The 72,089-nt window shown below is 45.3% G+C and overlaps 1 long non-coding RNA gene and 2 other non-coding genes across 3 annotated transcripts; all 3 read left to right on the forward strand.

The window, feature by feature from the left end:
- Window positions 1-39,587: 39,587 nt before the first annotated feature.
- LOC125527043 (uncharacterized) lies at window positions 39,588-43,997 on the forward strand. The gene is made up of 2 exons (XR_007291943.2): window positions 39,588-43,526; window positions 43,655-43,997. It is a non-coding gene; the product is annotated as an uncharacterized LOC125527043 (long non-coding RNA).
- On the forward strand, window positions 41,018-41,112 carry LOC125555087 (small nucleolar RNA Z103). Its single transcript, XR_007304533.1, has one exon. It is a non-coding gene; the product is annotated as a small nucleolar RNA Z103 (small nucleolar RNA).
- LOC125555085 (small nucleolar RNA Z103) lies at window positions 41,366-41,460 on the forward strand. The gene has a single exon (XR_007304531.1). It is a non-coding gene; the product is annotated as a small nucleolar RNA Z103 (small nucleolar RNA).
- Window positions 43,998-72,089: the final 28,092 nt, after the last annotated feature.

A 72,089-nucleotide genomic window follows, 5' to 3' on the forward strand; every position in this document is an offset into this window, starting at 1 on the left:
ATTTAGTTCTGAATGTTATCAGCGCATATGCCCCGCAAGTAGGCCACAATGAGAATACCAAGAGGGAGTTCTGGGAAGGCCTGGAAGACATTGTCAGGAGTGTACCGATTGGCAAGAAGCTCTTCATATATAGGAGGAGACTTTAATGGCCACGTGGGTACATCTAACACAGGTTTTGAAGGGGTGCATGGGCGCCTTGGCTACGGTACCAGGAATCAAGAAGGAGAAGATGTCTTAAGTTTTGCTCTAGCCTACGACATGATTGTAGCTAGCACCCTTTTTAGAAAGAGAGAATCACATATGGTGACTTTTAGTAGTGGCCAACACTCTAGCCAGATTGATTTCATCCTCTCTAGAAGAGAAGATAGGCGTGTGTGTGCCTAGAATGTAAGGTGATACCTGGAGAGAGTCACTGGTGCACATCGGTCCTAAACAAACTGTTTTAACCCCTTTCTGCGACGACATATGGAACCGTCGCCAAGTGAGTGTGGGCGATAGGGGGGGTCCATCCCACACGACCCACAAACCGTCTGGGACAGGGAGCCTTGATGCATATAGTTGTCCCTATATAACCATTTCCGATATCTCGAATATCCCAAATGCTTCATCCTTGCTACTCGTTTATGCTCGCATTGCCATCGCAGTCGGAGTTTTGTGGTTCTGCCTAAAACTAGGCAGATTCCAAGCATGGGAGTTTTCCAGGCAGATTCTAGGCACGGGAATTTTACGATGCCTGGCACATCACAAACAGTTCATGATTATAAACCGTGTATGATAGGTAGACAATCACACACATTTAGTTTTCCCGCACCGTATGTGATAGTGTCTGACATCACACACACTTTGCAAACGGCAACTGTGTGCATGCTTGCACATGTTTCCTCTCTGTGAACCGTCTCAGATTATGGTGTATATCACAAACGTTTGTGTTTTACCAACCGTGTGTGCCGTAATGACCTGCAAAACGTAATTTCTCCCTAATTAATTGCTGCTATTTAAAATTGTACCTAATTTAAACTTGAAAGTAGGCTATAACTTTATTCATATCCATCAAGTTCAAACAACCAATCATTATTCAATTCATAGGTACATATGTTTAAGAATTACAGAAGCACCAAATAAAGAATGATGTACCAGGGTTCTATACTTGTACTATTACAGATGGTAAACAAAGAGGAGACAGACATTCCAGTTGTTGAACAAGGTGAAGCGGAATGGCCCTATTGCGCTCTCCTGGATGCAGAAGGCATGCATGACTCTAGTCCAACCCCTTGTGATGGCCGGCCGCCAGTCATGTAGTTTGAGAGGTAATCTTGAGTAAACTGCTTTAGGATCCATTGCAAAAGAAAAAAGATTCAGATATTGTTGTCTAACACAACTCATTACGGGCAGTAAAAAGAAGGCTACAGGGTTCTTACTTACCATCCTGCAGTTCACTTTTGTCTTGCATAAAGTGTAAAAAAATAGTTCGATTGACATCTTTTGACCCATTTTAATAACAATCTTTATCAGTTTCCTCACTTGATGCTGGTTCATGAGTATCTCATTGCCCCATACGCAGAAAGGGTCGAAGTGTGGATCTTTGGCAATGATATATGTACCTAAAAGCACCAAGTTAATATTAGAAGCTAAACAACAATTGAAAAATGATGTAGTACAACACTCCGTCCATCCCATTATATAAGATTTTATTACATGTGTATCTAGACATCATCAGAACATTAAGGTAACACTCTTCCTTGTTGCTATGTAGCCTGGGATTGCATATTTAGTCATTCAGTACAATGCATGTTTCTAAACAACAATTGAAAAACGAAAAGGCATGTTAACTGCAATATCCTTAACAGCAACCAAATATCGTAATTCATAGTGGTATTGTTGACACTGTTATTGATGAAATTGAACTGCACGGAAAATAGTTGCACATATAGAGCATCACATTGTGAAGAACTGAAATAAACAAGTCATAAGGACATCTCTAGGAGATCCTTAAAAAGTTAAAGGACTAAAACCCTTAGTGGATATATATACTCCATCAATTTTTGGCATTTTCTAGTCGATCCCCTAAACTTAAGGTTGTAAACTTCAATTTGATCAAGTTCAAAGAAGGTTCAACTGAAAGTAGCATGCACACTAGTAGAAAAAGGGCCTTCAGTCCCGGTTCATAAGGGCCTTTAGTCCCGGTTCTGGAACCGGGACTAAAGGGTCGGTACTAATGCCTCTCCCTTTAGTCCCGGTTCAATCCAGAACCGGGACTAAAGGGCGCGGCCACGTGGAGCTCCACCTTTAGTCCCGGTTGGTAACACCAACCGGGACTAAAGGAAATTTTATGCTTTTTTTAAAATTTTATTTATTTTTTTTGAATTTTTTTTGATTTTCAAATTTCTGAATTTTTTTAACCTCTAGTCTGTAATCACCACCCCTCATCACTTCTCAATTTATCCTCTAATCACCCCTCATCATTCCAAATCATCTAACTTCCCGAACGGTCACCCATCCTCCCACTCCCCCAGCCTGAGCACGCTTAACTTCCGGGTTCTATTCTCCCTCGCTCCAAGTCTGCACTTGTTGTTTTCCTAACAATACTAAGATGTCAATCCTATTAACCTTCAGGAATTTTGCTTGAGCATGAAGTGACACATTTCATAGTTTTATTTTGAAACTATTGTTTTAAAAAACAATAATTATTTAGTAACACTAGTATTTCTTGAATAATTAGTTTGACCATTGTTTGACCACAGTTTGACCAGATTTGACCAAAATTGAAATAACTGAAATAATTATTTAGTAACACTAATATTCTAGAATAATTAGTTTGACCATTGTTTGACCACAGTTTGCCCACTGTTTGAATTTTTTTCGATTTTTTTCACTCTAGATCTTAAAAGCCCCGTAACTTTTTTCTATTAGGTTTTTGAGGATTTTGAAAATGTTTATAAATTCGGATGTACCTTTTCGAGTAGATGATTTTTCATATAAATTTTTTTTTCATCCGAGTTAGTATGCAAAAGTTATGCCCATTTTTACAAATTTCAGAGAGATTTTGCAAATAAAGTCAAAATTCACATTTGCAAATTTTCCCAACAACTAGACCACATATCACATGGGAAACTTATTTTCTTTTATTTTTTTGACATTTCCATCATTTTCTTTTATTTTTTTTAAACTGAAAAGGCGATCCACTAGGGGGGTAGAGTTTGAAAATGGGACCTTTAGTACCGGTTCGTGGCACGAACCGGGACTAAAGGTCTCAACCCCATTAGTCCCGGTTCGTGCCTCAAACCGGGACTAAAGGTCTTATCTTTAGTCCCGGTTTGAGGCACGAACCGGGACCAATGGTTGTGGGCCAGGAGCGAGGCCCATTGGTCCCGGTTCATCCCACCAACCGGGACCAAAAGGTCCAGATGAACCGGGACCAATGGCCCACGTGGCCCGGCCGGCCCCCTGGGCTCACGAACCTGGACCAATGCCCCCATTGGTCCCGGTTCTGGACTGAACCGGGACTAATGGGCTGTCCCGGCCTGGACCAAAGCCCTGTTTTATACTAGTGGCATTCAAACATAAACACAGATAGTTTTACATAACTGAGCATAAAACATAAATTTAAACTAAGCTAAACTACTTTCGGTTGAAGTAGAGGTCGAGTCAATCCTTCCTCGTCATGTACGGTGTGCCGCGAGCCGAGTACGGGCCAGTACCATCGTAGGGGTCGTTGGGGAAGGCACTCCTCCACTCGTCGACGTCGATCTCCTTGTCCTCGGGGCCCACCTCGACGCCCTCCGCGCCACCGCCTTCAACCTCATCATCAGCGGAGAGCGCGATAACCTCGCCGCCCTCAGCGCCACCGTCCTCGCCTCCTTCGACCTCGTCATCGGAGGGAAGCGCGATAACCTCACCGCCCTCCACGCCGGCAAAGATCGCCCGCTCCGCCTCCACGAGCTCCGGGCGATGCCGGCGGAGCTCTTGCATGTAGGCCTCGTCGACGGCCTCGGCCTCAAGGGGCTCCCATGCCTCACGGTCCTCCCGCGCCATAGCCGAGCTCACCACCACTGGCTTCGGCGGAACAAGGTGGACCGGACGTGTGCCGAAGGGGAAATTGAGCCTAGCCGCTATGCCGTAGTAGCGGACCTGCCAACGGTCGTACTCCATGGACGCGAGCTCAGCCGTGTGGAAGCTACCGAGCCACCGACTGGTGTGGGTCTCTCAATCTGTAATCTCGGCGACCCACGTCCCCCACCGCCGCTGCCGGACCCCGAGGTAGGAATTCGTCAGCTGTCGGGTCCGAGGGAGGACGGGGAAGTCGTTGAACGGGCGTAGGGGCGAGGCGGCGAGTGGATCAGGGGACTGGCGATGGCGGATCGGGCCCGTGGAGGATGACAGGGACACCTCGGCGGCCACCTCACCAGCGTCGGGCGAAAATGCCGCGATAAACCTCTTTTTGGCCATTGGCTCCTCGAGCTCCCCGGCACACAGGCAGATGTTGCGTATGGAGGCGCCGGCGATGGCGGTGACCTACCAATGGTTTCAAGGGTTGTGTGTGTCTGTGTGAGCGGAGGTTGTGTTTGAGGAAATAATGCGGCAACTGAAAATTTTACTAGGAGGGAGTAACAAGGAGGGGCTACTGAAAATTTGGATCAAGGGCGAGCAGATATTTTTGAGATTGCGAGGGATGCAGAGGCGGGAGTAAAATGCCGGGGCTACCGAAAATTTAAATCAAGGGACTGAAGCAGAGCGAGATTAACAGACATCGCACATGGTCCGCACATACTAATCGTGTGATATCAAACATTAAAATCTCCTAGGCGGTAGATATTTTCAAGATTGCGAGGGATGCAGAGGCGGGAGTTTTGGGGGAGCAAGCTAGTGTGCTTGACACGCCGGCTGTGAACTGTAGCCGACGCACCTTCTCACTTAAGCCATAGGCGTACTATACACCGACGATGCTCCAAGATATTTTGTACTACATCTCACATGGTTGGTGATAATAAACTGTGTGGGATCTACTTGATTTGAATTACAAAATGGGGTCACAACAACAATGGACGCTGTTTGAATTGCTAGACCTTTTATCTGCAGTGAACATGCAACTATATGTGTGTCGTAAAAGAATTGTAATTATTCAATGTTCGTTTGGACATTTTATACATTAAACTGGTTTTCTAGCCATTTCAGGTCCACAATTCAAAATTAAACTACATGCACATGCTCCGGTGCATACAAATTGGTTGAAAAATCAAATCTGTGTCCTTTAGTGCATGCTTAGGTCCCATGCAAGAAATGGGAATGAATTTTTTGGGGTTCATTTGGCCTTTTTTATACATTAACTGGGTTTTCTAGGAATTTTATGTGCATAATTCAAATTTGAACTACAAGCACATGCTCCAATGCACTAAAGTTGGTTGAAAAATCACATTTGTGTCCTTGGGTGAATTTCTAGGTCCCATGCAAGAGATAAGAATGAAATTCAAACACCAGGGCACTCTTGTTGCCGGCAAAACGTTGAGATACCTGGTTTTTAAATCCAAAACTCGTCTGAAATTCATGAAATTGGCATGCTATCATGGAGCGGCATCAACATACCGTGGTAAAAATTTTGTCCCATTTGGGGCAGGTTCGGGTATAAGCTTCTCACAATAAGCATGATGGTTTCGATAGGGAACGTACCACCTTTGGGGACGGGACGATATCCGTTGCCTCTTATTGCTTTCAAAAAATTTCTAGTGTCAACATAGAACAACCGGAATGTTGTGTTCAATCTTGGAATTTTTCGGGGTTTGTTTGGCCTTTTTGTACATTAACTAGGTTTTCTAGGCATTTTATCTGCATAATGAAAATTTGAACTACAAGCACATGCTCCAATGCACTAAAGTTGGCTGAAAAATCACATGTGTGTCCTTGGGTGCATTTCTAGGTCCCATGCAAGAGATGGGAGTGAAATTCAAACACCACGGCATTGTTGATTGCCGGCAAAATGTTGAGATGCCTGGTTTTTAAATTCTAGTAAATCCAAAACTTGTATGAAATTCATGAAACTTGGCATCCTATCATGGAGCAACATCAACATGCCATGGTAAAAAAATTGTCCCATTTGGGGCAGGTTCGGGTATAAGCTTCTCACAAAACAGAGCTTCTCACAACAAGCATGATGGTTTCGATAGGGAACGTCCCACCTTTGGGGATGAAACGATATCCATTGCCTCTTATTGCTTTTAAAAAAATTCTAGTGTCAACATAGAACAATAGGAGTGTTGTGTCAATTTTTGTGAGTTTTTGGGGTTCGTTTAGACATTTTTATGCATTAATTGGTTTTTCTAGGCATTTTATGTGCATAATTCAAATTTGAACTACATGCACATGCTCCAATGCACTAAGGTTGGTTGAAAAATCTAATCTATGTCCTTGGGCGAATTTCTAGGTCCCATGCAAGAGACGGAATGAAATTCATGTTGGGGAACGTTGCAGAAAACAAAAAAATTCCTACGGTTTCACCAAGATCCATCTATGAGTTCATCTAGCAACGAGTGATTGGATTGCATCTACATACCTTTGTAGATCACGCGCGGAAGCGTTCAAAGAACGGGGATGAGGAAGTCGTGCTCGACTTGATCCAAATCACCGGAGATCCTAGCGCCGAACGGACGGCACCTCCGCGTTCAACACACGTACGGTCAGCGTAACGTCTCCTCCTTCTTGATCCAGCAAGGGGAAGGAGAGGTTGAGGAAGATGGCTCCAGCAGCAGCACGACGGCGTGGTGGTGGAGCTGCAGTACTCCGTCAGGGCTTCGCCAAGCTCTATGGAGGAGGAGGGGGTGTTGGAGAGGGAGAGGGAGGCACCAAAGGCGTGGGTTAGAGGCCCTCCCTCCCCCCCACTATATATAGGGGGCCTAGGGGGGGCGGCGGCCAAGGGGGGTGGAGTGCCCCCCAAGGCAAGTGGGGAGCCCCCCCACCCTAGGGTTTCAACCCTAGGCGCAAGGGGTGGGCCTTGGGGGGCGCACCAGCCCACTAAGGGCTGGTTCCCCTCCCCACTTCAGCCCATGGGGCCCTCCGGGATAGGTGGCCCCACCCGGTGGACCCCCGGGACCCTTCCGGTGGTCCCGGTACAATACCGATGACCCCGAAACTTGTCCCGATAGCCAAAAAGGCACTTCCTATATATAACTCTTTACCTCTGGACCATTCCGGAACTCCTCGCGACGTCTGGGATCTCATCCGGGACTCCGAACAACATTCGGGTTACTGCATATACATATCCCTACAACCCTAGCGTCACCGAACCTTAAGTGTGTAGACCCTACGGGTTCGGGAGACATGTAGACATGACCGAGATCGCTCTCCGGTCAATAACCAACAGCGGGATCTGGATACCCATGTTGGCTCCCACATGCTCCTCGATGATCTCATCGGATGAACCACGATGTCGAGGATTCAAGCAACCCCGTATACAATTCCCTTTGTCAATCAGTATGTTACTTGCCCGAGATTCGATCGTCGGTATCCCAATACCTCGTTCAATCTCGTTACCGGCAAGTCACTTTACTCGTACCGTAATGCATGATCCCGTGACCAGACACTTGGTCACTTTGAGCTCATAATGATGATGCATTACCGAGTGGGCCCAGTGATACCTCTCCGTCATACGGAGTGACAAATCCCAGTCTTGATCCGTGTCAACTCAACAGACACTTTCGGAGATACCCGTAGTATACCTTTATAGTCACCCAGTTACGTTGTGACGTTTGGTATACCCAAAGCACTCCTACGGTATCCGGGAGTTACACGATCTCATGGTCTAAGGAAAGGATACTTGACATTGGAAAAAACTCTAGCAAACGAACTACACGATCTTGTGCTATGTTTAGGATTGGGTCTTGTCCATCACATCATTCTCCTAATGATGTGATCTCGTTATCAATGACATCCAATGTCCATAGTCAGGAAATCATGACTATCTGTTGATCAACGAGCTAGTCAACTAGAGGCTTACTAGGGACATGTTGGTGTCTGTTATTCACACATGTATTACGATTTCCGGATAACACAATTATAGCATGAATAAAAGACAATTATCATGAACAAGGAAATATAATAATAATCCTTTTATTATTGCCTCTAGGGCATATTTCCAACAGTCTCCCACTTGCACTAGAGTCAATAATCTAGTTACATTGTGATGAATCGAACACCCATGGAATTATGGTGTTGATCATGTTTTGCTCTAGGGAGAGGTTTAGTCAACGGATCTGCTACATTCAGGTCCGTATGTACTTTACAAATATCTATGTCTCCATCTTGAACATTTTCACGAATGGAGTTGAAGCGACGCTTGATGTGCCTTGTCTTCTTGTGAAACCTGGGCTCCTTGGCAAGTGCAATAGCTTCAGTGTTGTCACAGAAGAGCTTGATCGGCCCCGACGCATTGGGTATGACTCCTAGGTCGGTGATGAACTCCTTCACCCAAATTGCTTCATGTGATGCCTCCGAGGCTGCCATGTACTCCGCTTCACATGTAGATCCCGCCACGACGCTCTGCTTGCAACTGCACCAGCTTACTGCCCCACCATTCAAAATATACACGTATCCGGTTTGTGACTTAGAGTCATCTAGATCTGTGTCGAAGCTAGCGTCGACGTAACCCTTTACGACGAGCTCTTCGTCACCTCCATAAACGAGAAACATTTCCTTAGTCCTTTTCAGGTACTTCAGGATATTCTTGACCGCTGTCCAGTGTTCCTTGCCGGGATTACTTTGGTACCTTCCTACCAAACTTACGGCAAGGTTTACATCAGGTCTGGTACACAGCATGGCATACATAATAGAACCTATGGCTGAGGCATAGGGGATGACACTCATCTCTTCTATATCTTCTGCCGTGGTCGGACATTGAGCTGAGCTCAATTTCACACCTTGTAACACAGGTAAGAACCCCTTCTTAGACTGATCCATATTGAACTTCTTCAATATCTTATCAAGGTATGTGCTTTGTGAAAGACCTATGAGGCGTCTCGATCTATCTCTATAGATCTTGATGCCTAATATATAAGCAGCTTCTCCAAGGTCCTTCATTGAAAAACTCTTATTCAAGTAGGCCTTAATGCTGTCCAAGAGTTCTATATCATTTCCCATCAAAAGTATGTCATCTACATATAATATGAGAAATGCTACAGAGCTCCCACTCACTTTCTTGTAAACGCAGGCTTCTCCATAAGTCTGTGTAAACCCAAACGCTTTGATCATCTCATCAAAGCGAATGTTCCAACTCTGAGATGCTTGCACCAGCCCATAAATCGAGCGTTGGAGCTTGCACACCTTGTCAGCATTCTTAGGATCGACAAAACCTTCCGGCTGCATCATATACAATTCTTCCTTAAGGAAACCATTAAGGAATGCCGTTTTGACGTCCATTTGCCATATCTCATAATCATAGTATGCAGCAATTGCTAACATAATTCGGACGGACTTCAGCTTCGCTACCGGTGAGAAAGTCTCATCGTAGTCAACCCCTTGAACTTGTCGATAACCCTTAGCGACAAGCCGAGCTTTATGGATGGTCACATTACCATCCGCGTCTGTCTTCTTCTTAAAGATCCATTTATTTTCTATGGCTCGCCGATCATCGGGAAAGTCAGTCAAAGTCCATACTTCGTTTTCATACATGGATCCTAACTCGGATTTCATGGCTTCCAGCCATTTGTCGGAATCCGGGCCCGCCATCGCTTCTTCATAGTTCGAAGGTTCACCGTTGTCTAACAACATGATTTCCAAGACAGGGTTGCCGAACCACTCTGGTGCGGAACGTGTCCTTGTGGACCTACGAATTTCAGTAGGAGCTTGATCAGAAGTATCTTGATCATCATCATTAACTTCCTCTCTAGTCGGTGCAGGCACCTCAGGAACATTTTCTTGAGTTGCGCCATTTTCCGGTTCAAGAGGTAATACTTCATCAAGTTCTACTTTCCACCCACTTACTTCTTTCGAGAGAAACTCCTTCTCTAGAAAGGATCCATTCTTGGCAACAAAGATCTTGCCTTCGGATCTGAGGTAGAAGGTATACCCAATAGTTTCTTTAGGGTATCCTATGAAGACGCATTTTTCCGACTTGGGTTCGAGCTTTTCAGGTTGAAGTTTCTTGAAATAAGCATCGCATCCCCAAACTTTTAGAAACGACAGCTTAGGTTTCTTCCCAAACCATAATTCATATGGTGTCGTCTCAACGGATTTCGACGGAGCCCTATTTAAAGTGAATGCGGCATTCTCTAAAGCATAGCCCCAAAATGACAGCGGTAAATCGGTAAGAGACATCATAGATCGCACCATATTTAATAGAGTGCGATTACGACGTTCGGACACACCATTACGCTGAGGTGTTCTAGGCGGCGTGAGTTGTGAAACTATTCCACATTTTCTTAAGTGTGTACCAAATTCGTGACTCAAGTATTCTCCTCCACGATCTGATCGCAAAAACTTGATTTTTCTGTCACGTTGATTCTCAACCTCACTATGAAATTCCTTGAACTTTTCAAAGGTTTTAGACTTGTGTTTCATTAAGTAGATATACCCATATCTACTCAAGTCATCAGTGAGGGTGAGAACATAACGATAGGCACCACGAGCCTCAACGCTCATTGGACCGCACACATCAGTATGTATGATTTCCAATAGGTTGGTTGCTCGCTCCATCGTTCCTGAGAACGGAGTCTTGGTCATCTTACCCATGAGGCATGGTTCGCACGTGTCAAATGATTCGTAATCAAGAGACTCTAAAAGTCCATCTGTATGGAGCTTCTTCATGCGTTTGACACCTATGTGACCAAGGCGGCAGTGCCACAAGTATGTGGGACTATCATTATCAACCTTACATCTTTTGGCATTCACACCATGAATATGTGTAGCATTACGCTCGAGATTCATTAAGAATAAACCATTCACCATAGGAGCATGACCATAAAACATATCTCTCATATAAATAGAACAACCATTATTCTCGGATTTAAATGAGTAGCCATCTCGAATTAAACGAGATCCCGATACAATGTTCATGCTCAAAGCTGGCACTAAATAACAATTATTAAGGTTTAAAACTAATCCCGAAGGTAAATGTAGAGGTAGCGTGCCGACGGCGATCACATTGACCTTGGAACCATTCCCGACGCGCATCGTCACCTCGTCCTTTGCCAGTCTCCGCTTATTCCGCAGCTCCTGCTTTGAGTTACAAATGTGAGCAACTGCACCGGTATCAAATACCCAGGAGCTACTACGAGTACTGGTAAGGTACACATCACTTACATGTATATCACATATACCTTTTGTTTTGCCGGCCTTCTTGTCCGCTAAGTATTTGAGGCAGTTCTGCTTCCAGTGACCACTTCCCTTGCAATAAAAGCACTCAGTCTCGGGCTTGGGTCCATTCTTTGGCTTCTTCCTGGCAACTTGCTTGCCGGGCGCGGCAACTCCCTTGCCGTCCTTCTTGAAGTTCTTTTTACCCTTGCCCTTCTTGAACTTAGTGGTCTTATTCACCATCAACACTTGATGTTCCTTCTTGACTTCTACCTCTGCTGATTTCAGCATTGAAAATAACTCAGGAATGGTCTTTTCCATCCCCTGCATATTGAAGTTCATCACAAAGCTCTTGTAGCTTGGTGGAAGCGACTGGAGGATTCTGTCAATGACCGCATCATCCGGGAGATTAACTCCCAGCTGAGTCAAGCGGTTATGTAACCCAGACATAGCGAGTATGTGCTCACTGACAGAACTATTTTCCTCCATCTTACAGCTGAAGAATTTGTCGGAGACTTCATATCTCTCGACTCGGGCATGAGCTTGAAAAACCATTTTCAGCTCTTCGAACATCTCATATGCTCCATGTCTCTCAAAATGCTTTTGGAGCCCCGGCTCTAAGCTGTAAAGCATGCCGCACTGAACGAGGGAGTAGTCATCAGCACGTGTCTGCCAAGCGTTCATAACGTCTTGGTTCTGTGGGACGGGTGCGTCACCTAGCGGTGCTTGTAGGACATATTCTTTCTTGGCAGCTATGAGGATGATCCTCAGGTTCCGGACCCAGTCCGTATAGTTGCTGCCATCGTCTTTCAGCTTGGTTTTCTCTAGGAACGCGTTGAAGTTGAGGACTACGTTGGCCATTTGATCTACAAGACATATTGTAAATATTTTAGACTAAGTTCATGATAATTAAGTTCATCTAATCAAAATATTCAATGAACTCCCACTTAGATAGACATCCCTCCAGTTATCTAAGTATAACATGATCCGAGTTAACTAGGCCGTGTCCGATCATCACGTGAGACGGACTAGTCAACATCGGTGAACATCTTCATGTTGATCGTATCTTCTATATGACTCATGCTCGACCTTTCGGTCTTCTGTGTTCCGAGGCCATGTCTGTACATGCTAGGCTCGTCAAGTCAACCTAAGTGTTTGCATGTGTAAATCTGTCTTACACCCGTTGTATGTGAACATTGGAATCTAACACCCGATCATCACGTGGTGCTTCGAAACAACAAACTGTCGCAACGGTGCACAGTTAGGGGGAACACTTTCTTGAAATTATTATGAGGGATCATCTTATTTACTACCGTTGTTCTAAGTAAACAAGATGCAAAAACATGATAAACATCACATGCAATCAAACAATAATAGTGACATGATATGGCCAATATCACATAGCTCCTTTGATCTCCATCTTGGGGCTCCATGATCATCCTGTCACCGGCATGACACCATGATCTCCATCATCATGATCTCCATCATCGTGTCTCCATGAAGTTGCTCGCCAACTATTACTTCTACTACTATGGCTAACACGTTTAGCAATAAAGTAAAGTAATTTACATGGCGTTTCTCAATGACACACATGTCATACAAAAAATAAAGACAACCCCTATGGCTCCTGCCGGTTGTCATACTCATCGACATGCAAGTCGTGATTCCTATTACAAGAACATGATCTCATACATCACATATATATATATCATTCATCATTCATCACAACTTTGGCCATATCATATCACAAAGCACTTGCTGCAAAAACAAGTTAGACGTCCTCTAATTGTTGTTGCAAGTTTTACGTGGCTGCAAGAGGGTTCTAGCAAGAACGTTTTCTTACCTACGTGAAAGCCACAACGTGATTTGTCAACTTCTATTTACCCTTCGTAAGGACCCTTTTCATCGAATCCGCTCCAACTAAAGTGGGAGAGACAGACACCCACCAGCCACCTTATGCAACTAGTGCATGTTAGTCGGTGGAACCGGTCTCACGTAAGCGTACGTGTAAGGTTGGTCCGGGCCGCTTCATCCCACAATACCGTTGAAGCAAGATAAGACTAGTAGCGGCAAGAAAGTTGACAACATCTACGCCCACAAAAAATTGTGTTCTACTCGCGCAAGAAGAACTACGCATAGACCTAGCTCATGATGCCACTGTTGGGGAATGTTGCAGAAAACAAAAAAAAATTCCTACGGTTTCACCAAGATCCATCTATGAGAGTTCATCTAGCAACGAGTGATTGGATTGCATCTACATACCTTTGTATATCACGCGCGGAAGCGTTCAAAGAACGGGGATGAGGAAGTCGTGCTCGACGTGATCCAAATCACCGGAGATCCTAGCACCGAACGGACGGCACCTCCGCGTTCAACACACGTACGGTCAGCGTAACGTCTCCTCCTTCTTGATCCAGCAAGGGGAAGGAGAGGTTTAGGAAGATGGCTCCAGCAGCAGCACGACGGCGTGGTGGTGGTGGAGCTGCAGTACTCCGTCAGGGCTTCCCCAAGCTCTATGGAGGAGGAGGGGGTGTTGGAGAGGGAGAGGGAGGCACCAAAGGCGTGGGTTAGAGGCCCTCCCTCCCCCCACTATATATAGGGGGCCTAGGGGGGCAGCGGCCCTAGGAGATGCAATCTCCTAGGAGGGCGGCGGCCAAGGGGGTGGAGTGCCCCCCAAGGCAAGTGGGGAGCCCCCCCTCCACCCTAGGGTTTCAACCCTAGGCGCAAGGGGTGGGCCTTGGGGGGCGCACCAGCCCACTAAGGGCTGGTTCCCCTCCCCACTTCAGCCCATGGTTCCCTCCGGGATAGGTGGCCCCACCCGGTGGACCCCCCGGACCCTTCCGGTGGTCCCGGGACAATACCGGTGACCCCGAAACTTGTCCCGATAGCCGAAAAGGCACTTCCTATATATAACTCTTTACCTCCGGACCATTCTGGAACTTCTCGCGACGTCCGGGATCTCATCCGGGACTCCGAACAACATTCGGGTTACTGCATATACATATCCCTACAACCCTAGCGTCACCGAACCTTAAGTGTGTAGACCCTACGGGTTCGGGAGACATGTAGACATGACCGAGATCGCTCTCCGGTCAATAACCAACAGCGGGATCTGGATACCCATGTTGGCTCCCACATGCTCCTCGATGATCTCATCGGATGAACCACGATGTCGAGGATTCAAGCAACCCCGTATACAATTCCCTTTGTCAATCGGTATGTTACTTGCCCGAGATTCGATCGTCGGTATCCCAATACCTCGTTCAATCTCGTTACCGGCAAGTCACTTTACTCGTACCGTAATGCATGATCCCGTGACCAGACACTTGGTCACTTTGAGCTCATAATGATGATGCATTACCGAGTGGGCCCAGTGATACCTCTCCTTCATACGGAGTGACAAATCCCAGTCTTGATCCGTGTCAACTCAACAGACACTTTCGGAGATACCCGTAGTATACCTTTATAGTCACCCAGTTACGTTGTGACGTTTGGTATACCCAAAGCACTCCTACGGTATCCGGGAGTTACACGATCTCATGGTCTAAGGAAAGGATACTTGACATTGGAAAAAACTCTAGCAAACGAACTACACGATCTTGTGCTATGTTTAGGATTGGGTCTTGTCCATCACATCATTCTCCTAATGATGTGATCTCGTTATCAATGACATCCAATGTCCATAGTCAGGAAATCATGACTATCTGTTGATCAACGAGCTAGTCAACTAGAGGCTTACTAGGGACATGTTGGTGTCTGTTATTCACACATGTATTACGATTTCCGGATAACACAATTATAGCATGAATAAAAGACAATTATCATGAACAAGGAAATATAATAATAATCCTTTTATTATTGCCTCTAGGGCATATTTCCAACAGTCTCCCACTTGCACTAGAGTCAATAATCTAGTTACATTGTGATGAATCGAACACCCATGGAATTATGGTGTTGATCATGTTTTGCTCTAGGGAGAGGTTTAGTCAACGGATCTGCTACATTCAGGTCCGTATGTACTTTACAAATATCTATGTCTCCATCTTGAACATTTTCACGAATGGAGTTGAAGCGACGCTTGATGTGCCTTGTCTTCTTGTGAAACCTGGGCTCCTTGGCAAGTGCAATAGCTTCAGTGTTGTCACAGAAGAGCTTGATCGGCCCCGACGCATTGGGTATGACTCCTAGGTCGGTGATGAACTCCTTCACCCAAATTGCTTCATGTGCTGCCTCCGAGGCTGCCATGTACTCCGCTTCACATGTAGATCCCGCCACGACGCTCTGCTTGCAACTGCACCAGCTTACTGCCCCACCATTCAAAATATACACGTATCCGGTTTGTGACTTAGAGTCATCTAGATCTGTGTCGAAGCTAGCGTCGACGTAACCCTTTACGACGAGCTCTTCGTCACCTCCATAAACGAGAAACATTTCCTTAGTCCTTTTCAGGTACTTCAGGATATTCTTGACCGCTGTCCAGTGTTCCTTGCCGGGATTACTTTGGTACCTTCCTACCAAACTTACGGCAAGGTTTACATCAGGTCTGGTACACAGCATGGCATACATAATAGAACCTATGGCTGAGGCATAGGGGATGACACTCATCTCTTCTATATCTTCTGCCGTGGTCGGACATTGAGCTGAGCTCAATTTCACACCTTGTAACACAGGTAAGAACCCCTTCTTAGACTGATCCATATTGAACTTCTTCAATATCTTATCAAGGTATGTGCTTTGTGAAAGACCTATGAGGCGTCTCGATCTATCTCTATAGATCTTGATGCCTAATATATAAGCAGCTTCTCCAAGGTCCTTCATTGAAAAACTCTTATTCAAGTAGGCCTTAATGCTGTCCAAGAGTTCTATATCATTTCCCATCAAAAGTATGTCATCTACATATAATATGAGAAATGCTACAGAGCTCCCACTCACTTTCTTGTAAACGCAGGCTTCTCCATAAGTCTGTGTAAACCCAAACGCTTTGATCATCTCATCAAAGCGAATGTTCCAACTCTGAGATGCTTGCACCAGCCCATAAATCGAGCGTTGGAGCTTGCACACCTTGTCAGCATTCTTAGGATCGACAAAACCTTCCGGCTGCATCATATACAATTCTTCCTTAAGGAAACCATTAAGGAATGCCGTTTTGACGTCCATTTGCCATATCTCATAATCATAGTATGCAGCAATTGCTAACATAATTCGGACGGACTTCAGCTTCGCTACCGGTGAGAAAGTCTCATCGTAGTCAACCCCTTGAACTTGTCGATAACCCTTAGCGACAAGCCGAGCTTTATGGATGGTCACATTACCATCCGCGTCTGTCTTCTTCTTAAAGATCCATTTATTTTCTATGGCTCGCCGATCATCGGGAAAGTCAGTCAAAGTCCATACTTCGTTTTCATACATGGATCCTAACTCGGATTTCATGGCTTCCAGCCATTTGTCGGAATCCGGGCCCGCCATCGCTTCTTCATAGTTCGAAGGTTCACCGTTGTCTAACAACATGATTTCCAAGACAGGGTTGCCGAACCACTCTGGTGCGGAACGTGTCCTTGTGGACCTACGAATTTCAGTAGGAGCTTGATCAGAAGTATCTTGATCATCATCATTAACTTCCTCTCTAGTCGGTGCAGGCACCTCAGGAACATTTTCTTGAGTTGCGCCATTTTCCGGTTCAAGAGGTAATACTTCATCAAGTTCTACTTTCCACCCACTTACTTCTTTCGAGAGAAACTCCTTCTCTAGAAAGGATCCATTCTTGGCAACAAAGATCTTGCCTTCGGATCTGAGGTAGAAGGTATACCCAATAGTTTCTTTAGGGTATCCTATGAAGACGCATTTTTCCGACTTGGGTTCGAGCTTTTCAGGTTGAAGTTTCTTGAAATAAGCATCGCATCCCCAAACTTTTAGAAACGACAGCTTAGGTTTCTTCCCAAACCATAATTCATATGGTGTCGTCTCAACGGATTTTGACGGAGCCCTATTTAAAGTGAATGCGGCATTCTCTAAAGCATAGCCCCAAAATGACAGCGGTAAATCGGTAAGAGACATCATAGATCGCACCATATTTAATAGAGTGCGATTACGACGTTCGGACACACCATTACGCTGAGGTGTTCTAGGCGGCGTGAGTTGTGAAACTATTCCACATTTTCTTAAGTGTGTACCAAATTCGTGACTCAAGTATTCTCCTCCACGATCTGATCGCAAAAACTTGATTTTTCTGTCACGTTGATTCTCAACCTCACTATGAAATTCCTTGAACTTTTCAAAGGTTTTAGACTTGTGTTTCATTAAGTAGATATACCCATATCTACTCAAGTCATCAGTGAGGGTGAGAACATAACGATAGGCACCACGAGCCTCAACGCTCATTGGACCGCACACATCAGTATGTATGATTTCCAATAGGTTGGTTGCTCGCTCCATCGTTCCTGAGAACGGAGTCTTGGTCATCTTACCCATGAGGCATGGTTCGCACGTGTCAAATGATTCGTAATCAAGAGACTCTAAAAGTCCATCTGTATGGAGCTTCTTCATGCGTTTGACACCTATGTGACCAAGGCGGCAGTGCCACAAGTATGTGGGACTATCATTATCAACCTTACATCTTTTGGCATTCACACCATGAATATGTGTAGCATTACGCTCGAGATTCATTAAGAATAAACCATTCACCATAGGAGCATGACCATAAAACATATCTCTCATATAAATAGAACAACCATTATTCTCGGATTTAAATGAGTAGCCATCTCGAATTAAACGAGATCCCGATACAATGTTCATGCTCAAAGCTGGCACTAAATAACAATTATTAAGGTTTAAAACTAATCCCGAAGGTAAATGTAGAGGTAGCGTGCCGACGGCGATCACATTGACCTTGGAACCATTCCCGACGCGCATCGTCACCTCGTCCTTTGCCAGTCTCCGCTTATTCCGCAGCTCCTGCTTTGAGTTACAAATGTGAGCAACTGCACCGGTATCAAATACCCAGGAGCTACTACGAGTACTGGTAAGGTACACATCACTTACATGTATATCACATATACCTTTTGTTTTGCCGGCCTTCTTGTCCGCTAAGTATTTGAGGCAGTTCTGCTTCCAGTGACCACTTCCCTTGCAATAAAAGCACTCAGTCTCGGGCTTGGGTCCATTCTTTGGCTTCTTCCTGGCAACTTGCTTGCCGGGCGCGGCAACTCCCTTGCCGTCCTTCTTGAAGTTCTTTTTACCCTTGCCCTTCTTGAACTTAGTGGTCTTATTCACCATCAACACTTGATGTTCCTTCTTGACTTCTACCTCTGCTGATTTCAGCATTGAAAATAACTCAGGAATGGTCTTTTCCATCCCCTGCATATTGAAGTTCATCACAAAGCTCTTGTAGCTTGGTGGAAGCGACTGGAGGATTCTGTCAATGACCGCATCATCCGGGAGATTAACTCCCAGCTGAGTCAAGCGGTTATGTAACCCAGACATAGCGAGTATGTGCTCACTGACAGAACTATTTTCCTCCATCTTACAGCTGAAGAATTTGTCGGAGACTTCATATCTCTCGACCCGGGCATGAGCTTGAAAAACCATTTTCAGCTCTTCGAACATCTCATATGCTCCATGTCTCTCAAAATGCTTTTGGAGCCCCGGCTCTAAGCTGTAAAGCATGCCGCACTGAACGAGGGAGTAGTCATCAGCACGTGTCTGCCAAGCGTTCATAACGTCTTGGTTCTGTGGGACGGGTGCGTCACCTAGCGGTGCTTGTAGGACATATTCTTTCTTGGCAGCTATGAGGATGATCCTCAGGTTCCGGACCCAGTCCGTATAGTTGCTGCCATCGTCTTTCAGCTTGGTTTTCTCTAGGAACGCGTTGAAGTTGAGGACTACGTTGGCCATTTGATCTACAAGACATATTGTAAATATTTTAGACTAAGTTCATGATAATTAAGTTCATCTAATCAAAATATTCAATGAACTCCCACTTAGATAGACATCCCTCCAGTTATCTAAGTATAACATGATCCGAGTTAACTAGGCCGTGTCCGATCATCACGTGAGACGGACTAGTCAACATCGGTGAACATCTTCATGTTGATCGTATCTTCTATATGACTCATGCTCGACCTTTCGGTCTTCTGTGTTCCGAGGCCATGTCTGTACATGCTAGGCTCATCAAGTCAACCTAAGTGTTTGCATGTGTAAATCTGTCTTACACCCGTTGTATGTGAACATTGGAATCTAACACCCGATCATCACGTGGTGCTTCGAAACAACAAACTGTCGCAACGGTGCACAGTTAGGGGGAACACTTTCTTGAAATTATTATGAGGGATCATCTTATTTACTACCGTTGTTCTAAGTAAACAAGATGCAAAAACATGATAAACATCACATGCAATCAAACAATAATAGTGACATGATATGGCCAATATCACATAGCTCCTTTGATCTCCATCTTGGGGCTCCATGATCATCCTGTCACCGGCATGACACCATGATCTCCATCATCATGATCTCCATCATCGTGTCTCCATGAAGTTGCTCGCCAACTATTACTTCTACTACTATGGCTAACACGTTTAGCAATAAAGTAAAGTAATTTACATGGCGTTTCTCAATGACACACATGTCATACAAAAAATAAAGACAACCCCTATGGCTCCTGCCGGTTGTCATACTCATCGACATGCAAGTCGTGATTCCTATTACAAGAACATGATCTCATACATCACATATATATATATATCATTCATCATTCATCACAACTTTGGCCATATCATATCACAAAGCACTTGCTGCAAAAACAAGTTAGACGTCCTCTAATTGTTGTTGCAAGTTTTACGTGGCTGCAAGAGGGTTCTAGCAAGAACGTTTTCTTACCTACGTGAAAGCCACAACGTGATTTGTCAACTTCTATTTACCCTTCATAAGGACCCTTTTCATCGAATCCGCTCCAACTAAAGTGGGAGAGACAGACACCCACCAGCCACCTTATGCAACTAGTGCATGTTAGTCGGTGGAACCGGTCTCACGTAAGCGTACGTGTAAGGTTGGTCCGGGCCGCTTCATCCCACAATACCGTTGAAGCAAGATAAGACTAGTAGCGGCAAGAAAGTTGACAACATCTACGCCCACAACAAATTGTGTTCTACTCGCGCAAGAAGAACTACGCATAGACCTAGCTCATGATGCCACTGTTGGGGAATGTTGCAGAAAACAAAAAAAAATTCCTACGGTTTCACCAAGATCCATCTATGAGAGTTCATCTAGCAACGAGTGATTGGATTGCATCTACATACCTTTGTAGATCACGCGCGGAAGCGTTCAAAGAACGGGGATGAGGAAGTCGTGCTCGACGTGATCCAAATCACCGGAGATCCTAGCACCGAACGGACGGCACCTCCGCGTTCAACACACGTACGGTCAGCGTAACGTCTCCTCCTTCTTGATCCAGCAAGGGGAAGGAGAGGTTTAGGAAGATGGCTCCAGCAGCAGCACGACGGCGTGGTGGTGGTGGAGCTGCAGTACTCCGTCAGGGCTTCCCCAAGCTCTATGGAGGAGGAGGGGGTGTTGGAGAGGGAGAGGGAGGCACCAAAGGCGTGGGTTAGAGGCCCTCCCTCCCCCCACTATATATAGGGGGCCTAGGGGGGCGGCGGCCCTAGGAGATGCAATCTCCTAGGAGGGCGGCGGCCAAGGGGGTGGAGTGCCCCCCAAGGCAAGTGGGGAGCCCCCCCTCCACCCTAGGGTTTCAACCCTAGGCGCAAGGGGTGGGCCTTGGGGGGCGCACCAGCCCACTAAGGGCTGGTTCCCCTCCCCACTTCAGCCCATGGTGCCCTCCGGGATAGGTGGCCCCACCCGGTGGACCCCCCGGACCCTTCCGGTGGTCCCGGGACAATACCGGTGACCCCGAAACTTGTCCCGATAGCCGAAAAGGCACTTCCTATATATAACTCTTTACCTCCGGACCATTCTGGAACTTCTCGCGACGTCCGGGATCTCATCCGGGACTCCGAACAACATTCGGGTTACTGCATATACATATCCCTACAACCCTAGCGTCACCGAACCTTAAGTGTGTAGACCCTACGGGTTCGGGAGACATGTAGACATGACCGAGATCGCTCTCCGGTCAATAACCAACAGCGGGATCTGGATACCCATGTTGGCTCCCACATGCTCCTCGATGATCTCATCGGATGAACCACGATGTCGAGGATTCAAGCAACCCCGTATACAATTCCCTTTGTCAATCGGTATGTTACTTGCCCGAGATTCGATCGTCGGTATCCCAATACCTCGTTCAATCTCGTTACCGGCAAGTCACTTTACTCGTACCGTAATGCATGATCCCGTGACCAGACACTTGGTCACTTTGAGCTCATAATGATGATGCATTACCGAGTGGGCCCAGTGATACCTCTCCTTCATACGGAGTGACAAATCCCAGTCTTGATCCGTGTCAACTCAACAGACACTTTCGGAGATACCCGTAGTATACCTTTATAGTCACCCAGTTACGTTGTGACGTTTGGTATACCCAAAGCACTCCTACGGTATCCGGGAGTTACACGATCTCATGGTCTAAGGAAAGGATACTTGACATTGGAAAAAACTCTAGCAAACGAACTACACGATCTTGTGCTATGTTTAGGATTGGGTCTTGTCCATCACATCATTCTCCTAATGATGTGATCTCGTTATCAATGACATCCAATGTCCATAGTCAGGAAATCATGACTATCTGTTGATCAACGAGCTAGTCAACTAGAGGCTTACTAGGGACATGTTGGTGTCTGTTATTCACACATGTATTACGATTTCCGGATAACACAATTATAGCATGAATAAAAGACAATTATCATGAACAAGGAAATATAATAATAATCCTTTTATTATTGCCTCTAGGGCATATTTCCAACAGTCTCCCACTTGCACTAGAGTCAATAATCTAGTTACATTGTGATGAATCGAACACCCATGGAATTATGGTGTTGATCATGTTTTGCTCTAGGGAGAGGTTTAGTCAACGGATCTGCTACATTCAGGTCCGTATGTACTTTACAAATATCTATGTCTCCATCTTGAACATTTTCACGAATGGAGTTGAAGCGACGCTTGATGTGCCTTGTCTTCTTGTGAAACCTGGGCTCCTTGGCAAGTGCAATAGCTTCAGTGTTGTCACAGAAGAGCTTGATCGGCCCCGACGCATTGGGTATGACTCCTAGGTCGGTGATGAACTCCTTCACCCAAATTGCTTCATGTGCTGCCTCCGAGGCTGCCATGTACTCCGCTTCACATGTAGATCCCGCCACGACGCTCTGCTTGCAACTGCACCAGCTTACTGCCCCACCATTCAAAATATACACGTATCCGGTTTGTGACTTAGAGTCATCTAGATCTGTGTCGAAGCTAGCGTCGACGTAACCCTTTACGACGAGCTCTTCGTCACCTCCATAAACGAGAAACATTTCCTTAGTCCTTTTCAGGTACTTCAGGATATTCTTGACCGCTGTCCAGTGTTCCTTGCCGGGATTACTTTGGTACCTTCCTACCAAACTTACGGCAAGGTTTACATCAGGTCTGGTACACAGCATGGCATACATAATAGAACCTATGGCTGAGGCATAGGGGATGACACTCATCTCTTCTATATCTTCTGCCGTGGTCGGACATTGAGCTGAGCTCAATTTCACACCTTGTAACACAGGTAAGAACCCCTTCTTAGACTGATCCATATTGAACTTCTTCAATATCTTATCAAGGTATGTGCTTTGTGAAAGACCTATGAGGCGTCTCGATCTATCTCTATAGATCTTGATGCCTAATATATAAGCAGCTTCTCCAAGGTCCTTCATTGAAAAACTCTTATTCAAGTAGGCCTTAATGCTGTCCAAGAGTTCTATATCATTTCCCATCAAAAGTATGTCATCTACATATAATATGAGAAATGCTACAGAGCTCCCACTCACTTTCTTGTAAACGCAGGCTTCTCCATAAGTCTGTGTAAACCCAAACGCTTTGATCATCTCATCAAAGCGAATGTTCCAACTCTGAGATGCTTGCACCAGCCCATAAATCGAGCGTTGGAGCTTGCACACCTTGTCAGCATTCTTAGGATCGACAAAACCTTCCGGCTGCATCATATACAATTCTTCCTTAAGGAAACCATTAAGGAATGCCGTTTTGACGTCCATTTGCCATATCTCATAATCATAGTATGCAGCAATTGCTAACATAATTCGGACGGACTTCAGCTTCGCTACCGGTGAGAAAGTCTCATCGTAGTCAACCCCTTGAACTTGTCGATAACCCTTAGCGACAAGCCGAGCTTTATGGATGGTCACATTACCATCCGCGTCTGTCTTCTTCTTAAAGATCCATTTATTTTCTATGGCTCGCCGATCATCGGGAAAGTCAGTCAAAGTCCATACTTCGTTTTCATACATGGATCCTAACTCGGATTTCATGGCTTCCAGCCATTTGTCGGAATCCGGGCCCGCCATCGCTTCTTCATAGTTCGAAGGTTCACCGTTGTCTAACAACATGATTTCCAAGACAGGGTTGCCGAACCACTCTGGTGCGGAACGTGTCCTTGTGGACCTACGAATTTCAGTAGGAGCTTGATCAGAAGTATCTTGATCATCATCATTAACTTCCTCTCTAGTCGGTGCAGGCACCTCAGGAACATTTTCTTGAGTTGCGCCATTTTCCGGTTCAAGAGGTAATACTTCATCAAGTTCTACTTTCCACCCACTTACTTCTTTCGAGAGAAACTCCTTCTCTAGAAAGGATCCATTCTTGGCAACAAAGATCTTGCCTTCGGATCTGAGGTAGAAGGTATACCCAATAGTTTCTTTAGGGTATCCTATGAAGACGCATTTTTCCGACTTGGGTTCGAGCTTTTCAGGTTGAAGTTTCTTGAAATAAGCATCGCATCCCCAAACTTTTAGAAACGACAGCTTAGGTTTCTTCCCAAACCATAATTCATATGGTGTCGTCTCAACGGATTTCGACGGAGCCCTATTTAAAGTGAATGCGGCATTCTCTAAAGCATAGCCCCAAAATGACAGCGGTAAATCGGTAAGAGACATCATAGATCGCACCATATTTAATAGAGTGCGATTACGACGTTCGGACACACCATTACGCTGAGGTGTTCTAGGCGGCGTGAGTTGTGAAACTATTCCACATTTTCTTAAGTGTGTACCAAATTCGTGACTCAAGTATTCTCCTCCACGATCTGATCGCAAAAACTTGATTTTTCTGTCACGTTGATTCTCAACCTCACTATGAAATTCCTTGAACTTTTCAAAGGTTTTAGACTTGTGTTTCATTAAGTAGATATACCCATATCTACTCAAGTCATCAGTGAGGGTGAGAACATAACGATAGGCACCACGAGCCTCAACGCTCATTGGACCGCACACATCAGTATGTATGATTTCCAATAGGTTGGTTGCTCGCTCCATCGTTCCTGAGAACGGAGTCTTGGTCATCTTACCCATGAGGCATGGTTCGCACGTGTCAAATGATTCGTAATCAAGAGACTCTAAAAGTCCATCTGTATGGAGCTTCTTCATGCGTTTGACACCTATGTGACCAAGGCGGCAGTGCCACAAGTATGTGGGACTATCATTATCAACCTTACATCTTTTGGCATTCACACCATGAATATGTGTAGCATTACGCTCGAGATTCATTAAGAATAAACCATTCACCATAGGAGCATGACCATAAAACATATCTCTCATATAAATAGAACAACCATTATTCTCGGATTTAAATGAGTAGCCATCTCGAATTAAACGAGATCCCGATACAATGTTCATGCTCAAAGCTGGCACTAAATAACAATTATTAAGGTTTAAAACTAATCCCGAAGGTAAATGTAGAGGTAGCGTGCCGACGGCGATCACATTGACCTTGGAACCATTCCCGACGCGCATCGTCACCTCGTCCTTTGCCAGTCTCCGCTTATTCCGCAGCTCCTGCTTTGAGTTACAAATGTGAGCAACTGCACCGGTATCAAATACCCAGGAGCTACTACGAGTACTGGTAAGGTACACATCACTTACATGTATATCACATATACCTTTTGTTTTGCCGGCCTTCTTGTCCGCTAAGTATTTGAGGCAGTTCTGCTTCCAGTGACCACTTCCCTTGCAATAAAAGCACTCAGTCTCGGGCTTGGGTCCATTCTTTGGCTTCTTCCTGGCAACTTGCTTGCCGGGCGCGGCAACTCCCTTGCCGTCCTTCTTGAAGTTCTTTTTACCCTTGCCCTTCTTGAACTTAGTGGTCTTATTCACCATCAACACTTGATGTTCCTTCTTGACTTCTACCTCTGCTGATTTCAGCATTGAAAATAACTCAGGAATGGTCTTTTCCATCCCCTGCATATTGAAGTTCATCACAAAGCTCTTGTAGCTTGGTGGAAGCGACTGGAGGATTCTGTCAATGACCGCATCATCCGGGAGATTAACTCCCAGCTGAGTCAAGCGGTTATGTAACCCAGACATAGCGAGTATGTGCTCACTGACAGAACTATTTTCCTCCATCTTACAGCTGAAGAATTTGTCGGAGACTTCATATCTCTCGACCCGGGCATGAGCTTGAAAAACCATTTTCAGCTCTTCGAACATCTCATATGCTCCATGTCTCTCAAAATGCTTTTGGAGCCCCGGCTCTAAGCTGTAAAGCATGCCGCACTGAACGAGGGAGTAGTCATCAGCATGTGTCTGCCAAGCGTTCATAACGTCTTGGTTCTGTGGGACGGGTGCGTCACCTAGCGGTGCTTGTAGGACATATTCTTTCTTGGCAGCTATGAGGATGATCCTCAGGTTCCGGACCCAGTCCGTATAGTTGCTGCCATCGTCTTTCAGCTTGGTTTTCTCTAGGAACGCGTTGAAGTTGAGGACTACGTTGGCCATTTGATCTACAAGACATATTGTAAATATTTTAGACTAAGTTCATGATAATTAAGTTCATCTAATCAAAATATTCAATGAACTCCCACTTAGATAGACATCCCTCCAGTTATCTAAGTATAACATGATCCGAGTTAACTAGGCCGTGTCCGATCATCACGTGAGACGGACTAGTCAACATCGGTGAACATCTTCATGTTGATCGTATCTTCTATATGACTCATGCTCGACCTTTCGGTCTTCTGTGTTCCGAGGCCATGTCTGTACATGCTAGGCTCATCAAGTCAACCTAAGTGTTTGCATGTGTAAATCTGTCTTACACCCGTTGTATGTGAACATTGGAATCTAACACCCGATCATCACGTGGTGCTTCGAAACAACAAACTGTCGCAACGGTGCACAGTTAGGGGGAACACTTTCTTGAAATTATTATGAGGGATCATCTTATTTACTACCGTTGTTCTAAGTAAACAAGATGCAAAAACATGATAAACATCACATGCAATCAAACAATAATAGTGACATGATATGGCCAATATCACATAGCTCCTTTGATCTCCATCTTGGGGCTCCATGATCATCCTGTCACCGGCATGACACCATGATCTCCATCATCATGATCTCCATCATCGTGTCTCCATGAAGTTGCTCGCCAACTATTACTTCTACTACTATGGCTAACACGTTTAGCAATAAAGTAAAGTAATTTACATGGCGTTTCTCAATGACACACATGTCATACAAAAAATAAAGACAACCCCTATGGCTCCTGCCGGTTGTCATACTCATCGACATGCAAGTCGTGATTCCTATTACAAGAACATGATCTCATACATCACATATATATATATATCATTCATCATTCATCACAACTTTGGCCATATCATATCACAAAGCACTTGCTGCAAAAACAAGTTAGACGTCCTCTAATTGTTGTTGCAAGTTTTACGTGGCTGCAAGAGGGTTCTAGCAAGAACGTTTTCTTACCTACGTGAAAGCCACAACGTGATTTGTCAACTTCTATTTACCCTTCATAAGGACCCTTTTCATCGAATCCGCTCCAACTAAAGTGGGAGAGACAGACACCCACCAGCCACCTTATGCAACTAGTGCATGTTAGTCGGTGGAACCGGTCTCACGTAAGCGTACGTGTAAGGTTGGTCCGGGCCGCTTCATCCCACAATACCGTTGAAGCAAGATAAGACTAGTAGCGGCAAGAAAGTTGACAACATCTACGCCCACAAAAAATTGTGTTCTACTCGCGCAAGAAGAACTACGCATAGACCTAGCTCATGATGCCACTGTTGGGGAATGTTGCAGAAAACAAAAAAAAATTCCTACGGTTTCACCAAGATCCATCTATGAGAGTTCATCTAGCAACGAGTGATTGGATTGCATCTACATACCTTTGTATATCACGCGCGGAAGCGTTCAAAGAACGGGGATGAGGAAGTCGTGCTCGACGTGATCCAAATCACCGGAGATCCTAGCACCGAACGGACGGCACCTCCGCGTTCAACACACGTACGGTCAGCGTAACGTCTCCTCCTTCTTGATCCAGCAAGGGGAAGGAGAGGTTTAGGAAGATGGCTCCAGCAGCAGCACGACGGCGTGGTGGTGGTGGAGCTGCAGTACTCCGTCAGGGCTTCCCCAAGCTCTATGGAGGAGGAGGGGGTGTTGGAGAGGGAGAGGGAGGCACCAAAGGCGTGGGTTAGAGGCCCTCCCTCCCCCCACTATATATAGGGGGCCTAGGGGGGCGGCGGCCCTAGGAGATGCAATCTCCTAGGAGGGCGGCGGCCAAGGGGGTGGAGTGCCCCCCAAGGCAAGTGGGGAGCCCCCCCTCCACCCTAGGGTTTCAACCCTAGGCGCAAGGGGTGGGCCTTGGGGGGCGCACCAGCCCACTAAGGGCTGGTTCCCCTCCCCACTTCAGCCCATGGTGCCCTCCGGGATAGGTGGCCCCACCCGGTGGACCCCCCGGACCCTTCCGGTGGTCCCGGGACAATACCGGTGACCCCGAAACTTGTCCCGATAGCCGAAAAGGCACTTCCTATATATAACTCTTTACCTCCGGACCATTCTGGAACTTCTCGCGACGTCCGGGATCTCATCCGGGACTCCGAACAACATTCGGGTTACTGCATATACATATCCCTACAACCCTAGCGTCACCGAACCTTAAGTGTGTAGACCCTACGGGTTCGGGAGACATGTAGACATGACCGAGATCGCTCTCCGGTCAATAACCAACAGCGGGATCTGGATACCCATGTTGGCTCCCACATGCTCCTCGATGATCTCATCGGATGAACCACGATGTCGAGGATTCAAGCAACCCCGTATACAATTCCCTTTGTCAATCGGTATGTTACTTGCCCGAGATTCGATCGTCGGTATCCCAATACCTCGTTCAATCTCGTTACCGGCAAGTCACTTTACTCGTACCGTAATGCATGATCCCGTGACCAGACACTTGGTCACTTTGAGCTCATAATGATGATGCATTACCGAGTGGGCCCAGTGATACCTCTCCTTCATACGGAGTGACAAATCCCAGTCTTGATCCGTGTCAACTCAACAGACACTTTCGGAGATACCCGTAGTATACCTTTATAGTCACCCAGTTACGTTGTGACGTTTGGTATACCCAAAGCACTCCTACGGTATCCGGGAGTTACACGATCTCATGGTCTAAGGAAAGGATACTTGACATTGGAAAAAACTCTAGCAAACGAACTACACGATCTTGTGCTATGTTTAGGATTGGGTCTTGTCCATCACATCATTCTCCTAATGATGTGATCTCGTTATCAATGACATCCAATGTCCATAGTCAGGAAATCATGACTATCTGTTGATCAACGAGCTAGTCAACTAGAGGCTTACTAGGGACATGTTGGTGTCTGTTATTCACACATGTATTACGATTTCCGGATAACACAATTATAGCATGAATAAAAGACAATTATCATGAACAAGGAAATATAATAATAATCCTTTTATTATTGCCTCTAGGGCATATTTCCAACAGTCTCCCACTTGCACTAGAGTCAATAATCTAGTTACATTGTGATGAATCGAACACCCATGGAATTATGGTGTTGATCATGTTTTGCTCTAGGGAGAGGTTTAGTCAACGGATCTGCTACATTCAGGTCCGTATGTACTTTACAAATATCTATGTCTCCATCTTGAACATTTTCACGAATGGAGTTGAAGCGACGCTTGATGTGCCTTGTCTTCTTGTGAAACCTGGGCTCCTTGGCAAGTGCAATAGCTTCAGTGTTGTCACAGAAGAGCTTGATCGGCCCCGACGCATTGGGTATGACTCCTAGGTCGGTGATGAACTCCTTCACCCAAATTGCTTCATGTGCTGCCTCCGAGGCTGCCATGTACTCCGCTTCACATGTAGATCCCGCCACGACGCTCTGCTTGCAACTGCACCAGCTTACTGCCCCACCATTCAAAATATACACGTATCCGGTTTGTGACTTAGAGTCATCTAGATCTGTGTCGAAGCTAGCGTCGACGTAACCCTTTACGACGAGCTCTTCGTCACCTCCATAAACGAGAAACATTTCCTTAGTCCTTTTCAGGTACTTCAGGATATTCTTGACCGCTGTCCAGTGTTCCTTGCCGGGATTACTTTGGTACCTTCCTACCAAACTTACGGCAAGGTTTACATCAGGTCTGGTACACAGCATGGCATACATAATAGAACCTATGGCTGAGGCATAGGGGATGACACTCATCTCTTCTATATCTTCTGTCGTGGTCGGACATTGAGCTGAGCTCAATTTCACACCTTGTAACACAGGTAAGAACCCCTTCTTAGACTGATCCATATTGAACTTCTTCAATATCTTATCAAGGTATGTGCTTTGTGAAAGACCTATGAGGCGTCTCGATCTATCTCTATAGATCTTGATGCCTAATATATAAGCAGCTTCTCCAAGGTCCTTCATTGAAAAACTCTTATTCAAGTAGGCCTTAATGCTGTCCAAGAGTTCTATATCATTTCCCATCAAAAGTATGTCATCTACATATAATATGAGAAATGCTACAGAGCTCCCACTCACTTTCTTGTAAACGCAGGCTTCTCCATAAGTCTGTGTAAACCCAAACGCTTTGATCATCTCATCAAAGCGAATGTTCCAACTCTGAGATGCTTGCACCAGCCCATAAATCGAGCGTTGGAGCTTGCACACCTTGTCAGCATTCTTAGGATCGACAAAACCTTCCGGCTGCATCATATACAATTCTTCCTTAAGGAAACCATTAAGGAATGCCGTTTTGACGTCCATTTGCCATATCTCATAATCATAGTATGCAGCAATTGCTAACATAATTCGGACGGACTTCAGCTTCGCTACCGGTGAGAAAGTCTCATCGTAGTCAACCCCTTGAACTTGTCGATAACCCTTAGCGACAAGCCGAGCTTTATGGATGGTCACATTACCATCCGCGTCTGTCTTCTTCTTAAAGATCCATTTATTTTCTATGGCTCGCCGATCATCAGGAAAGTCAGTCAAAGTCCATACTTCGTTTTCATACATGGATCCTAACTCGGATTTCATGGCTTCCAGCCATTTGTCGGAATCCGGGCCCGCCATCGCTTCTTCATAGTTCGAAGGTTCACCGTTGTCTAACAACATGATTTCCAAGACAGGGTTGCCGAACCACTCTGGTGCGGAACGTGTCCTTGTGGACCTACGAATTTCAGTAGGAGCTTGATCAGAAGTATCTTGATCATCATCATTAACTTCCTCTCTAGTCGGTGCAGGCACCTCAGGAACATTTTCTTGAGTTGCGCCATTTTCCGGTTCAAGAGGTAATACTTCATCAAGTTCTACTTTCCACCCACTTACTTCTTTCGAGAGAAACTCCTTCTCTAGAAAGGATCCATTCTTGGCAACAAAGATCTTGCCTTCGGATCTGAGGTAGAAGGTATACCCAATAGTTTCTTTAGGGTATCCTATGAAGACGCATTTTTCCGACTTGGGTTCGAGCTTTTCAGGTTGAAGTTTCTTGAAATAAGCATCGCATCCCCAAACTTTTAGAAACGACAGCTTAGGTTTCTTCCCAAACCATAATTCATATGGTGTCGTCTCAACGGATTTCGACGGAGCCCTATTTAAAGTGAATGCGGCATTCTCTAAAGCATAGCCCCAAAATGACAGCGGTAAATCGGTAAGAGACATCATAGATCGCACCATATTTAATAGAGTGCGATTACGACGTTCGGACACACCATTACGCTGAGGTGTTCTAGGCGGCGTGAGTTGTGAAACTATTCCACATTTTCTTAAGTGTGTACCAAATTCGTGACTCAAGTATTCTCCTCCACGATCTGATCGCAAAAACTTGATTTTTCTGTCACGTTGATTCTCAACCTCACTATGAAATTCCTTGAACTTTTCAAAGGTTTTAGACTTGTGTTTCATTAAGTAGATATACCCATATCTACTCAAGTCATCAGTGAGGGTGAGAACATAACGATAGGCACCACGAGCCTCAACGCTCATTGGACCGCACACATCAGTATGTATGATTTCCAATAGGTTGGTTGCTCGCTCCATCGTTCCTGAGAACGGAGTCTTGGTCATCTTACCCATGAGGCATGGTTCGCACGTGTCAAATGATTCGTAATCAAGAGACTCTAAAAGTCCATCTGTATGGAGCTTCTTCATGCGTTTGACACCTATGTGACCAAGGCGGCAGTGCCACAAGTATGTGGGACTATCATTATCAACCTTACATCTTTTGGCATTCACACCATGAATATGTGTAGCATTACGCTCGAGATTCATTAAGAATAAACCATTCACCATAGGAGCATGACCATAAAACATATCTCTCATATAAATAGAACAACCATTATTCTCGGATTTAAATGAGTAGCCATCTCGAATTAAACGAGATCCCGATACAATGTTCATGCTCAAAGCTGGCACTAAATAACAATTATTAAGGTTTAAAACTAATCCCGAAGGTAAATGTAGAGGTAGCGTGCCGACGGCGATCACATTGACCTTGGAACCATTCCCGACGCGCATCGTCACCTCGTCCTTTGCCAGTCTCCGCTTATTCCGCAGCTCCTGCTTTGAGTTACAAATGTGAGCAACTGCACCGGTATCAAATACCCAGGAGCTACTACGAGTACTGGTAAGGTACACATCACTTACATGTATATCACATATACCTTTTGTTTTGCCGGCCTTCTTGTCCGCTAAGTATTTGAGGCAGTTCTGCTTCCAGTGACCACTTCCCTTGCAATAAAAGCACTCAGTCTCGGGCTTGGGTCCATTCTTTGGCTTCTTCCTGGCAACTTGCTTGCCGGGCGCGGCAACTCCCTTGCCGTCCTTCTTGAAGTTCTTTTTACCCTTGCCCTTCTTGAACTTAGTGGTCTTATTCACCATCAACACTTGATGTTCCTTCTTGACTTCTACCTCTGCTGATTTCAGCATTGAAAATAACTCAGGAATGGTCTTTTCCATCCCCTGCATATTGAAGTTCATCACAAAGCTCTTGTAGCTTGGTGGAAGCGACTGGAGGATTCTGTCAATGACCGCATCATCCGGGAGATTAACTCCCAGCTGAGTCAAGCGGTTATGTAACCCAGACATAGCGAGTATGTGCTCACTGACAGAACTATTTTCCTCCATCTTACAGCTGAAGAATTTGTCGGAGACTTCATATCTCTCGACCCGGGCATGAGCTTGAAAAACCATTTTCAGCTCTTCGAACATCTCATATGCTCCATGTCTCTCAAAATGCTTTTGGAGCCCCGGCTCTAAGCTGTAAAGCATGCCGCACTGAACGAGGGAGTAGTCATCAGCATGTGTCTGCCAAGCGTTCATAACGTCTTGGTTCTGTGGGACGGGTGCGTCACCTAGCGGTGCTTGTAGGACATATTCTTTCTTGGCAGCTATGAGGATGATCCTCAGGTTCCGGACCCAGTCCGTATAGTTGCTGCCATCGTCTTTCAGCTTGGTTTTCTCTAGGAACGCGTTGAAGTTGAGGACTACGTTGGCCATTTGATCTACAAGACATATTGTAAATATTTTAGACTAAGTTCATGATAATTAAGTTCATCTAATCAAAATATTCAATGAACTCCCACTTAGATAGACATCCCTCCAGTTATCTAAGTATAACATGATCCGAGTTAACTAGGCCGTGTCCGATCATCACGTGAGACGGACTAGTCAACATCGGTGAACATCTTCATGTTGATCGTATCTTCTATATGACTCATGCTCGACCTTTCGGTCTTCTGTGTTCCGAGGCCATGTCTGTACATGCTAGGCTCGTCAAGTCAACCTAAGTGTTTGCATGTGTAAATCTGTCTTACACCCGTTGTATGTGAACATTGGAATCTAACACCCGATCATCACGTGGTGCTTCGAAACAACAAACTGTCGCAACGGTGCACAGTTAGGGGGAACACTTTCTTGAAATTATTATGAGGGATCATCTTATTTACTACCGTTGTTCTAAGTAAACAAGATGCAAAAACATGATAAACATCACATGCAATCAAACAATAATAGTGACATGATATGGCCAATATCACATAGCTCCTTTGATCTCCATCTTGGGGCTCCATGATCATCCTGTCACCGGCATGACACCATGATCTCCATCATCATGATCTCCATCATCGTGTCTCCATGAAGTTGCTCGCCAACTATTACTTCTACTACTATGGCTAACACGTTTAGCAATAAAGTAAAGTAATTTACATGGCGTTTCTCAATGACACACATGTCATACAAAAAATAAAGACAACCCCTATGGCTCCTGCCGGTTGTCATACTCATCGACATGCAAGTCGTGATTCCTATTACAAGAACATGATCTCATACATCACATATATATATATATCATTCATCATTCATCACAACTTTGGCCATATCATATCACAAAGCACTTGCTGCAAAAACAAGTTAGACGTCCTCTAATTGTTGTTGCAAGTTTTACGTGGCTGCAAGAGGGTTCTAGCAAGAACGTTTTCTTACCTACGTGAAAGCCACAACGTGATTTGTCAACTTCTATTTACCCTTCATAAGGACCCTTTTCATCGAATCCGCTCCAACTAAAGTGGGAGAGACAGACACCCACCAGCCACCTTATGCAACTAGTGCATGTTAGTCGGTGGAACCGGTCTCACGTAAGCGTACGTGTAAGGTTGGTCCGGGCCGCTTCATCCCACAATACCGTTGAAGCAAGATAAGACTAGTAGCGGCAAGAAAGTTGACAACATCTACGCCCACAACAAATTGTGTTCTACTCGCGCAAGAAGAACTACGCATAGACCTAGCTCATGATGCCACTGTTGGGGAATGTTGCAGAAAACAAAAAAAAATTCCTACGGTTTCACCAAGATCCATCTATGAGAGTTCATCTAGCAACGAGTGATTGGATTGCATCTACATACCTTTGTAGATCACGCGCGGAAGCGTTCAAAGAACGGGGATGAGGAAGTCGTGCTCGACGTGATCCAAATCACCGGAGATCCTAGCACCGAACGGACGGCACCTCCGCGTTCAACACACGTACGGTCAGCGTAACGTCTCCTCCTTCTTGATCCAGCAAGGGGAAGGAGAGGTTTAGGAAGATGGCTCCAGCAGCAGCACGACGGCGTGGTGGTGGTGGAGCTGCAGTACTCCGTCAGGGCTTCCCCAAGCTCTATGGAGGAGGAGGGGGTGTTGGAGAGGGAGAGGGAGGCACCAAAGGCGTGGGTTAGAGGCCCTCCCTCCCCCCACTATATATAGGGGGCCTAGGGGGGCGGCGGCCCTAGGAGATGCAATCTCCTAGGAGGGCGGCGGCCAAGGGGGTGGAGTGCCCCCCAAGGCAAGTGGGGAGCCCCCCCTCCACCCTAGGGTTTCAACCCTAGGCGCAAGGGGTGGGCCTTGGGGGGCGCACCAGCCCACTAAGGGCTGGTTCCCCTCCCCACTTCAGCCCATGGTGCCCTCCGGGATAGGTGGCCCCACCCGGTGGACCCCCCGGACCCTTCCGGTGGTCCCGGGACAATACCGGTGACCCCGAAACTTGTCCCGATAGCCGAAAAGGCACTTCCTATATATAACTCTTTACCTCCGGACCATTCTGGAACTTCTCGCGACGTCCGGGATCTCATCCGGGACTCCGAACAACATTCGGGTTACTGCATATACATATCCCTACAACCCTAGCGTCACCGAACCTTAAGTGTGTAGACCCTACGGGTTCGGGAGACATGTAGACATGACCGAGATCGCTCTCCGGTCAATAACCAACAGCGGGATCTGGATACCCATGTTGGCTCCCACATGCTCCTCGATGATCTCATCGGATGAACCACGATGTCGAGGATTCAAGCAACCCCGTATACAATTCCCTTTGTCAATCGGTATGTTACTTGCCCGAGATTCGATCGTCGGTATCCCAATACCTCGTTCAATCTCGTTACCGGCAAGTCACTTTACTCGTACCGTAATGCATGATCCCGTGACCAGACACTTGGTCACTTTGAGCTCATAATGATGATGCATTACCGAGTGGGCCCAGTGATACCTCTCCTTCATACGGAGTGACAAATCCCAGTCTTGATCCGTGTCAACTCAACAGACACTTTCGGAGATACCCGTAGTATACCTTTATAGTCACCCAGTTACGTTGTGACGTTTGGTATACCCAAAGCACTCCTACGGTATCCGGGAGTTACACGATCTCATGGTCTAAGGAAAGGATACTTGACATTGGAAAAAACTCTAGCAAACGAACTACACGATCTTGTGCTATGTTTAGGATTGGGTCTTGTCCATCACATCATTCTCCTAATGATGTGATCTCGTTATCAATGACATCCAATGTCCATAGTCAGGAAATCATGACTATCTGTTGATCAACGAGCTAGTCAACTAGAGGCTTACTAGGGACATGTTGGTGTCTGTTATTCACACATGTATTACGATTTCCGGATAACACAATTATAGCATGAATAAAAGACAATTATCATGAACAAGGAAATATAATAATAATCCTTTTTCAGGGTTCGTTTGGACATTTTTATGCATTAACTGAGTTTTCAATGCATTTATGTGCATAATTCAAATTTGAACTACATGCACATGCTCTAGTGCATATAAATTGGTCGAAAAATCAAATCTGTGTCCTTGGGTGCATGCTTAGGTCCTATGCAAGAAATGGGAATGAATTTCAAACACTAGGGCACCCACTACAAGAAATATGTCAACTAGTGACCTTCTATCAGTGACCCTGAAAGAATTGGTCATAGATCTACGACCATTTGAGATCAATTGGTCAAAAGCTGTTCGGGTGGCTCCAAACCCTAGACTATAACGACCATTTTACTCAGATATGTCGCAATTTCCTTACACGAAATGGTCAGAAAGCAGACATCATTGGTCTGCTGCCTTATTTCTAGCTGATTAGTGATCACGACCAATATAGATGGTCATAACCTTGTAAATTGTGGTGGATTGCTATGACTAGGCGCCACCTCATCAGTTTTGCCTATGTGTCAATTTTTGCCCTAGGTTGTGAAGCAACCTATATTTCTGTCATTCCCAAAATTCCCAAAAAAATCTCATAAATTCTTTGGGTCATATCTTCGTCAAATATGTAAAAATCCTTCCTTGCCTAGTTCAAAAATAATTCAACAATATTCATTTTCCTATTCTGTTCAGAACAACACTTTGTGAAGGAAGTGCTATTTATATATTCTTGATTGTCCTCAAAATTTTTGGGCACTCTTTCCTATCCAAATCATTGCCTCATAACAAAATTCACCTCCATTTACTGAGTAAATCTTCCTTGGCAAATTTTCAAAGTTTTTGTCCACCTAGAAGCATTGTGAAGGAAGTACCATTTTTATATATCCAAATGACATGAAATTTGTAAATTTCCTTCATATGACCAAATTATCACCCTCCTCCAAATTGCAGCTCAGTCAAATCATCTATGTGAGCCCAGGTTCAATTTATATTTTATGGCCAGATTGGCACGTTGCAAAGCAAGTGTTATCTAGACCCCTCCTATTACCCTCAAACTTTTTGGGCACTCTTCCATACCCAAATCATTGCCACATGATAATAGTCAGCTCTATTTTCCTGGTAAATCTTTCTCAGGAAATTTCCAAAGTTTATATCTCGAGAGAAGCTTTGTGAAGTAAGTACTAGCTAGGCTTACCCAAATGATCTAAAAATTTACCAGGGCATGGCCATGCCTATGTAACTTACCTACACCAAATGTGAGCTCATTTCATTTATCCAATTTCTCTCGCTAATTTTCCCAAGTTTCTGTCTAGAGAAGAGCATTGTGAAGGAAGTACCACTTTGGCATGTCCAAATAGCATCGATTTTCTACAGTGTTTTCCTATGCCCAAATAACCATTCTCCACCAAATTTCAGCTCAATCCATTCATTATTTTGAGCCCAGCTTCAACATTCATATTTTTGTCCAATGTGGTACTTTGCAAAGCAAGTACCACCTAGGCTCCTCCTTTTGAGCTGAAAATTTGTGAAGACAGTCTTCTTAGTAGGTGATCGTCCTCAGCCAAAACACACGCCAATTGGCCATGTGCATTTCTCGTACCGCTAATCAAACACTTGGCTGCTAATTCATATTTGAGCATAGTTCGGCCTCCTTGCGAGAAACTTCTGGTGTAATTTTATTCCTAGCACCTACCTGGGGAGTTCCCAACCCACTAGACATGCCTAGGCCACCCAGAACGCATGTTAACGCCACAGTCACGCGGTGAACACGCGACGGGCATGTGACTTTACGCGCTTTGGAGTTGGGCCCCTCGGCTACCGTCCAAACCTCGATGTATCGCCACCAAACCATGTATTTCTGATTAAATATGGCCTAGTATTTTATAAAATTGATTTGTTCCAATTTTGCAACAAATATATGGTAGGTCCTTCACAAAAAAACTCAATTCGGGCACTCGGAAAATGGAAAATGAATTTTCCGTGCAAAGAAAATGAAAACTCCCTTAGGCAACATTGTTTGGAATTCCAAGATGCACCCTTGTACACCATATGAGATCATTTGAACAAACTATGCCATGAATGTGGCCATAAGATTGATCATTTGGCTTGAAAACCCTGAATCTTCACGCATGATAGCTCATTTCTGAGAACACTTTTTAGAATAATTGCCGTATTACAAGTTTATTATTTTTCCTGGAAACTTGGTCACATATAATGACACAATGCGAAGGTTTTCCAATTTTTTAATTTTTTTAATTTTTTATGCCCGTTTCGAAATGCGATCAAAACGACGGGTTTGACCGTTCCTAGCTAGTGGTTGAATCTTGGAAAACTTTTGATATTTCTCTGATTAAATAGATACTTATGTACCTAGAAAAGATTTTTGGAAAAAATAAGAGCAAACTATGAGGCAGCTGCAGTTCAAATTTGACCCGCTTCCTGCTGAATCGGCAGTAATTTGTCTTTTTTACCAGAGGTGGATCAAGGCTTTTGACACTCAACCATTTGGTCAATTGTGAATTAAATATGGCCTAGTATTTTAGAAATTGATTTGGTCCAAATTTTAAACAAATATATGGTAGGTCCTTCACGAAAAAACTCAATTCGGGCACTCGGAAAAATGGAAAATGAATTTTCCGTGTAAAGAAAATGAGAACTTCCTTATCCAACATTGTTTGAGAACTTTCAAAATGTGATCAAATTTGACCGCGTGACCGTTCTTAGTTAGGTGCTTAATAATGCAAAACTCTTGGTTTGTCCATGATGAAATAGCTACTTTTGTAACTAAAAATGTTTTTTTGAAAAAAATAAATAAAAAACTATAAAACACATCTTCTATATCTAAATAGCTAGCCCCCACTAGCCTATTTCTCTCAACATGCAAGTATGCCACCTTATCATTCAATATGCATGGAGGAAGGTCCACCACAACATGCAATCATGCATAATAAAAACCACCTCAACATGCAAACATGCGTGAGAATTTACATTCTATTATGATATTTACATTGTACAATAATCAAACACCACATATCATATTTATTTTCAGCTTCTCATATTATATATTATTCAAATATTCATGTTTCATACAACCAATTCTAACTGAATATATTGCAAAGCATTCCCGCAACAACGTGCGTGGTATCATCTAGTGTAGTTCAAATTTGACCCGCTTCTTGCCGAATTGGCTGTTTCACAAAATAGCTAGAAAGATCGAAAATGCAATCAAATTGGTAATCATCCATGAAAGGTGGTCTAACTTAAGTAAAAATCTTAGTGATGCCATTTTGTGAAATATTTTGGGTAGCTGCGTCAACCCCCCTGTTTTTAGCACTAAGAAGAATAATCTTTAATAGCTCATTTTTTGAACCAATCAGGACGCACGGATCACCCCCTTTATTCGATCTGATCCGTCCTCCTGCTGATCCAGCGTCTCTCGATCCCCTCCTTCCCGAGAAACCCTAGGGAGCTGGTGTCCCCCTCTCCCCGATCCAAATCCCTCCTCCGCCGCCCTCCTCCCCCATCCAGATCCAGATCCCTCCCCACCCCTCCCATCCACTCCCGCAGCCGACGCCCCACCCTCACCGTCGACGACCCACGCCGCCGCCGCACACCACCGCGCCCTCCCCTCACCCTGGCGCAATTCAATCCAACCCCGCGCGCACACCGCTGCCGCCGCCGTCGACCCCTTCCTCCCTCCCCTCCCTCACACCCATGGTGTTCGCGCTCAAGGCCTCCGCCTCCCCCGCCCTCACCACTGCCTCCTCGGCGGCGTTCCCCTCCTTCTCAGCCGCCTCCGCGGCGCCGAGGGGCCGCGCCGCCACGGCCAGGAGAGTCTCGCTCTACGGGGCCGCACCCGCGACCTGCTACCTCGCGCCTGCGACAACTCCGGCGCTGCTCCACCCGCGCCCGTGCCACCTGCCGCTCCCGCCCCGGCGCCGGCGCCGAGGCCATCCCCGCCCACCATGACTTGGACGCCATGTGGGATGCCTGCCTCGACCTCTCCATCCGTCGCATCGCCTATGCCCCTCACCGGCTTCGGGGGCCTCATCCTCTTCTGTAAGATCCCCTCCGTCCCACCTCTCCCTTCCCCTCGCTGCATCGCGAGATCTGTTCGCTGCGCCTCCATTTGTATCTCGAGATATATTAGGCCGGCTGCCTTTGCTCTGATCGACAGGTTGGAGTCACGGATGAGTTGAACTCTCCCCTTTTCTCCTAAGATGACATACTTGCTTTCTTTCTCTGGCCTGATTACTAGAGTTATGAGCCATAGTTCTGAGTACAAGCCATATAAATAACAGAAGAAAACCATGAACCAAATTACCAGAAGTCATCTTCTGGAGTGCTTTGCTGACTTTAACAGATGTAGAATTGATACCATCACAGAGACCCTTGTCAGATGTAATGGCTACAATAACATTCTTCTTGACATTTACCCATGGCACTTGACAACAGCAGCAAGACCGTACTGCACCGCTGCTGAACTATTGGCCTGGCTGTGCTCTGTACCTTGATTTGGTTTTAAGTAGCAAGGAGTGCCTTAGTACTTTTTTGTCATGTGGTGTTAGTACTTAGCATTCTGTTCTGTTTTGTGTTGTACTCCAATTAGGTGCTTGAAATTTCGTTAGTACCTCCAAAATTATCTCATGCTTTTAAGATGTGCCATTGTGTTGATATATTTTATCTTTATTTTTCTTTACATTTTATATGCTGTACCTATCTTGGTTTGAACTAGATAAGGATGATCCTTTACCTAGATGATAAACAATTAACTAGCTCAGCCTAAGCTATGATCTACAAATTTCTTGACGGACATGTACTACTTTGGTGGAGATGATGATCCTTTCCCCAGATGATCGACAATGAACATGCTGAGCGCTATAATTTCTCTTAGGAGAAACCAAGCCAGGACTCTGATCTGCCCAGTAGTACAGATATTTGTTCTTTATTGCTTGCTACTGTTTTGTAGTTTGTTATCTTTCTTTGGCACCATGGATGTATTTTTTAATGTTTTGATATGCCCATTATGCGGTGAAAACTGATTACTAGTGGATCTATTCATATGGCCATCGAGTATGAGTCATAGTAATTCTCAAATTCTCCAAACAGATGTAGGTTTCTCTGTGCTAGATTTACTACAACATTCTATTTGTTTTCAATGTGCCATTCGATTTGGAGGATATGATGATCCTTTCCCCAGATGATTGGCAATGAACATGCTGAGCTCTATTATTTCTCTTCAGAGAAACCAAGCCAGTATTCTGATCCTCCTAGCCATTGTAGATGCCTGTATTCATATGGCCATTGTGGATAATTCTATGCTTTAATAATTCTCCTGATATATCACTGTTTATTAGTAGGATATTTCTTCTGCTTGGCCATAACAACAATTTCATGTTGTTTCTTTTGTAATTCGATGGTTGACAGTCTCATATATTACACTAGCTAATATATTACAACAGAATGAATCAACTACTCTCGTGGTCGATCCCATCCAATCTAGTATTATTTACCGTCTATCTGTCTGTATGTATTTACTCTGAACAAAATTCAGTCTGCACATCTGCATTTGCAATGCACAAGTACTAATACATCCGCCCCTGCTATTTTCTTGTTATACATTACATAGACGCATACACACGCCGGGCTATTTCTGTGTCTGTCTGCCTGGCCTCTCAAGGATGCATATCTCTTTCGTATGTATTGAATTTTGTAACAATTTTGTTTTCCTGATACTTACAAGATGATGTGCTCGCTACTTACATGTTTTCTGATGCCGCAACAAAGGACTATATGTGGTTTCTTCAGTGGGGTTGTCACTGTCGCTCCTCATGTTCAATAACATTTCAGCATTGGACCTGCTAGTCACCCAAGCCAAGCCTCGCATCGCTTCAACAAAGTGAACTTCTTCCAATCAACCCCTGCTTTGACTCTGCTCTTTTTTCCATCTTCTCTTATTTAAGCTAAGAAAGATTCTGAGTTTGCATCCATCTCATTACACTAGCTAGCAGAATATATTAGTTAAGGCAACTCTACTACATATCAATTTCCTGTACTGGATTGGTTCTATATTTTTAAAGTTGTTTCGTGGTGCATGAGCGCAACCAGAAGAAATATAGGCTTATGATGACTCTGCTCTTTTTTCCATCTTCTCTTATTTAAGCTAAGAAAGATTCTGAGTTTGCATCCATCTCATTACACTAGCTAGCAGAATATATTAGTTAAGGCAACTCTACTACATATCAATTTCCTGTACTGGATTGGTTCTATATTTTTAAAGTTGTTTCGTGGTGCATGAGCGCAACCAGAAGAAATATAGGCTTATGATGACAATTTTCCTTCTTAAGTAATTATAGTTGTTGGCTTCGGTAGCTTGCTGAATATGCTTTAGTTATATATAGAAATGACGTGCCTTCTATGCTTAAATGATTGTTTGGCTCTATATAATTCTTGACATGAATATCTTGACTTCCCAAACAAGTATAGGACTGTACCTATGCATACAGATTATCCTAACAAAACTGAAAATAAAAATTGAAGCATGAAATAAGCAATAAGTGGTTGATTTTTATTTGCATGTTAAGCGGAAAGTTGTAGCCAAGGCTTATATATTACGAAATATTGTCACACCTCTGAGCTTCTACTGTTGTTAGGGACATCATAGTGTGATCTTCATGATTTTTCACTTGACGATGTACTGATTCATTAGTCAAGCAGAGACCGAAGTCATCTTTTGCTACTGTTAGCTCTATGGATGTTTATTTACCTACAACTTCTGCCAGCTCTAAGTTGGTTATATAGCAGTTCAATTCAGTCAATCTGTTGGAACTCGTTTGTCTATTACTTGTATCCAGATTTTATATCCTGCCCTATGCCATTGTCGACTTGCTTAGGTACATAATTGTTATGTCTTGCAATCTGGTATTGATGATTGTCAATGTATTCATTTATACCTTTATAGTGTACCTTGTATGTGACCCAGCTGATTTGTATAACAATGCTCTGTTTCCAATAGATGTATGTTGATGCCTGATGGCCGATTCCTTAAAACTTCACTGTTGCAGTAGCATTTTAACTTAGTGCATAGATGTATGAGCAATCACTTATGCTTGAAACCTTGCTCTCTTTCCCAGGAACCATCGTGGTCTGCGTCACTACTGGGGCAGGAGAGGAAAGACTGTTGGTGTCTCCAAGAAGCGATAAACTGCTTCAGAAAGATCCCCGCATAGCTTCACTACTACTGTGTTGGTCCATTTCCAGAATCGTAAGGAGTGTTCTTGTTTAGACGATCACCTTGGATGATGCTTTTGCTTAAGGAGAGGCTCAAGAAGATCAGGTATAAACTCCTCCCCCTCTTGTTCGTTTTTGCTTCATACTGTTTGGTGGTTGATACATTACTGTGCAAGTTCTATGGTATGTGAGTTCTTTCTGTTGCTGCAAGCATTGACACTATGTCATGTGCAGGGAGCTCCACATCTGAGTTTCAGCCATCCTCTACAGCAAGGAGCTCTGGGCCAAAGGAGCAAGCAGCGCTGCTAGTTCCTTGACGCCAGATCGAGTAAGATGGCGCACCATGGCGTGTGGTGGCGTATTTTGCTTCCGAGAACAGTACTGTTTATTTGAAGTGAGATGTACTCATCTAGTGCCTGGCAAAAACTGAAGGATGAAGTGTCATGTACTGTCTATGTTGTAGTGAGCTATTGTAGGAGTGAAATGAAAATTTATCTGTTGGTGTATGTGCTATTTCCCTGTAATGTGTTGTGTACATTTTACTTGAACATTAAATTCCTAGAAAAAATGTTCTTACTGGACCTGATAGTGGCCACGGCCCAAATATACTTGTACTATTAAAATGCCATGGCCCAAAATAAACTGGGCTGAAAAGCTATTTAGAATTATTATAAGCACGCCTCAACTCAAATAGAAAATAGAAACAAAAAGGAAACAAACTATGTGGAAAGGTAAAGGCCCATTATAGAAAAGGCCCAAAAACATCAAGCAAAAAAATATCATAAAAGGCTGAATTAATGGGCTTGGCCCATGTAGAACACCGAATTGGACCGGGATGAATCTTATCGACGACCAATTCAATTGGTCGCAATTTTGCCACGTCAGCTTGCCACGTCGGATCCGACGTGTCCTGGGCAGACAACTAGGGACCAAAACAGAAGGTCATAGAATCCATGACCATTTGTTTTGGTCGTGGCCTTCCACGACCTTCTCACAGAGAAGGTCGTTAATTTTCAGTTTACGACCGCCAGCTTTTGACCATTTATTTTGGTCAAAAAAGGTCGCAAATGAAAAACACTGACCTTTCAGTGACCAATAGTGATAGTCGCAAGTTGACATATTTCTTGTAGTGATCGTTGATTGCTGGTAAAACATTGAGATGCCTGGTTTTTAAATTCTAATAAATCCAAAACTCATCTGAAATTCATGAAACTTGGCATGCTTTCATGGAGCGGCATCAACATGCCGTGGTAAATTTTTTGTCCCGTTTAGGGCAGGTTTGGGTATATGCTTCTCACAAATCAGAGCTTCTCACAACAAGCATCATGGTTTCGGTAGGGAATGCCCCACCTTTGGGGACGAAACGGTATCCACTGCCTCTTATTGCTTCCAAAATTTTCTTGTGTCAACATCGAACAATAGGAGTGTTGTGTCAATTTTTGTGATTTTCCGGGGTTCTTTTGGACATTTTTATGAATTAACTAAGTTTTCAATGCATTTATGTGCACAATTCAAATTTGAACAACATGCACATGCTCCAGTGCATATAAATTGGTTGAAAAATCAATTCTGTGTCCTTGGGTGCATGCTTAGGTCCAATGCAAGAAATATGAATGAATTTCAAACACCAGGGAACCGTTGATTGCCGGCAAAACATTGAGATGCCTGGTTTTTAAATTCTAGTAAATCCAAAACTCGTTTGAAATTCATGAAACTTGGCATGCTATCATGGAATGGCACCCGACATGATGTGGTATTTTTTGTGTCCATTTTGAGAGAAGGCACACTCGAATAATGACAGCCAACAAAGGCATTTTGAGAAAATAGCTGCCACTTTAATATCTCAAATGTTTGTATAATTCAAACCGTGTGCGTTCTGTTAACCATTCATGTGACGCCACGTGTCTTGGTTTTAATGGCTGTAGGAGGTGCCGTGCGGACAGCTGCTTGACCTTTACTGAACGGGTGGCGTGCGAGCGTAGTCTGGTGCGCAGGCTGACCGAGAGGCGCGCAAGTTGTCCTCCAATGCGCAGGCTCACCGGAAAGCGTGCGAGCTGTACGCCACGCAGGCTCACTGGGAAGCGAGCCCTTTGACTTTCATGGCCGCTCGCCTTCCTCTCCGTTAATGGCGCCCGAGCCGCTGTTTAATACGGACGGCCTTACTGTTCGCCTCCCATTCCACTCCCTCCCGCAGACCTCCACCAACGCCATGGCACAGAATGATCATCTGCCACTAGTCTTCAAGTTTGGTGAAGTCGACTCCGAGTCGGAGGAGATAGAAAATAAGGAGGAATGGGGCCTCATGGACATGGCCCAGAACGAGATGGCCGTGGCGGTTGCTGCCCCCACTCCTGTCCTAGCTCCCATCCCCGCGCCCGCGCCAGCGACCATCCCCGTAGCATTGACGGGCTGGTCGCCGAGCACTATCGCAGAGCTGGAAGCCGCGGGCGTCAGCGAGGTCTCTGTGGACCCGCGCGACCCCATGTACATGCTAGCACGCCTGTGCCCGTGCGCGCCCCTCCACCCATCGCGGCGCCGGTCCCCATGCGTTTGGCTGCACCTGTCGCGCCCGTACCCATGCCCGTGCGCGCGCCCCCCTCAGCGGCATGGGACGCTGCCGTCGACCGCTACCTCTTAGCGATACCAGTTGCCGTCCTCCCGCGCCCCACCCATCGATCGCGCGATGACATGATGTTTGATTTACAAGTGAAGAACATTTTGTGCTGCCTGGAAGACTCCAACAACGGCGTCCCGGAGGACGACAACGACAATGACGGCATGACACGCCGCTGCCTCCGCCGCCGAAAATAGTTTTTTTGAATATAAATTCACAGTGTGACTGAATGAAAGATATGGTTTGAACGAACTTGCGTTTTTCTCTCTTAATGTACAGACTTATCAAACAATTTTCTTTTGAAAAAACGTCAATGGTTTTTAAATATAAAACACTCATCGCAAACGTTTTAGTTAGAACACCCGTATGCAAACCGACAGTTTCCCCAGGAAGCCAAGGGAAAATGTGCCGAGCAGGATTTCTGCATCCCTTCAACGCAAACGGTTGTTTTGCATGACCCGTGTGCAACCACGTACAAACAATTGGGTAAGATTTGCATATCTGTCATTTTGGGTATGTTGCCATTTGTCAAACTGGAAAGATTGACATTTGTTTATCTAGTAACATTGCCATTTGTCAGCCTTGTAACACTGCGATTTGTCAAAATATGCAGCTACATATCACTAGCACTATCTAATTTTTGCAACTAAAATCACTAGCACTGTTCATATGGACACCACTAGCAGACGCGAGTTGATGGACGCATATGCAATTGTACCATTGATTACATACAAAAAGTCATCAACCCACAACGACAACGAGGATACACGTTGGATTATAGATCATTTCCAACAAAACATTCTAGTAAAGTTTTTCTCACACAACAAATAACAAAGCGATGAAATGAACTTCAGCTCAACCACTCGTCGGCGTTGGAAACACTTGCTTTCAATCAGAAGTGATTCTCTGGGAAGGGCCAGGTACTGTCAATCTCGAGACCAACGCATGACTGATCATCGAGTCTGAAGCGGCCTATGTCAGGACCCATATTGGGACGGTAGGGAAGCATACTAATGTCCGAGGTATAGATACAGTTGCTTCTCATAAATGGTAGTAACGTTGTGTCAACAGCAGCTGGGTCGCCTTCCACCATCATTGGATAGTTTTGTCCAAGGAAGAGTGATTTTCCTCCAAGACTTTCAATACTAAACCAGGGAGAAGGTGTTGGCGCTAGTACACTAGTATCCATCCCGAATACCCTGCAACCGATGTTGCAATCGGTCCGGAGAGTGCAACCATGCGAGACAACACCTGCTTCCTTAGTAACATCAGCAGTGCCTTGTATACAGACAAGAAGAGGTGATCCATCGGAATAAGTTGTCAGGAGCCACTGAGTATATGGGTCTTGCTCGTCCTCATGCTCGTGATCATCAACATCGTCATCTCCCGCTTGGTTATAAAAAATTTCAAGTATAGGTGGTGGAATGTTCACAGGACCTTGGAAACACAAGAAGGTTAATTAGTAAAGGGAAACTAGCTAACCCGCATGCATGTGGATGAATCAATTATAATTAAGGTGGAAGACAAACGTACCGAAAGCATCAGGATTCCATGCAAAAACAGTGCCACGAGTGGTGGCAGCAAACACAAGACCCTCATATTGAATTGCATCACAGTACTCATCCGTGTACAGAAATTGATTTTTGAGCAATATCCATCTAGGTGTGGAAGTAAGGACGGCAACAAGCTTGTCGAAGATAGCAACAACTTCATAGTTCGTGTAATCCCAAGAGTAGTTGGGAACTTGACAAATTGCTATCTTCCGTAGACGACAGTCAGCATGATCGTATTTAACTCACATAGAATACCGGTGTACTCAACCTCTGGGCAGTCGTCTGAGATTTTTGGAAGTGGAACCCGGTGACGAGTGTACACATTCACAAGTTCCCACTCACAGTTGTACCCAATATAAACAACCCAATCTCCATTTGCGCCTGCCCAAGCCTTGCCCTCAAGCGATGGTATCTTAACATCATACGTATCATTATCAAGCGGCATCAACTTACACAAGGCGAGGCTTCCCTTGTCCCCGCGCTAGTCAGCAGGGTTACAACGAAGAAGATAGGGCAGATCAAACCGCTTCTAGACCCTTGGGTTCCTTGTAATGACATTATTAGTTGAGTCGAGAATGGTCTTGAACGAACCTGCCATGCTAGCCGAGGTGATGACATCACACCGATCAATGAGTTCCTCCACCGCGTCATCATTCAGATCGGGGCAAGAATAACAGGGTCGTTTCTGGCCCGTTGCCTCCATGGAGAAGACGATCAAACAATGGCAGAAGGAAGGGTGAAGGCAAATGGAGGAGGGAGGAAGAGCTAGCGTGTGACAGTAGTTCCAAATCGAGAGGGAAAGGAGAAGAGTCGGTGGACGGTTGCCACGGTACACGAAGAGGCGCCTGAGGAGCGAACGGTTGCCACAGAGGTCACACACTAACGACAAGGGCCTAGTGAACCGCATGCGTATATCGCACACACCTTGATCTGGCTGACCGTTGATACGTCTCCAACGTATCTATAATTTTTGATTGTTCCATGCTATTATATTATCTGTTTTGGATGTTAATGGGCCTTATTTTACACTTATATATTATTTTTGGGACTAACCTACTAACCCAAGGCCCAGTGCAAATTGCTGTTTTTTTGCCTATTTCAATGTTTCACAGAAAAGGAATATCAAACGGAATGAAACCTTCAGGAGAGTTATTTTTGGAACAAACGTGATCCAGAGGACTTGGAGTGGACATCAAGAAACAAACAAGGAGTCCACGAGGCAGGGGTGCGCGCCTACCCCCTGGGCGCGCCCTCCCCCCTCGTGGCTCAACCGACCTACTTCTTCCTCCTATATATACTCATATACCCCCAAAACAACCAAGAGCACCACGAAACCCTATTTCCACCGCCGCAACCTTCTGTACCCAAGAGATCCCATCTTGGGGCCTTTTCCGGAGCTCCACCGAAGGTGGCATCAATCAGAAGGGCCTCTACATCAACTCCATGGCCTCTTCGGTGATGTGTGAGTAGTTTACTTCAGACCTTCGTGTCCATACACAAAAAAATACACTTCCGTGATGATACGTGTTTATCACAGTAGGTCGCGTTTTCTGTCATGCATGTACATCCATGACAAATTTATGACAGAATCAAGATAGTCATACTTGTGCTGTCGTAGAAGTATTCCATGACATTAACAAAATTATCATCATGGAAGTTTCCACTTACATGACGATAAATCGCGTGTCACAGAAGTGCTTTCATCAAGGGTGACCGACACGTGGCATCCACCGTAACGGAACACCGTTAAGTTATCGGGTCGGGTTTTGGATTCGATAACCCGTTAACAGCCCCGACCAATGGGGATTTTCCACTTGTAAAATCATCATTGGCTGGAGGAAACACGTGTCGGCTCATTGTTGGGACAGATGGCAACCACTCATTGGACGGAAGGCGCCTATGATACGTCGACACGTGGCACGGCCCAATAGAGGCCCATTCCTGTGAAAAGGCCGACCCGTTTGACTTGGTCAAACGCTGGCGGGCCGGCCTATGGAAAGCCTGTTAATGGCCTGTTCGAATATAGCCCATTTACAACCCGCTAACCCAAGGCCCGTTACGCCCTATCCGAATTAGGCCCAGTAGCGTCATCTGGGCCATCCAATATGATTCCAGCCCATTTTCACTTCTGGCCCATGTATGGCCCATGATGTCTTTCGGCCCATATGAGGCCCTATGTAACTCTTGGCCTACTAACGGCCCGTGGTGAAACTGGCCCGTAATGAACAGTGTATCACTTTACACCCATTAACGGCCCGTGGTGAAACTGGCCCGTAATGAACAGTGTATCACTTTATACCCATTAACGGCCCGTTATTCCGTTGGGCCGTTTCCAGCCCATGTTATCTTTCGGCCTTCTCAGAGCCCATTTATTCTTGGGCTCATTTCCAGCATTCGTTTACTTACGGCCCGTTACTGTCATTTTCTGCTTGTGGGCCAAATTCAGCCCGTGGTTACAGTCGGCCTGTGGTCCGTTAATACGTTGGGCCGATTTCATAGCGTCATCAAATACAACCTATTAACGATGGACCATTATGGTCGGCCCATGAATGGACGATTCCAACTCTAGCCGGTGTACGGCCATAATGCGGTCTGTTTGGCCCATGTTTGGCCAATTGATTATACGACCCGTATAAGGCCCATTGATAATACGTCCCGCAGAAGGCCCATTGTTTCTACGACCCGTAGAAGGCCCATTGTTTCTATGGCCCGTAGAAGGCCCACTGTTTCTACGGCCAGTAGGAGGCCCAGTGTCACTACAGTAAATATTAGCCCATGGTTATTGTGGCCTAGTTTTAAAAAATAGGTTATTGCAGCCACTAGCTAACCGCGGAAAAAGAACTGCAATGACTACAAGCAAACAAATAAACAAGACAACAAGGAAATAAATAAGCAAGCAACTAACGCTAGGCTATCATGGCTATTACACATATTACATCCACTGGGCATCAAAGTTCGCCACCAGTGCAAATATAGGGAACAAAGCAGCATATCATATACACTGGTTGTCAAAGTTGGCGACCAGCGCAAATAAATGCCGCAGCAAAACAAATCCAGAACTGAAACCACTTCAGAAGATCTCAAGAAACAATATCCTGGGTACCCATAATGCTGGCAAGATGCTTAGCAAGCTTATTAACTTTCTCTTGTTTGGCGCTTAAATCCTCCAGTACTTGCTGTTGCACCAGAAAATATGCATCTGAATTCTGCAGGGACTTCCTCAGTCCTTCAGCTTCCTGTCGCAGCACATCTGATCGATGTCTTTCAACTTGAAGTTGATACTCAAGAAGACAAACTGATTCAGGCAGCGAGTTCGAAGAGCTTGTGCCAGTAGTAGTGGCCAGTAACTCAAACACTACATCAAGACAGGACTTTTGGGTTCCCTCACTGTCGTCAAGATAGTTTTTATCAGCTTTGTTGGAGACCAACAGGGATGTCTCACTATCTTGAACCTTATCTGCATTACTTCCTTTACCATTGGATAACGCGGTACTGTTCTCCAATATTTTATCCGCATTCTAAAAGAAAAACAAGCAGACACATCACATGTTTACCATGTTGTATATGAAACTCATTTTGGTAAATGAGTTCAGTAGTAAAGTGGACAGGATAACAACATGAAACAAACATATATCTATGTACCACGGTCACTTTATGGTCTATATCATTCTAGTTTTTGTTGCCAAATCAAGATAGAGACACAGTTCAAATAATATTTGTTCAAGACAAAGCAGAATAGACAGAATATAAGTGTGGGTAACTATAGAGCAATAACAACACTTGTAATGTGCATGACATGAGAACATAACTGTTTATTCAATTGAAACTAAAATCAACATAGAGCAGGTTACAACAGCAAACCAGTTAAAGAAACAGGTTTAAAACATACCTGTTGCGCCATTGGAGTTTCAGTTCCATCCTTCAAATTTGAAAATAGTTGGTATGAGTAAATACAGTCATGCAAGAGCAAAGGAGTATGAACCATAACTACAGAACCTGACCAGAGAACAAATCTTCTTCTCCTTTAAGCGTTGAGTTGGGATTCAGAGTGGTGGTCCTTGTGCTTTGGGCACCACAGTTCCCTTACTAACTACTCATGTTTGGGTGCTCTGTGGTGGAGACGGTGTTGTGTCAACTGGAACTGGGTTACTATCTGCTGGGGTTGGGGTTAGAAGGGGTGTAGCTGGTTCTCTGTCCAACTGGGTAGGGGTACAATCTGCGAGAGTCTGGGTTATGTGTGGTGGATCTGGTCCTTGGGCAAGTACAACCGTGGTTCTATCTGCATCAACTGGTAGCACTATCTTTTCTGAAGACCGTGTTGTTACTCTCTTAGATACTGCCATCACGCTCTCCAATTCAAATGGCTGATAAACAAGAAAAGTAATTGAAAGTATAGACGTTGTATGATAGACAGGTGCAATGGATAGTGGGGAATAAAAGAGGGCATGAAATAATTCATATTTATGTTGTCTAACCAAACAGGATAGCATGACACAATTTCACATATATGATGGCTAACTAAACAGGATAGCATGACACAATTTCACATTATGATGGCTAACTAAAACAGATGGAAAGACATAGTTCAAAATATGAGACTATGTAAACAGGATGACATGACATAACTATATAATGTGTTTATTAAATAGGTTGGCATGCCATAATTCACATACATTCATGGATAGAATGCCATAATTCAAAATATGATGACTGTAAACACTAAACATGATGAGATGATATAACTATATGATGTCTTTATTAAATGGGTTGCCATGCCATAATTCAGATAGATGACGTGTATGTACTATGTAAACATGATGGCATGATATAATTCAAATATATGATTTATATAGTAAGCAAGTAAGTAGATGGCAATCCATATATGATGTAAAAACTAAGCAATGCAAGACAACATGCATGACATGGGTAATATAACCCTGCCAAGTTTGAGCATAGACCTCAGGGGGAAAATAGGACTGGTCATCAGTCTCTGAATCCTCCTCTGAGGAGCTCTCTGTAACCAGCAAGATGTCTGCTTCAGCAGGTAGCATTGTCTGCTCTGAATACCTTGTTTTCACTCCAGATACTTCCATCACTGCTTCAAATGGCTGATGCACATGAAGAGTAGTTGAATATACAAACCTTGTTGACAAATGGAACACGTAATACAGAAAAAATGATAGCATGATATAATTCACATACATGATGATTGGCTAAACAGCATGGCATTGCATAATTCACATATATAATGCCTTTGCAACAAGATAGCATTGTATAATTCACATATATAATGTCTTGCAACAAGATGGCAATGCATAATTCACATATATGGTAATTAGACACTGAACATGTGACATTCACACAAAGCATGTCTAAACTAATCAAATGACATAGCAATGCGAGACACCATACGCACGATATGAGCAACATAACCCTGCCAAGTTAGAGCATACACCTCGGGGGGGGGGGGGATAGGACTAGTCATCTGTCTCTGAATCCTCCTCTGAGGAGCTATCCGTAACCAGCGAGATATGCACTTCGTCAGATAGCATAGTCTGCTCTGAAGACCTTGTTTTCACTCCAGAATTTGCCATCACCATGTCAAATGGCTGATGCACACGAAGAGCAGTTGAATGTAATAACATTGTTGACAAATATAATATGTAATGAAAAAAGGATGGCCTGATATAATTTACATATAAGATGACTGGCTAAGCAGGATGGCATTGCAAAATTCACATATATGATGCCTGGCTAAACAAGATGGCGTTGCATAATTCACATAAACGATGAATAAACTAAACAGATGGCATTCACATAAAGGATGTCTAAACTAAGCAGATGACATATTTAATGTATAAAGTAAGCAATGCAAGACACCATATGCATGATATAACCAACATCAGCATGCCAAGTTAGAGCGAAGACCTCAGGGGGTAAATAGGAGTTGTCTTCTCCTTCTGAATCCCCCCCAGAACAGATATCTTCCTCTCGATTACAATCCGAAATGCGTGGAGGGGGGGGGGGCTGCCTTTGCGCCTACCATGGAGCGACGTCTGCATGAAATTTTATTGCCACGCAAGGCTCGTCTCTTTTGCTCTACATGTTCAGTTCCATTGTTTACAATAACTGTCATGCATAGGAATAAAACATAGTGAGATTATGTAAGGAGTGCATGCAGAAATCCAGAGTGATGGTAGCAACCTGTGGATAGACCCAAAACCAATAATAGCAGGCAGATAATGGCTTCAGTTAAAAAATACAGATAATGGCTTCTTTGCTGTTTGTTTCCCACCCAACATGAAACTCATAGTAGACACCGGAGATTAACCAGATAGTAGATAGATAATATTGATAGCAGCCCCGATATGTACCCCACAATCATTTAAAAACTCAAGTTTGACCATTTGTTTGGAGCTGACTCAGAGTCTAATTGGTGAACAGGACGATAAAGTATCATGTAATATTAAGCGATGCATAACGTAAGCAGACACGAAAGAGTGCAACCTCTTTTGCGGACCCGTGTAGTCCTCGAGGTCATCTGCTTAGTTGATGATGGTAGTGCTGTTTTCATGGCTGCCAGCGGCGGGGAAGAAGATCTGAGGCAGCGAAAGACAGTCTGGAGGCCGGATCCCTGCTGTGCTGGACCCTTCTGTCGTTGGAGCAGCTGAGCTGGGGTGGACGACGGCGCAACAGGAGCGGGACAAACCACGCAAAGTTTTCTTTGACAACTATCTATAAGAGAAGTAATTCTGTAAGGGCTCGTTTGAATTGGAGGATTCCAACAATACAGGGATAGGAAATAGACAGGAATAGGATAGGAATGCACGTGCAAAATAGAGAATTTAAAAACACAGGATTTCTTCCAATCTGGGTGTTTGATTCATAACAATTGGAAGATCACAGGATGCAAAGAAGCATGGTGAGATTAAGTCAAACCACAAGAAAATGTACGGTTATAATGCTATTATGCTACTATCTCTTAGTCTTGTGCTTCATGAATAGGAATTTGAAAAGGAGGACAAGTGAAAATTAAAATTCCTACGTTTTTTCTTTCAAGGAGACACTAAAGGAACAAATCCGTGTGCTCAGTGGACAATATATATAACATGTAGAGTAAAAAAGAGATGCAACAAGTGTACAACCTCTTTGGCGAAGCCATGTCGATCTCAGTGTGATTGGGTTGGCCGGTGAGGATGCTCCGGCTGACTTGGCTGTTGGAGGAGGGGAAGAAGATCTTAGGCGTCTGGAGATGGAGCCCGAGGTACTGCTCCGCTGTGATGGAGGGTTTCATCGTTGGAGCAGCTCCGGTGAGTTGTACGATGCCGAGGCTAAAGCAGGACAAGAGAGACAACGAACAACGTTAACCTGAGTGGAATTCTAATAGCATCTCCAATACATGACGCAAAATACATAAACACAAAGTGCTAGATGTAAAATACATCAGCCGCTCATCTCTGAACTTAACTGTTGAAACTGAATTTAACTGTCGAAACTGAACTTAACTGTCGGAACTGAATTTTGCTGTCGAAACTGAATTTTGCTGTCGAAACTGAACGCACTAGCAAGGTGAGGCTACACGTCGGTCGACTGACTTTTTCATCTCTGGTTAGTCGATTTTGCAGCCGTTGGATACGAAATCAAGGGCCTGCGGTTCATCTTCAACCTCCACCCCCCTGAGCCGGCCAAACAGCAGCCCCCCACCGCCCGTGGCCGGCGGTGCGCTGCCCCGCCCGCCCCGAAAACACTCCCCACCGCCGCCCTGGCCATCCCTCTAGGCCCCCCGTGCCGAGCTTTTTCTCCGGCGATCCCCACGCCACCGCCCCGCCACCGCCGGCGACCACCGCCCCCATCCTGAACCCTAAGATAGATAGTGGGGTACCTCTCCGGCGAGCCCCCCTCCCTGCTGTGGCTGGTTCTTCCTTCACCCCGGCGGCATCGGAGTGAAGTGTAGCTAAATCGGAGCAGCATCGCAAGCAAGAGCAAGAGCGAGAGCAGCGGCGCTAGCAAGAGCAATAGGAAGAGCAGACCAGGCAGGGGACCGAGAGCAAGACCAGAGCAGCAGCACGAGCGAGAGCTAAAGCAGCAGCAGGTCCTACTGATGTGGACGTCGTCGCCGAGGGAGCGACTCCGTGGAGGAAGTGGCCGGCGACGCCGCCGTGTCGGCTCGGGACCGAGCGCCGACAGCACCGTGAGATCGAATCAAGAAGAAAATGTGGCGATTAGTGTACAACCTCTTTGGTGGCGCCGATTGGGCCGCAGCTTCATCCGAGGAAATGGTGATGATGATGCTCATCCAGTGGTGCAGGTGAAGACGGCTTTGTGGGAATGGAGGTGGCGCGAAAGACAAGGGGAACATCGGGGCAGCTCCTTGGAGGTGGAGGACGGGGTGGCTGAACCGGCGGGACGATGAGATCGATGACGGATCCTCATCCGGTACGGTGGATGAGGGATGTCGAGGTGTTGCTGTGGACGACGTCGTCGGGGAAGAGGCTCCGGCTGGGTGGCGGACGGAGCAGTGTGTGGGGTTTCGCCGCGGGTTTTCGCGGCCTCGGTGTACGAATGGGTGGGCGGATGGGATGGCAGTGGGGAACCATGGCTTAGAGACGCGCTTGTCCGAAATGTGGGGTAAGTTACGAAAGTACCCCCACCGATTTGAGGCGGTTCTTTCGGTTCAGGGGTAGCACGGGCATTTCGCGTGTCGGGATTTCACAGGAGGTGGGAGTTTTTGCGCGCATTGTAATTTCGGAATAGCAAGGCGCGTGTTGAGATGGAGGGAGTTGTCGGAGCACCACGAGACAAAGATATATCTAAATATTTCGGGCTAACAAGGCGCGGGTTGAAATTTCCGGACAAGCCTAACGTGTACTGTACCAAATCAATGCGCCCTACAAATGTCATTCAAAACTTTGAATTCATGTTATGTTCAATTAAAATATTTCGCTACGTGTATAATGCATGCAACCTACTACTCAAATGAACGTTTTAGTGCATTCCAAACGTATATACTACCGCTTCAATATGAACTAAATTTGAATTCGTTTCTCTATTTGAATAAGATCTACAATAATGATTGTTGTGAAGTCAAAGCATTTGAATTCGTTTCTCTGTTTTAATAAGATCTACAATCATCATTATTGTCAAGATAAACCATCGTTTGTGTATTATCTTCACAGCACACCACATGATTAGTCTCGAGTTACATATGAACTATGTGTACTATATGAACTCGAACTAGATTGTTTGAATCCACTTTATTTTGATTTCAAATCACATTACATTTCTAGCTCTAGCTAGATCTTCATAATCTAAACCATGTCTCATATGTATAATGTGCTTATCACATTATGTATGGTGCCCCGCCCCCTACGCCTACAAGTATTTAGATGTGAGTTGCAAACACCACACATTACCACAAATTCAAATAAAATGTGAGAATGTTCGATATATAGTATTGTTTAGATTGTTCGATATTTAGTTGTAAGCTGCAAACGCCACACATTATCACAAATTCAAATAAAATATGAGATTGTTTGATGTATAGTATGGTTTAGATTGTTCGGCATTTAGCTGTGAGTTGCAAACGCCATGCATTATCACATTATGGTATAACATGTGCACAACACGTGTATCACCGCTATATTCATGCATGCAATGTTTAAAACACTATGATCTCCTATTCAAATATATGAATCCGCTTTCATATCAAATTATGATCTTTGTTAGTCTCTTACACCCACACAATCCTCTAACCTTTGTAGCTACCACTAACTTTCTCTCGTGCATGCACACGCCCTCCTCGCCCTCCCCCTCCCTCGGCATTCTATCCACCGGGCACATTCATTTTTTTCTTTAGGTCATTCTCCCAGAGTCTCCACAACTCCTTTCCGACACACACCGATCGATAAACCTATCCAGTGATGCCTGCCTACAACATACAAACGCACCTTCAATCTCCTCCTTTATGTGTCCTTGCCTCGTGTATCTCATACGGTCAGACACACGTGTAAACTCTCGCCCCTCTTTTCATCGCTCTCACAACCGCACACTCCTCCCCCTATCTAGCTAGTAGTTGGGCCTCTCGCACCACCTCCTAGCTCCATTCTCTCTGTCTATCCGTCTCGCTGGGCCTTATTTGCCTCTAACAAATGGACGTACACCGACCGATCTCTCGCTATACATATAGCTAGCTAGGTCCTTATAACTCATTTTTACCCACACGTCAATCGATCTACCTCATTAGTTGTGTCTCTCCCTTCCTCCGACAAACAACAATTGATCTACCAATCTAGTTAGGTTTGCTTACCAAACACATGGTTCCCCTTCATCATCCATGGATGCGTCCCGACAGATCTATCACGCACAGGCACACACAGAAACACATCCCCACTCTTATTGATAACATTGCAGTTCCACCCTCAGTTTGTCTAGTAGGACTCTCCCACCATCTTCGAGAAGCAACTCCATCACCCATCCAGCACTCTACCCCTCTCCCTCCCTCTCCCTCCCTCCCTCTCTCTCTCCTCTCTCTCTCCCATCATATTTCCCGTCCTTCAGTTATGTATGGATGTCGACCGATCTCCCTCAAGACATAGCTGGGTCTCTCCTTCTCAACACATATACGAGTCGTTCTACCTCTATAGTTAGGCCTCTGCCTACCCCTCCCACCACCCCCTGCCCCCCACACACCGATACATCGAGCGCTCTAGTCATGTCTCCCTGCCACGCACAAACTTGACGTATGCCCTCTAACGTTCCGGTAGGCCAGTTGCCCTATATCTTTGACTTGTACACACACACAATTTCGATGGCTCTCTTCATCGATCTCGCACCCACCCACTTGATCCTCTCTTCGACTCTATCGATAGCTATGACCCCTCCCTCTCTTCTCATGGATTGCCCGACCCTCTATGTATGATATGGATAGGCCTCCATTTCACACACATTGCATGCAAAATTTTGTTTGAGATGTCATCGACACATATTCCCACAAATAATTCACGAAATCAACCCCCCACCCCACCCCCACCTAAAACAAAAAACACTCACGAACGCGGTTTGTATCTCTCACACACACCCACGTAGGTGGGGGACGTGCACGAAGAGAAGAGGTGCATGCACGGCACACGTACTCTCATCTCTTTCCCAACCACACCCGCGCAGGTACACGGTGGAGCTCATTTCTGTACGAAAAAGGCAGCCCACGTGGTAATTTGGCACGTGTACTGGTTGTCCACTTGGTGGAGGGAGGATCGTCTACCACGGGTGAACAAACAAATTGCGACTTGACGTGTTATGTTAAAAAAAGAGGCAAACCATGTGGGACCTACCTTAGAGGCAAGGCTCTATACACTAGAGTACTTTTGATGTGTCCCGTCTACTCGAAGAACGAGGAGAAGCTTGCTTAGTACACCGTCTCCCCCTCCCACGGGCGCGGTGGCTCGCATGATGAGGTGAAGCTTGCTTACTACGCCTTATGCCCGCTCCCTCGCCCATGCGCGCGGTGGCTCGCAGGACGAGGAGAAAAATTTACTACTCCCTCCGTTTACTCCTCATCCCTACTACCTTGGTTATAGAGATTATATCATATTGTTTGGAATATATATGTCCTTTAGTAGATTTCGATATGAACTACTAATACATACTCCAAACACTGATGTATATAGACGTATTTTAGAGTGTAGATTCAGTCATTTTGCTCCGTATGTAGCACTCTCCCTCGCCCCTCGACACTCGCCCACGTGGTGGACGTGCAGCAATTCATTCGGTCTCATATAGCCAGAATGATATATACTGCACTACCATTATTGCTCGACTTCCCGAAGAGGCGAAGAGCCAATCGCAAGGTTAATATTTTGGAGATGCCAAGCGCAAGGTTATAGGAGAACGAGTAGTAGGTGCCGCGTCATTTATAAATAAAGTTTTTTTTCTTCTTCAGTGGCACGTACGCAATATGATAGGTTCATATGGAGAGAAAAGGAAACCGCTCCACTATATACATAGTCAGGACGGGCCAGCCTACACGGTTGCTTGCTGGGGTTGCTCTCTTCACACTCTCTTGCACAAAACGACTGTGGCCATATCTCTAACATCCCGGCGGATCACGTCCGCTTGGGGAAGGGGTGGATGCTTAGTGAAGATGCGGTGGCCGTCGCCGACGGCGAAAACCCACTGTCGGCACGTCCCGATCAGGGGTCCCCGTCGTTCTCTCTCACAAAGCCGGTGAGGTTGCCTTCGTCCCTTGCTCACTACCACGACGTGGGCAGTTGCCGCCTCCCGCCGCCCTCCTCAAGGTTGAGCTACGTCCCTCAGGTACAACTCCCTTTACAGCCGGCTTGCACCACTGCTCCAGCTGCCCACATCACTCCCTGTGGATATTTCTCTACTTCTTTGCCCCGCACATACCTCTACTGGCTTCTATGTACTGTATTTGTGATGACTTTATGTCTCATCAACTAGTCCCAGTAATGTTATTCTAATCACGCTTGTTCAATTTCTTTGCCACAGGGATGCTCATCTCAATTTTGGTGAAACTGCACAAAATGATCCGATGGTCAAAAGGTTGCAAACTTCATTTATTAGGAAGCTCGAACGTTGCCAGCAAATTGAAGCCTGGTCAGGGTTCACGGTTCAAGGGCTAGGGACTGCATGGATCATTTTTTCTTTAGCTGCCTCTGTTCCAAAATAAGTGTCAACTTTAGTAGTAGTACAACTTTGTACTAAAGTTTGCACAAAGTTGAGAAACTTATTTTGGAACGGAGGGAGTACATATTTGCTATGATCTGTCAATCATTGAGATGCAATAGCATGCATGTTAGTCTCCTTTGTATTTGATGAAATGTTGCAACGGGCAACCTTGGACGCAAGATACATGTAACAGAAGCTGGAAGCTTCATAGCATTATACAAATTTATCTCGCTGATAAATTACAGTACGTACTATACTAGTACTTCCTCCGTTCCTAAATATAAGTCTTTGTAGAGATTTCACCATGAACCACATGCGGATGTATATAGATGCATTTTAAGTGTAGATTCATTCATTTTGTTCCGTATGTAGTGGAATCTCTACAAAGACTTATATCTACTAGTAATAGCTAGCCCCCACTACTAGGAATTCTCTATCCTCTCCTTGAGCCATGTCATCAAAATTGATGTAGCTGTTAGATGAAGTAAATCAGTCCATAATAGCCGTCCGATCTTGACGTTGAGAGGCTCCGCACTAGGCCACATGCAAGCATGCAGAAATTCCGTGCCACATGCATGTGAGTGCGTTTTAAATCACATCAACATGTCTGCATGCAAGCATGCACCGGTAGCATGCATGTAAGTGAGCTTTTAAGTCCCATTAACATGTCAAAAGGAAAAATATAATCCCATTATGCAGTAGGAGTTGGCTGATCTTTTTTCCTTACATGGGATGATCTAAATGATGATGGGAGTTTATTTAGTTTGGCTACCACATTTGTCATGTGGTTATAGAGTTTTTTTTGTTCTATGAAATCGATAATTTTGCGTAGAGAGATATACCGCTGTTCCGCGCCAATGCGCGGGGACTCATCTAGTAATATTTAGGAACGGAGGGAGTACTATGTAAAGAGTTAGGTGTCGCACGGTGATAGTGTGAGGTGGGCCATGTAATCACTGAGCCTGCGTGTTTTCACTGCTCTTGCACGCCTCCGCTGTAAGAATGGAGAAAATTGTAATATAGTAGTAGTATACCTCCTTTCGCCGAAAGCGTGGGACATCCAGCAGTCCTACCACCTCAGTAATAAAGACCAATGAGCCGTCAAATCACATAGACCCAGCAGTAAGTTGGACGGACAAAGAAACCATCACTCTTGCGCCAGTGAGAGGTCGCGTCCGCTCTGCCCGGGCATGACTGCAGCACTGATTCTTTGGAGAGGCGCTGACCATTTCATGCGGGAAGTGCGCGCGGGCAATGGAGGGGATTTGGGTGGGCCAGGCTAGTCAGGAGCGGGCATGGCAGCTGTCCGCATGTCCCTATCGGACACGCCCAGAAACGAGAGGATGCACCGACTCTCGCGGCTAAAATCGTACACTACACAACATCTCTCTGTAGGAGAAGGTCGATCTGTCGCTCTCTCTAACACACACACGGTGTTAAACACACACACACACACGCACCTTGGTCCTATTGCACCTTCTAACGTGACTTATTACACCTAGACGGAGGGAGTAGTAAGTATACGAGATACAGTGGCACACTGACTTAAGTCGAATACAAGTGCCCAAAATTTGTGTGCATGTTATAATAAGGATTCACTTAAAATAGTACGTGAGCAAAGAGAGGGATCAATTGGACAGTGTTCCCGAGCAGTTGCGAGATGTGTGAGGTAAGATACACCGCTGGCGCTTTTAATTTTTCTTATTAATTTGTTTGTTTCAACCTCTGACTGGTGGGACCCAATGTACTACATGGAGAGAGGTAAGATGACTAAGGCTGCATTATTTCTGCACCACTGTGGATAGTCTTACCACCAAAGCCACATGACACGATTATGATTGAAATCCCAATGACTCACACACACACACACAAAACACGGCATGCTTGTCACACGAATGCAGGAATGTATAAAAGGTTATTTCCCTCTCGTTGAACATAACGGGAGGGTTGTGTAGCTGGTTAGCCTGTTCGCTCATCAAACTTGAGGTCTTGGGTTCGATAACTACACTTGAGCATAATTTGTGCCAGGAGGATTCTTTGACTGGTCAAAATGTTTTCTAGGGTTTGCACGCTTCACACTCTCTTTCACACTCTCAGCGCTTGTAGTTGCTCTCTTCACACTCTCTCGCCCTCTCCCGCTGGAGCCTCAGTGCTTGTAGTTGCTTTGTTCACACTCTCTCGCCCTCTCCAGATCTAAAGTTGCTATGGAGACGTCCACATTTGTAGCTGTTCACTTTCCACCCAGCGGCGGTGCAGGAGGGCCTCCGACCCCTTCTTCTTTGCCGCCGTACCGTCGCCCACCGAACCACGCCCCAAGAACCTTAAGGTATAATTTACTTACTCCACATGCATTGCTCTAGCTGCATGTATACCATGAATCTAGGACATGGTTCAAAGAGGAAAGGAGTGGGGGAAAGTAGTGGGAAAAGTTGTATATAGCATGAATCTAGGACGTGGTTTAAAGAGGAAATGAAGGGGGAAAGTTGTATAGCATTAATCTAGGACGTGGTTCAAAGAGGAAAGGAATGGGGGAAAGTAGTGGGGAAAGTTGTATCGCATAAATCTAGGACGTGGTTCAAAGAGAAAAGGAAGGGGCGAAAGTACTTTTTCAAAAAGGAAAGGAAGGGACAAGGCTGTAGAGTTTGAGCAGGACTAGATTTTCTGCGCTCACATAGGGAAAGGCGTCTAAAGATAACAAAACTGGGACCAACACAAATATGCTCCTTGTTGTTTGTTTTTTGTTGCAACAGACTGTGCATGACCACAGTACATCGGTAGATGCACATGGTGCTGGTGCGTCCACTGTCCCGTGCAACTCATTAGCTGTTGTTAATCTAAGGCCCTGTTTGGTTAAAAACTCCCTAGTCCCTACCTGCTGGGTTCTAGGGACTAAACATGGACTAGAGGTTATTAAATGACATGCTAAAAGACCATGTTACCCCTAGTAATGAACTAATAGAGACAAGGTGCGATGCGTGGCAGGGGCAACTATTGGAAAAAGTCCCAAAAAGACTCCCTCGGGGTCTTCTTTCTTTAGTCCCAAATGCCCACTTTTAGTCCCTAAAAGTCCCTCCTTTTTGGTTTAGATGGGACTGACACGGAGTTTTTTTAGTCCCTACACCAAAATTTCCCTGTAAACAAACACCCTCTAATAATGTCGCTGGAAAATTGATGCAACGCCACAGTTAAAAGCAAATTACATGTTTAACGAATTTTATTGTTAATATAATCTCAATGTTAATATTAATCAATGCCACCGTTTGAGAAATGCTACTGTCTTGCTTTCTTTCCCATTTAGATAAGGTAGATGCTTCTTTTTGTTGGCTTCTATGTCATCCACCGTTATTGACCACTAATTGTTTCCTTTGCACCTCTGTGTAAACAGGGTTATCTGCTTCACCTCATTGCCATTGTCACCTTTTGTTGCACTGCACAAAACACTTTTGTTTTAAGAGTGTTTTGTGCAGTTCAACCAAAATGTCACACCGACAACGTTGCTTGATTGCTTGATCTTAGTGGAACTGCACAAGAGGAGATCTTACTTCCTATCCGTTAAGGCGAATTTGGTTCGGATCTTCTTCTTATGAGTTGTTTGAATTCTGCATCATGAGAGGTCAGTACTGTTGGGGAACGTAGTAATTTCAAAAATTTTCCTACGCACACGCAAGATCATGGTGATGCATAGCAACGAGAGGGGAGAGTATGATCTACGTACCCTTGTAGATCGCAACGGAAGCGTTGACACAACGTAGAGGAAGTAGTCGTATGTCTTCCTGATCCGACCGATCCAAGCACCGTTACTCCGGCACCTCCGAGTTCTTAGCACATGTACAGCTCGATGACGCTCCCCGGGCTCCGATCCAGCAAAGCTTCGGGGATGAGTTCTGTCAGCACAACGGCGTGGTGACGATGATGATGTTCTACCGACGCAAGGCTTCGCCTAAGCACTACAACGATACGACCGAGGTGGAATATGGTGGAAGGGGGCACCGCACACGGCTAAGGAACGATCACGAAGATCAACTTGTGTCTATGGGGTGCCCCCTGCCCCCGTATATAAAGGAGTGGAGGAGGGGAGGGCCGGCCCTCTCTATGGTGCGCCCTAGGGGAGTCCTACTCCCACCGGGAGTAGGATTCCCCCTTTCCTAGTCCAACTAGGAGTCCTTCCATGTATTAGGAGTAGGAGTCAAGGCAAGGGAAAAGAGGAGAGAAGGAAGGAGGGGGCGCAGCCCTTCCCCCTAGTCCAATTCGGACTAGGCCTTGGGGGGGGGCGCCCAACCTCTCCTATCTCTTTCCCCTAAAGCCCAATAAGGCCCATATACTCCCCGGCGAATTCCCGTAACTCTCCGGTACTCCGAAAAATACTCGGATCACTCGGAACCTTTCCGATGTCCGAATATAGTCGTCCAATATATCGACTTTTACGTCTCGACCATTTCGAGACTCCTCGTCATGTCCCCGATCTCATCTGGGACTCCGAACTCCTTCGGTACATCAAAACTCATAAACTCATAATATAACTGTCATCGAAACCTTAAGCGTGCGGACCCTACGGTTCGAGAACAATGTAGACATGACCGAGACACGTCTCCGGTCAATAACCAATAGCGGGACCTGGATGCCCATATTGGCTCCTACATATTCTACGAAGATCTTTATTGGTCAGACCGCATAACAACATACGTTGTTCCCTTTGTCATCGGTATGTTACTTGCCCGAGATTCGATCGTCGGTATCCAATACCTAGTTCAATCTCGTTACCGGCAAGTCTCTTTAATCGTTCCGTAATACATCATTTCACAACTAACTTATTAGTTGCAATGCTTGCAAGGCTTATTTGATGTGCATTACCAAGAGGGCCCAGAGATACCTCTCCGACGATCGGAGTGACAAATCCTAATCTCGAAATACGCCAACCCAACATGTACCTTTGGAGACACCTGTAGTGCTCCTTTATAATCACCCAGTTACGTTGTGATGTTTGGTAGCACCCAAAGTGTTCCTCCGGCAAACGGGAGTTGCATAATCTCATAGTCATAGGAACATGTATAAGTCATGAAGAAAGCAATAGCGACATACTAAACGATCAGGTGCTAAGCTAATGGAATGGGTCATGTCAATCAGATCATTCAACTAATGATGTGATCTCGTTAATCAAATAATAACTCTTTTGTCCATGGTTAGAAACATAACCATCTTTGATTAACGAGCTAGTCAAGTAGAGGCATACTAGTGACACTCTGTTTGTCTATGTATTCACACATGTATTATGTTTCCGGTTAATACAATTCTAGCATGAATAATAAACATTTATCATGATATAAGGAAATAAATAATAACTTTATTATTACCTCTAGGGCATATTTCCTTCAAGTACTAGCCTTCTTTCACATGATTCTGCAGTGTGCATTCATATGTTGTGCTACTTGTACGATAATGTTGCTTGATTTTAGTGAATTGCACAAATGGAGACAAGACTTCCAATCGGTATGTGCACCGTAATATCCCAATTGAGGTAAGATAAGGATATTTCACAACTGCTGGCCTGTATTTTGCCACTTTCATTAGAAAATTAAGTTTAGTACTATACTTGTGCTCCCTAATTGACATGCCAAATCTTACATTGAAGGCGAAGCTTGTTTGTTATTGAACCAAGTGATGAAGGGGAAGAATAAGGGGAAGAAAAAAAAAATCAACTCCCGGTGCTGTAATGAAGCACTGGAACTGTGATGACACAAGTAATGATATAGTTTTGCATCTTAATTTATTGCTATGGCTGGAACGAGCAATTGTTTTACCACTGATTTGATGCCACTCTTAATGTAATATGTAATTATCTCTACTTGTGAAAACAGGGATCTTCTTTGAAGATACCATATATTTTAGTGGAACTGCACAAGAAGATGTTGGAAACATTAAACTAATCGAGGAGTATATAGTAAGCATGGCCACCACCGTAGATAGCAACAGATGGTTCCGGAGAATTGCTTCATCTGTATGCTCTACACAATAAGCCTCCTGACAAAGGTTGGTACTCGCCCACTGATTTCATCCATATGATTGAGCTTTGTCATCTCTATTGGTGTTGTGCTACTGTTTAGATACTGTCATGAAAAAGTGATATTGTCCTTGAGAAGTGCTTCATCTGTGCTGTTTTAAATATTTCCTTTCCTTTTTTTTGAGCAAACAGTGATGCTAGGATTTAGTAGTCCTCTTGTTTTTGCACAACAGGATCATCTTCCTCTGAAGAAGAATATCGAGTACGTGAAGTGACTAGTTCCGATTATGCCAGGATGAAGAAGCCCTGTCTATCTTATCATCAGAAGGAGTAGTTGAAGGATGGTTACATTACTCCCCACAAGACCAAATTAACTTCAGCTCAGAAGGACTGACAAAATCTCCATTTTTTTGCTGTGATGCGCGAGTACAATGTTGTTCTAGGATTCTTTCTGGTGAGTTCCATTTTTCTAAAAGTGTGCTCTACATGGACCATGTATGTGCCTGTTGAAACTGTCAATTCATAGTACAGTTTGCTCTATACTAATCACTTTTTTGTATTTGTGCAAACAGGGGTGCTCAGCTTGATTTCAATGGGAACTGCACAAAATGTTCATGAATACATCGAATCATTCATTTCCACCACAAGAAAGGAGGTGCCGATAAGTTCAAGGTGTTGCAACATATAAGGGTGAAATCATACAAGCTACGCGCGAATTTGGTTGATTTTGGTGGAACTGCACAAAAAGAACAGCTGGTTTATTTAGCACGAGGTGCCATGTCAATGTACGAACTGATGGCAAACCCTGCCCATTCCACAATTGTAGGCATTTGATATTTTGGAATGGGACAACCTTGTCAAATTTTTCTCATTGATTTTAGCAAGACATGCGTTTGATATTTTCGAATGGGACGCCCTTTCCTGTCAGCAGCTTCGATCAATTTTTTCTTTATTCTTTAGTTGTGAAGTAAATATTGCCTCTGACATGTGAGTCGCTGAGATGCATAATCATCGATTGTTTTGAATGTTCTCTATGAATTGCCAGGCCTGTGTGTTTGATTGCAATGTACAGAAACGCTAAAAAGCTGCTCAAACTCTTTGTACTTCTTCTGTTCCTTTTTACTTCGCACATTGTGAAAGTGCATACTTTTTTGTATAAGATTGGTCAAAGTAGAGATACTTTGACTGCAGACAAAACTTGTATGCAGACTAGAAAGGACCGGAGGGAGTACATGTAAAACTGCTGCAAACGAGGTGATCACCCTGGGAATAATGCTAGTACATATTGTTTTGCATATTCATCCAATGCCAGTGATAAGGAATTCGAACTAATCGAAATAAATTCATTCATACACGGTCGGATTTCATATAAACATGCCAGATTTCATTACATTTCATACATTCTTCAACTAAAAAGGGGTGCGCTGGAGGTATAATTAATTAACCGAAGCTACCCACCTGTGTCCCGCTGAGCCGAACAGAAGCTTCAGTGACTTAACTGCAGGTGCAGTTGCGTAACTGACATGTGGCCTGTTGGGCCCACGTGTCAGTCAGCCAACTGCAACAGCAGTTAAGTAGAAGCATCGTTATTCTCCAGCAGAACTCCCTGACTCCACGTCGCCGCCAAGAAGCTAACCGGCCATCAATGGAGGGTAGCAGCGGTGGCCTTACTTGGACCCGAGCGATGGTGACCTACCGTGTTCTACTCTTCCTCGTTTTCTATGTGGCGCGGCCTCGTTGGCAGCGGGGCGGGGCCTCGGCAGAGCCGGCGATGTCCTCTGTCTCGTTGTCGGCGGGCGGCGCCTCAGCGGAGCGGTGGAAATCCTCCCCCGCGTTATCGGTAGGGTGGGGCCTCGGCTGAGCCGGTGATGTCCTCTGCCTTGTTGTTGGCGGGACGGGGCCTTGGGGGAGCCGACGGTGTCCTCTGCCTCGTTGTTGGCGCCGCGGGGCCTCGGCGGAGTAGGGCCTCGTCGACGCCAGCGGAGCGGGGACTCGTCGGAGTTGGCATTGTCCTATGCCTCGTCCTCGGTCTCGCCAAACAGTGCCTCGCCCTCTTCATCGCCCTCTTTGCTAGCCTCTTTGTAGGCGGCCGCAGCCTCCTGCACCCGCATGCAGTACCGCCAGCGCTCGAGGCGGCCCTTGCGGGCGGAGCGGTACGAGTCGAGCAGCGCCTCCTGCTCCGCCCGCTCTGCGGCGATCTGCTCCTCCACCTGCAGGTGCTCCTGGAGGAGATGGTGGTTGTAGGCGGCGTCGGCCTGCGCCTCCCGGAACTGCTCCTGATGCATCTGCCTCACACTATCCATATATTGGGCACGAGCCTTGCTGATGGTCATGGTGCAATGCACCGGCAAGGATGGCGCGGAGGAGGGGGTTGGCGCCGGATCGTTGACTACCATGTTCTCCATTGGGACGTTGTAGTCCTCCGGCTGCCTGCCGGCCAGCCGGTCGGCAGCAATGGCTGCCATCTCCTTGTGGTCCATCGTCCGCACGTCCTGAAGAGCGCTGGAGCGCGAGAAAGCCATGGTGGGCAGTAGTGGTGTGGACAGGAGAAAGGGAACGGATGCTGATGACTGCGTCTATGGTCGGCGTAGCAGTTTATATAGCAATGGTGGGCGGGCGGAGGGACGGACGTGTGGCGCCGGAGTAGCCGCCTCGGCAACCGCGTATCATTAATGTGGGCGGCAGATGGACGGACGGACGACACTTGTGTCGTTTGAAGGCGGAGCAATCGCCTGCACCGGGAAGCGGGGCGGGTGGTGCTGACTGTTTTGGGCGGAAAGCGCGCGCGGGCGAGGAGATGACTTTACTTGGAGAGGATGACAATGGGGACCCACCAGCTCCATAGCCTCACGTACGCAAGTGCCTCCTTATATATATATATAACTATACTCCCTCCGTCTAGGTGAATAAGTCGTATTAGAAGGTGCATCACGACCTAGGTGCAAGCAGATTGGTGGAAAAGAAGAATATTTCTCTCTTCTAAACACAACATTTAATCATAGCAGTTAAGAGGATGCCTCATTAGCTACCCATGCAGGCCATCGTAATTCATAGCATGCAAAGCGCTTTTATTTCTTTCCTAATAACCGCATGGACGTGCTGCATGCATTGGTCCTTGCCCGAGCAAAAAAAAGGGAGGAAAGGGGTTTCCATGGGAGACAACGAGGCAGAGGTGGAAGCGCTCGCTGGAGTACTTTATTTTGCTTCCCCCTGGTTTCCAGACATCACGGTCCCACACCATTGTCAACCTATGTAGTAGTCAATAAACGAGAGAATTGCACAAGAAGCGGCCGACAGCTGGGACCAAGCAGCTTGTGCAGTATTTGTGTTTTTGAGGTGTGAGCACTGCAGAGTTGTCGATGTTTAGCCTAGATATTAATTTTTCACCTCTGAACAACAACGAAAACATCGCTGCAGGTATTAACTGGGCGGGCTGTGGCCCGTCTAGCCCAGGCCAGATATCCAGCCCAGATATTAATTTTTTTCAAGCTGAAAATGGCTAGCCCAGCTATACTTTTTTTAGGAATACCCAGGGAAGATCAAGTTGTTTTTCTCCACCCCGCTGGGCTGCAAATCTTTCCTAGGAGGGATGCATTAGGCTTAACAAGAAAATGGGCTTTAAGAAATAATAAATGGGATGTAATTATAAAAACTAGGCAGTAACTATAAAAAATGCACCAAACACATGATTACTTTATAAAATATTATTTTTGGATATTGAAGATTTTAATTTCATTAATTGTTGCGAGCGCAATGTTTCGTTGGATTTTTACGTAATATAAATTTATATTGAAATTGTATTTAATCTGACTAGAAATTTCGGGATAAAAATATTTCAGATCCCATCAAAATGTGGGAAATTTTATTGAATTCTGTTTTGAACGGTTAGTTGAAATGGGCTGTACTTTTAACAAACTGTAAATGGGCTGTAGTAAATTCCATTAGAATTCAAAAATGGGCTACACATTCTTACAGATCTCAAATGGGCTATAAGTTCTCTGCCACACACTTCTGGCCTTACTAAGTTGACGCGTCCCCTAAAAAACAAAGTTGACGCAGTGGCCGTTGGATGTCCATCCAACGGATGCCGTGCTTCTTCTTCAATCTCGGATATTCTAGCTTCACCCGCCCAAAAAATGATTCCTCCCCTGACATCTGGGGCGCAACGTCTCGGAAGCTGACCTGTGGGCCTACTAAGTTGACGTACCAAGGGCTTTGTCAACTTAGTCAATATAAACGATTCTAGCTGCAGTGACCGTACGATGTCCATCCAACGGCCGTAGTGCTTCTTCAACCTCTGGTCTTCTTGCTCCAGCCGCCCAAAGCAGCGCTGGTCGTGCTGCATGCTCCTGCCTCCCGTGGCCGGCTGTGCTGCCGCAGAGGCCTCACCGCCCCCTACTATTCCCACCGCTGGCCAAGCCCTGCGGCGACGGTAGCCTCACACCGCAGCCGAACCAGTGAACCCTCATAGTCCTCTCCGCGCGGGCTTCCACTGCCGCGTCGTCCCCTTCCTAGGCCTCGTCGTCGTCCACCGCCATGGTGCTCTCCGCGCGGCGTGGTCAACGTGGTCAAGGAATGATTTCCATCAAAAGAGTACTGTATGTGGAGAGGCTGACAGCTGGGTCCATGGCCACAGCCCAGTTTTTTTGTGATTTGCCAAGTAAGTCGCTTTGTCAGGCCTGTTGGGCTACAAATCTTTCAAGACGAGGAGAGCTTTCATTCGGCTGGCCGAGAAAATGGCCCATCAGTAATGAGAAATGGGTTGTACATTTTTAAAACACATCAAACCAGCAATTAGTTTCAAATTTTTTTTTTTCATTTCAAGATTTTAAATTACATTAATTTTTATGCGTGGAGAATTTGTTGGATTTTATATTGATATACATTTATTTTTAAAATCAGTTTGAATGTGAGTCAAAATTTTGGGATTAAAAACAGTTCGGACCGCACCGAAAATATGCAAAATTTCGTATAATCTTTTAACCGTTGCCACAATATGGGCTGTAATGCTAACAAAAAGAATATGGGCTCCAAAAAAACCTTAAGAATTAGCAAATGGGCTGTAAATTATTAGAAATAATGGCAGATGGGCTGTATGCTGTTTTCCATAGATTTGAGGCTTTCCTAAAAAAAGGTTGACGCACAAGCACTGACTGTTGGATGTCCATCCAACGGCCGTCGTGCTTCTTTAATATCTGCTCTTCCTGCTCCAGCCGCTCAAACAAGCGCCGGCGGGACTGCCTGCTCCCTCCTCCTCGCGGCCAGCTGTGCTGCCGCGCAGGCCTCACCGCCCGACCGTCCCATCGCTGGCCTAGCCATCGCTCTACTCACCCACACCTGCTGTTATTCTCCAGCGACGGCAGACGAACTAGTAAACCCTCGTATAGTCGTACTCCCCTCCGTGTGGGAAACATCTGCCGAGTCTTCCCGGCCTCCGTGTCATCCCCTTCCAAGGCCTCACCGTCGTCCACCGCCCTGGTGCTCTCGGCGCGGCGTGGTCAACGTGGTCAAGGAACGACTTCCATCGGACGTGGACTGTACGTGGAGAGGCTGACAGCTGGGTCCACGGCCGCAGCAAGGAAGTGCCTCCTTATTACGCGGAAAATAATGATTCCTCCACCTGACAGCTGGGACCCACCGGACGGGCCAGTGTATTTCGCGAAAAAAACATTTCCCCATGACTGCTGGGACCCACCAGCTACATCTTCGCACGCAAGGAAGTGCGTTCGGGCAAAAAAAAAACGATTCGCCCCCTGACTGCTGGGACCCACCAGCTACATCTTCGCAGGCAAGGAAGTGCTTGACAATCGGGACCCA

Source organism: Triticum urartu, chromosome 4A (assembly GCF_056163025.1).
Source record: "Triticum urartu cultivar PI428250 chromosome 4A, HENAU_Tu73, whole genome shotgun sequence".
NCBI classification, from domain to species: Eukaryota; Viridiplantae; Streptophyta; class Magnoliopsida; order Poales; family Poaceae; genus Triticum; species Triticum urartu.